Source organism: Primulina tabacum, chromosome 18 (genome assembly GCF_025594145.1).
Source record: "Primulina tabacum isolate GXHZ01 chromosome 18, ASM2559414v2, whole genome shotgun sequence".
NCBI classification, from domain to species: Eukaryota; Viridiplantae; Streptophyta; class Magnoliopsida; order Lamiales; family Gesneriaceae; genus Primulina; species Primulina tabacum.
This window is the reverse complement of record NC_134567.1, coordinates 2,309,683-2,381,771: the sequence shown is the minus strand read 5'-3', so window position 1 is coordinate 2,381,771 and position 72,089 is coordinate 2,309,683. Positions and strand designations below refer to the sequence as shown.

At 35.8% G+C, this 72,089-nt stretch overlaps 3 protein-coding genes and 1 long non-coding RNA gene across 8 annotated transcripts; 3 read left to right on the top strand and 1 right to left on the bottom strand.

The window, feature by feature from the left end:
• The first annotated feature begins 23,393 nt into the window (after nucleotides 1-23,393).
• Nucleotides 23,394-24,915, top strand: LOC142533288 (large ribosomal subunit protein eL36y-like). Its single transcript, XM_075640002.1, has 4 exons — nucleotides 23,394-23,515; nucleotides 23,836-23,940; nucleotides 24,312-24,511; nucleotides 24,724-24,915. Exons 2-4 carry the CDS (start codon nucleotides 23,839-23,841, stop codon nucleotides 24,752-24,754), a joined length of 333 nt encoding a protein of 110 aa, XP_075496117.1. The 5' UTR covers nucleotides 23,394-23,515; nucleotides 23,836-23,838; the 3' UTR covers nucleotides 24,755-24,915.
• A 200-nt stretch (nucleotides 24,916-25,115) lies between these two features.
• LOC142533287 (uncharacterized) lies at nucleotides 25,116-33,597 on the bottom strand. 3 transcript variants are annotated; one of them, XM_075640001.1, is made up of 11 exons: nucleotides 32,974-33,594; nucleotides 32,415-32,501; nucleotides 31,931-32,071; nucleotides 31,080-31,168; nucleotides 30,654-30,742; nucleotides 30,442-30,545; nucleotides 30,245-30,344; nucleotides 26,978-27,053; nucleotides 26,766-26,880; nucleotides 26,151-26,682; nucleotides 25,116-25,891 (listed from the first exon to the last, which is right to left on the bottom strand). In XM_075640001.1, exons 1-11 carry the CDS (start codon nucleotides 33,275-33,277, stop codon nucleotides 25,399-25,401), a joined length of 2,130 nt encoding a protein of 709 aa, XP_075496116.1. In that variant the 5' UTR covers nucleotides 33,278-33,594; the 3' UTR covers nucleotides 25,116-25,398. The 3 variants fall into 3 exon arrangements, with proteins under 3 accessions (XP_075496116.1, XP_075496114.1, XP_075496115.1); XM_075639999.1 differs by having other exon boundaries at nucleotides 31,080-32,071; nucleotides 32,974-33,597; XM_075640000.1 differs by having other exon boundaries at nucleotides 31,080-32,071; nucleotides 32,415-32,512; nucleotides 32,974-33,133.
• Nucleotides 33,598-36,699: 3,102 nt separating this feature from the next.
• Nucleotides 36,700-59,701, top strand: LOC142532732 (pectin acetylesterase 9). Of its 3 annotated transcripts, none has more exons than XM_075639152.1 (11): nucleotides 36,700-37,180; nucleotides 37,307-37,389; nucleotides 39,284-39,413; nucleotides 57,243-57,322; nucleotides 57,790-57,876; nucleotides 58,305-58,429; nucleotides 58,525-58,585; nucleotides 58,876-58,929; nucleotides 59,019-59,096; nucleotides 59,187-59,292; nucleotides 59,561-59,701. In XM_075639152.1, exons 1-11 carry the CDS (start codon nucleotides 37,045-37,047, stop codon nucleotides 59,581-59,583), a joined length of 963 nt encoding a protein of 320 aa, XP_075495267.1. In that variant the 5' UTR covers nucleotides 36,700-37,044; the 3' UTR covers nucleotides 59,584-59,701. The 3 variants fall into 3 exon arrangements, with proteins under 3 accessions (XP_075495267.1, XP_075495265.1, XP_075495266.1); XM_075639150.1 differs by having other exon boundaries at nucleotides 59,554-59,701; XM_075639151.1 differs by lacking the exon at nucleotides 57,790-57,876 and having other exon boundaries at nucleotides 59,554-59,701.
• A 6,400-nt stretch (nucleotides 59,702-66,101) lies between these two features.
• LOC142532733 (uncharacterized) lies at nucleotides 66,102-66,840 on the top strand. Its single transcript, XR_012816600.1, has 3 exons — nucleotides 66,102-66,133; nucleotides 66,231-66,310; nucleotides 66,562-66,840. It is a non-coding gene; the product is annotated as an uncharacterized LOC142532733 (long non-coding RNA).
• Nucleotides 66,841-72,089: the final 5,249 nt, after the last annotated feature.

Below are 72,089 nucleotides of genomic sequence, written 5' to 3'. Positions count from 1 at the left end.
GAAAGTATGTCGATTACTGTATATTTTCACTGATGTGTGATATGTATATGTACTTGTTATTCTTGGTACAGGTGTGCTGAGTCTTTAGACTAACTAGGCGTGTGTGATGCAGGTGAGCATGATATCGAGGAGACTGGAGGTGCCGAACTCTGAGCAAACAGGCCTGGTGGGATGACATGAACCGAGAACCACATTTCTTCCGCACATGATGTTTTTATGAGTTTTGAGAGGACATGAATATTTTATACATTGGTTTTGTCAAGATGTTGGTTTTAGAATTTTTATTCGTTACGTTACACATCTTTCTGTTGGTCGAGTTTGGCCATTTTAACTGCACTGTTTTAAGTTGTTAAACATTTACGATTATTTTTAAATGGCACATTTTTCAGTAGGATTGCATGCATGCGAAATATTTAAATGATATTTACAAATTGTGAGCTTCTACAAAAAAATATATATATTCCGCATTTTAAATAAGGGGACGTTTCAGCTGCAGCCGATGCAGCTATGTATTCGGCCTCAGTGGTTGAATCCACTGAGGTATCTTGCTTGGAACTCTTCCAAGAGACAGCACCACCATTGAGCTTGAATACAAATCCAGAGGTCGATTTTGAATCATACACATCCGATTGGAAGTACATAATACTGCCTATAGCAGACGCCTATGGAATGCGGCTCATGGTTTCTATCTCTTCTTCAGTCTTATGGCACAAAGACTTGGATAGATTAACACCATGAGACATTGGGAGATATCCTCTCTTGGACTTCTCCATAGAGAATCTCCTCAGTATGGTATCGATATATGTGGATTGGGTGAGCCCTAGCATCATCTTTGATCTATCCCTATAGATCTGTATTCATAATACATATGATGCTTCACTCATATCCTTCATGGAGAACTTACCAGCTAACCATAATTTAGTTGATTGCAACATCCCTACATAATTCTCAATGAGTAGTATGTCACCAATATAAAGCACTAGGATGTCATTGCACTCCCACTAACCTTCTTGTATATACAAGGTTACTCAGGATTTTTGGCAAAATCTAACTCTTTGATAGTGTTATCAAATCTGAAGTTCTGGCTCCTTGATGCCTGTTGAGTCCATAAATGGATCTCTGAAATTTGCATACTTTATGCTAACTTCCTACTAATGTGAATCCTTCAGGTTATGTTGTTATTGTAATGACCGTGTATTGTATTATCGTAAATCATAACTTGATTATCGATAATCCATGAGATTGTTATGTGATTAGAGAAAATATGTGTTGATAATGAATGCTTGTAGTAATAATTGAATTGTATTTGAATAATATACTAAACTGTAATAGAGAAGTGATACATATTCCGGTTTTTAGCATAATTATCTGAGTATTAGGTTAAATGAAATAAAACCAATTTCATTAAAAAGATAATACATAATATTAAACTTTCATGTTCTGAGTTTTGTCCAAATCCATTTGAAATAGGGGCAAAATCATCCCGAAGTGTATCGTGTGTATTGAAATTCCTACACTGACACATTTTGGGAGAATTAGTATAACTTTCGCGTCCAATATCCGAATTGAGTGTGGTTGGTGGAAAATGAATGCAAAGACATAGATCTACAACTTTAATGTTGACCACTTTTACTAATTCGACACCTAGCATTCAGGACAGAACATGGCGCGCTAGGGCGCCATTGTGTGATCGCCCCAACGCGGCAATATCAAGGCATGTTTAATGAACCCGATGCGCTAGGGTGAGATTTTAGTACCGCCCCAGCGCGGCATTGTAAAAGATTTTGGACAGAATGCAGCAAACTAGGGCGCAAATTCTTTACCGACCTAGCCCGACATGATAAAAATTTGATCAGACAGAGCTCGGTGCGCTAGGGAGTCATTGAATTACCGCCCCAGCGTGTACCGCCTCTGTTGCACGATATTAAATTGATAAGAATGATTTCCTTTATAATTTCTTTTGGAGGCTTCGAGAGATAAACGAGGAATTCAAATTCTTTCGTCCGAATCGTCCTCGAAACGTTGTTGAAACGCGAAACAAATTATATATTTGGAATCTTCGCGACTGAGAGCGTTCTTTTGAGGTAAGTTTCTTTATGTTTCAGCACCTTTATTTATTAAATTTCTGGAATAGCATGTATTTGAAGTTGATTTCAATATATGCAATAGAATAACCGACAAAAAACTAATTTTCAAAGTCGGAATTGAATTATGTTATGATTTCAATTTGACATGAATTTTCAAAGTTTCAAGATGAATTTATTTAATGGAATGATTTGATGATGTAGATTGATTTTATATACTGAAATCTTAATGTTACAGTGAACTGGGAACGAAGAATTGAGGTATGTTGCGACCGAGTAATATACGGCTGGTATCTGTGTCATGTGATATATGTTTGATTGATTTGATTGAGGAAATGTGTCTATATGCCTTATTTGTTGAGTTGATGTGGCATACATGACATTCATGATTGGATATCGATGTATAAATAAATATTTTGTTAACACACATCATTTGATGCATACATCGATACATGACATGCAAGTTGATCTATGATCCTTGGATATCTTTATATGATTGGATTTGATTCGGGGGTTTGTGAACACAATGCTATGTTTGGCATTACATGGCCCTTAAAACATAGTCATTCGTGGCCCCGATGATTGATTGACTGAGATTTGAGATTTTATGGCGCTTTGCCGACGCTATCATACGATTATCCCTTATACTTAATTGAGACCGGTGTGCCAGCTCAAGCATTGATTTGATAGCGATTCGATTGGTTCTGATACATGATCAGTGGATGAGCATTTGACCTGATATCTTCAGGACATGCAAGCATTACATATCATATATCATTGTATAGATACATGTATATATTACGGTTGTTCTATACGGAGCTTTTGCTCACCCCCAAAGGAAGTTGTTGTTGTCTTTGTGTGTGGACAATGGCAAGTACTCCAGGTTATCAGGAGACCGGAGAGGGTACTTCTGGAGAGAGTCATAGCTGAGTTGAGGTTTAGTGGTCTATCCCAGGGTACATATGTATCTATATACCGGGGCTATCCCGAGGATATGAGTTGTTGTATGTAGTCGATTTGATTATGTGTGGGTATATTTTATGATGTGATATATTTAGATGAGACTATATTATATAGTGTTTTGAGTATTATAATTAAAGTCGACACGTTTTGGGCTCATTGTAAAGAAAAATTTACTTGTTTTTCGATGTAATTAATTAACTCTAATCAAATTTCATTTTAATAATGATTAGGAGTTAAGGGCTCCACAGCTATAGCGAGCAGTATCCTAATGGACTTGAACATCGCGACTGGAGAAAAGGTTTCCTCATAGTCAATACATTGTCCTTTGAGTATATCATTTTGCTACCAATCTAGCTTTGAAGTCACCACCTTCCTATTCGTTCCAAGTTTTTTTTTTGTAAATCCATTTGCCTCATATGGAAACAATTCCCTCAGATGGATCTACTAAGGACCACACTTGGTTTGAATACATGGAGTCTATCTCGGACTGCATGGCTTCAAGCCATTTAGATGAATCGGCATCAGACAAATCTTCCTTGAAAAATTTCTTGGATCACATCCAGGAATGACGGCATTGCCATTGTTTAAAGCGCATATCCCCAAAGGGATGACGGCAATTGCGTTAGTCCCATTATAGATCCGACCAATTTCACCAATGTCCGATTACGACGTTATGACACTCCATACAACTGGTGTGTGGCAGGCGGAGTCCACTGTGAGAGAATCTCATTCTCTCTCAATACTCAAGTATTCTCCACCTCGATCTGATCATAGTGTTTTAATACTCTTTCCTTATTGTTTTTCTACTTCTGCTCTGAATTCTTTGAACTTTTCAAAGTCTTCAGACTTGTATTTCATTAAATACGCATACACATACCGCGAATGGTCATTGGTAAAGGTAATGAAGTAGGAATGGCCAAATTTTATGCTAACATTTAGCAGGTCACACTCATCTGAATGGATCAAATCCAATAGATCATGTGCGCGTTCCACTTTTCCTAGGAAAGGGGCCTTGGTCATTTTTCTTTTTTCAGATAGGACTTACATGTCTCTAAAGAGTTTATGTCTGACGAGTCAAACATGCCTTCTCCCACTAGCTTGTGCATCCTTCTTTAAGAAATATTTAATAGCCTAACGTGCCACAAATGTGCTTTATTTAGACTATCTTATTTTCTTTTGTTTGTTGTTTAAATCTTGTTTACTTGGAGATTCACTTGTCATTGCCAAAACATTTCCGGCCCAGATAATTTCCTATGTCCAGACTTCTTGCAATGAAACATACATGTTCTAGACTTATCGAGCTTCGTGGGCCCTTTAAGTATCCTTTGGAGCTTGCCTCTAGTTGGGCTTGTTTTCTTGTAAGGGATAGAACATTTCTTTCCCTTACCTTGTGGGCCATTTTCGTCCCTGGCGAGAAGCCCACTAGAAAACATTTCTCTGATTTATGGTGGTCTCATAAGTCATAAGTGTATTGACTAGCTCTTCAAGGCCATCATTTATCTTATTCAAATTGAAGTTCATCATAAACCCGTCAAATGAGGAAGAGAATGACAAAAAATTGATGTCATGAAATAACACGTTAGGAATAACCTATTCCAGGCCCACCACCTTCTCAATAAGCCCGATCATATGTACACCACGCTTATGGACCTGAACCCACTCTTGCATGCGTGTAGCCATGAGCTCCTTGAAAGTGGTATGCAGCATTGTACGAGTTTCATGCACCATGCAACTCTTGCATGTTTATTAATATGTCAGCAGCATTCAACATTTCCTCAAACTATCTCTACGGTTCATTTGACATAGAGTGATCATATTACACTTTAGCTTGCATGCTATGATCCTACCATCTTGCATACTTTGTCAGTTCAACAAGCCTGGCATTGGTGTGTATGCTATTTTCTCCCAATTTAGAATAGTTTACCCAGCCAATCTTGAACATTAGTGTTCGATTAGCTTGTTTTAATAACATAAATGGATTACGTGACAAAATTATAAATATACTGATATGAAAACATAATAAACTTTACCAGCTATATTAAAATATTTTGTAAAACGTAAAATATTGACTTTTGTTTTTACGAATTGTCTACCACTATTTAACGTTCTCACCTACCCTCTGATGAAAAACGGGAAATCCAATTTTCTTAGTAAGTACGCAAGGCCCAAATTGTGAATTATGATCTCGAATAATATCAGTCAATCATAACTTTCAAAAAGTAGAGCCCAATTGCAACTCCTTGCAACCCATACGTAATTTTGGCTCACGTTTGAGGAGGGTCCAACAATATTGATAGGATCGATTAACGTATCAAGAGTGTTTAGAAGGGGGGTTGAATAAACACTCACAATTAAAACTGATCTTTTCGAATTTTGAGTTCAGTTTGGTGACAAACTGATTCTCGGAATCTTGTCGGTCAATGACAATCAGTTAAACTAAGGTAGTTGCGGAAAGTAACTGACTGAAAGATAGAATACAAAAATAAAATACACAAGGATTGTTTCTGGATCTTCGGAGATTTCAATTACTCCTACGTCACCCCTTCTATCTCAAGGATAGGATTTCCACTAAAAGACTTTGATCGAATACAAGATTTGTACTGACCCACTTCAGTTTGGACTTATCACTGCCAAAAGCTGAAACTCTTAGTATTACAAAATGTTCTCAGTGCGTAACTGATCTTAGCACGATCGAATTTAACGATTATTACAAAGTGCTGGTGAGCTCAAATTGTAGCCTTGACTGATACGAATAAATCAAGTAAGAGTGAGCTAAGATTTTGGCAGAATAACAGGAAGCTTTGAATGGAATGATCTTCTTCTTTCTTCAGCTGTTCTTCTGTCATATTTATAAGCTTCCCTTCCAACGGTAACTTGAGATATATTTGATTCTTTGTATCCGTTGATTGCCACTTCATCTTCATTTATTGTAATGCGGCGTCTTAACTGCTTTAGCCAAAATGCGTTGTTCTAAGCTGTATTGATTGAAGTGCGGCGTTTCATATTCAGTTGCAGTCTTCTATGTCTCTTTGTCGGTTGAATGTTCTTTCCCGAGACATGTTCAGTTGAAGGATGCTTAGCTTAAAAGCATACAGCTGAATGTATCAACTGATCGGTTTTCAACTGATCAGTTTTCTTTATTAGATCAGCTGATTTCAGTTGTTAAGTCCAGTTGCTGAATATAATCGCGTGTATCAGTTGGTTGATCAGTTTGTCAAACTCCAGAATTTAGAGTCTGGTTTTCAACAATTTCCCCCTTTATGGTGTTTGACAAAACTTAGCAAATAATAATAACTAAATACTGAACTTTATGTGGATAAAATAAGATCTGAATTTCTTGAACTGATAGAGGTCTTGATTCAATAACAGCTGAATCTAATAATCTGATTAACTGCTTTTTAACGAGATGATTTCTTCTGCTATTTCTCAAGATGCTCTTTGATTTCTTCCCCTTTTTTGTCAAACAAATCCATCTTCTCAGATAATCTTCGAACGTCAGTGGAAAGAATTTTGACATCTGAGGAGATATTTGAGACAGCAGATTGTAAAATAGTCTGCAGCAATTCCATTTTATTAGAAACAGAAGTTTCCAATCGCTCAACTCATTTGCTGATAACGTCTTGAGTGATGGAGAGACTCTCAGCCAAACCTTTTTTCTTCTAAATTACTTCCACTGATTGAAAAAGAGAGTTTAAGGCTTCTTGAATTGCTTTCAGTTTCTTTGAGTTGAATGCCTCAGAATGTTCTAGCTTCAGAGAATGATCTAATTGAGTATGCTGAATCTTGTACAGATCATTAATCACTCTATGTATATCATGCTGAATTTCCTGAATTTCTGCAAGAACAAAATCAAGATCTTTGGCGGAATTAAGATTTGGCTGATCCGACGCTCCAGCTTCCTGTGAGATTTGATCAAAAATCACCATGGTTCTTTCAGATATCATTGTTTCAGCAATAGTCGGTTCAGGAACATCTGTTTCAGTTACTGCCACTTGGACCAGATGAGGTGAAGACTGATGTTGTTCAGCATTTGAGCTTTCCTGCTGAATGTGAGAGTTTGCAGGATCTTCAGCTAGTGAATCATGAAATGATGCTTCTTGATAGTCATCTGAGATTCGAGCTGACTCTTCAGTTGGAGGATTGTCAGAAGTAGGCAACAGAGCCTCCAGATTCTCAGCAATTTGGTGATCTGGTGATTGAGCATACATCATTCTTGGATCATTTGGTTCAGAAATGGCGGCCTTAACTGGCTCTTCAGTTAAGATGGTATTTTCTTCAGCTGCTTGATCAGCGGAGTGATCAACTGATAAAGGTTTATTAATAACAGATTCTGTCACCACTGCTTGAATAATTTCATCAATGTTGGCAAAATTCAACTCGACTTCAGAGTACAGCTGATGTTCCACAGCAGATGATTGTGGCACATCCTGAACTGTTTCTTCAGTTGTAACAATAGTTTGTTCTGAGGGTGGCTCTTTCTGCTGAGAGGAGGGTTCTTCTTCTTCTTCTTCAGAGGCTTCCTCAGGAAGAACTAACTCCTGATCCATTTCCCACACTTTTATCTGAGCTTGCAAGCTAGTAAGATCTGTATCTAGCTGAGTGATCACAGCTTGATCATTATAAGCAGTTGGATTGGTGGGAATGTAGTTTGCCTTCAATTTCTCAAGCAGTTGAGATAGCTTCTTAGCTCGAATTTGGTCAAAAAAATAGGTTTTTCTCTCCAAAGCATGAACAATTGTGGCAGCTTTGACCATCTTGAGGACAATTGCTTCCAGTTTGATAAACTTGTTCAGCTGGGATTTCTTTTTCAGCTGCTTAGCAAAAATCTGAGTTCTGTAAGCGGTCCAGGCATCATAGGATTGAAGTTTTGATGCTGCAAAATTATTAACATGTTCCCAAACAAGGTCAATATGAGTTTGAATGGGATTGGATGGCCTGGGCTCTTCAATCAATTTGCCATTGCCTTTTTCAGTAATGAGGATGTGTGGAATTTCCAATCCAGTACGAGTAGTATCCAACAGTTCTATAATCTTTATACCTTTAGGTCTGGCAGGTGCTAGAATAGTAGGACGATTGATATGGATTAGAGGAGCTTTGATCCTAACTGTTTCCTTTGTTGCACCAGCTGAGATTTCTGGTGGGATGATCTTCAGAGGAACTGCTTCGATAGGCTGTTGGGCATCCGAAGATTTCAGTATTTCAGTAGGAATAGATTCTACTGTGGTTGGTAATTTTGTCCTTTGTGTTCTTGGTTTCTTGGCAACTTTTGGAGAGGGCGTCTTCTCGGAATCGGATTCACTGATAATCAGTTTTCTTTTAACTGTCTTCAGTTGAGCCAATGTCTTGGCCTGTTTAACTGATTTGGGAGCTGCCTGTTGCGTCCCAATCTCCTTCTTGATCTTCACGAACTGATCAGGAGAGATATCTAATTTAGTCTTGAGTGGCAGAACATTCTTCCCATTGAAAATTTTGAATTTAGATAATCGCTCCGAATCATCAGCCACCAACCCTTTGACTTTCATCAAATAGCTCAGCGGCACTGCAAATCTTTGGATTGCTTGGTAGAGGAAAACATATTCTTCAAGATACTGAAAATAAGTTGCTTCCAGTTGAATTTTCTTCCAGCCATAACAACCGTAAGTAGCTTGAAACTTTTCCAAAGTCAGGGCGGCATACGATCCTGCCTTAGCCAATAGCCCTTTGGCTACGATATCAGCCAGCAACTGAACCTCATGCTTCAGTTTCTTCTTAGGATCGGAAACTTTGATTTTCCGTCCATCAGCAAAGAGTGCAGTTTGCATTTCTTCAATATCTGATGCTTTAACATCAGCAAGGTGTACCAGTCCATCAGAAGGTAATGAAAAGATTTCTCCGAAAGAATCTTCAGAAATGGTCACCAACTGACCATTAATAGTGGAAATGATGCTTCCATCAGAGTTGATATATCCATTTGAGTAGAGATCCTGGAGTTCTTTTGGGTAAATCTCCTGCAAGTATTGACCCAAGAATATTCTCAGCCCAGCTGATTCAAGCTTCAGAAATACATTTTTCACATCGACTTCTTCGACTGATAAAGCTGATTCAAAGTTGATAGCCATAGCGTTCAATATATGAGCAGGGATCTGATTTGACATTGTTGAGAGTAAGGAAACCTGAAATTTTGCGAAATACAAGCTCTGAGTGTATGAGTTTGCTCTGAGAGATGATGTACGCGTAAGAAAGAAAACTGAATTGAAGCGGGGAATTATTTATATGTATGTGACTGTTTAAATTCTGGACACGTGTCAGTCCATCAAAATTTTGAATAAAAACGTGTGTACGTGTGCTGTAAGCGTAGTGTACAATTTAGACGGTTCAAATGCTTCCACGTTTTTAAAATAAGATTCATCATTAGATAGCAGACAGTCACGTCACTTGATTTGGAATATAATATGGTTAATTAGTTAACTTATATGAGAAGATTAGTGAAATACTCAACTAAACGATCAGTTGTAAGACTGTGTCCTTTCAGTTGAGAGTTTACTAACATTTGTCTTCTCAGTTAACCTCTTGAAACCATTATTCCCCCTTAATTGGTGCATAGAATAATTAAAGTGACGATATAAAATAAATTTAAAGGTCAGAAAGATTATCGTTTGCTGAAACGTTGACGGCTCTTCAGCTTCCATGATTTTCGGCTATAAATAGAAGTAACACGGTTAGTTTCAGTCATATTGGTGAAAATATTCAAGACAAAAAGAATGGCAGATACGAGTAGCTCGAGTGCTTCGCCGTTTGCTCTGGAGACCAGGAAGGCTGTTATAGAAGATGAAATCTTCTATAAGAGTCTTCATTACTGGGAAAAGTTACAGAATCTTGAGTTCCTGTATAATACTGGAGAGGCTACCACTCCCGAACTGGTGGCAGAGTTGAAAAAATGCGAGAGCACTTGAACATAGTTGTGTGGGTCAATATCTTTAAGGATGGTCATATCTATCAGCTAATGCTTTGAAAGGAACTGAAAATCCTTAAGCGCATAGCTGTTTCTCAGAGCTTTGTCAAGACATCTACCGCATCTTTATCCACTTGGTTGAAAATGTGGATAATTGTTGTAGAGGAAAAATATGATGATGTAATCCGTGCAAACGTTTATGGTTGAATGAATTATTTATATGAGCTTAATTTTGTTTTTCTCTTTCCTGCAAATGATAAATTTCATCAGTTGTTATATATGAATTGCGAACTTAAACAGATGAACTGATGAAAGACTAACTTATATAAGTTGACTATGAACTGAAATCAGTTAAGCATTAAGTAATAAATGACAAACTGATATCAGTTGATAATGAACAACTGATAAATAAGAAGCCTGGGTAAATGAGAAAAAAAAACGCTTCGGTTGACTTGAGACTCTTTGGTTTCTTCAACATTTAATGTCATCTGTCTATAAACAAGACGAGAGAGATAAAATGTGAGACAATAATAGTTCAATATGTCGGATTCAAGTAATTCTGATGCATGCAGCAGTACGCATATTCAAGTTACTGAACAATTAAGTCCTTATTTAGAAGAGTTGAAGAAAACGATGGAGGAATATGTCTTGACGAAAGTGATGTCAACATAGTTCAAAATTCATGATTTGCAGAGGATAAGTAGTAGTGGTGCTGCTCCTTCTCGTGCTCAAGCAGCAACAGCAAGAAAATACATTGATCGTTTTGAAGTCAGGCATGTTACAGACCTGGTTGATGACAATGTTCTATTACAAGCAATGCTATGGAAGGAATGGCATGTGATTGAGAAGATTTCTACAACTGAATCATTTTCTAGAATCCGATTTTATGAGTTGAATAATTGGATTACAGAATGGCAAGATTCAGTTGGTTCTAAGTTATCTTCTGTAAGATGGAATCGATTTTATTATTAATAAAGTATCATTTCCAATTTGTTGTTATGTTCTTATTTTCTGCAAATAATGTTATTAGTAAAACATCTTCAATAATAATTTTAAGACAAGTCAATTAAACCAAGAATATTGCAAAAGTAAGAAAACTTAGTCTCGGGTAATGGTTTGGTGAAGATGTCAGCTGCTTGTTGCTCAGTTGAAATATACTCCAGTCTAATGTCCTTCTTCAAAGCATGATCTCTAATGAAGTGGTGCCTAACATCTATATGCTTGGTCCTTGAGTGAAGAACTGGATTATAGGTGATGGCAATTGTGCTCGTATTGTCAAAAAATATGGGAGATTCATTTGTAATTACTCCATAATCTCTCAGTTGTTGCTGGATCCAGATCAGTTGTGCACAACAACTACCAGCAGCAAGGTATTCTGCTTCAGTTGTTGAGGTAGATATGGATGTCTGCTTTTTGCTGAACCAAGAGATCAGTCTGTCTCCTAGAAACTGACAATATCCACTTGTACTTTTACGATCAAGCTTACATCATGCATAATCTGCATCTGAATATCCAACTAAATTGAAAGTAGAGTCTTTAGAATACCATAACCCAACATTTTGTGTACCCTTAAGATATTTCAAAATTCTTTTAGCAGCTGAGAAATGTGATTGCTTAGGATTTGCTTGAAATCTAGCACACATACAGACAGCAAATACAATATCAGAACGACTGGCAGTTAGGTACAACAATGAACCTATTAAACCTCGATATAATGTCGCCTCAAATTATATTCCCCCTTGATCAGTGTCCAATTTTACTGATGAGCTCATGGGAGTATTTGCAGCTGAACATGATTCCATGCCAAATTTCTTCAGCAGCTCCTTTGTATATTTAGTCTGACTGATGAATATATCAGTCTCCAGTTGCTTCACTTGCAGTCCAAGAAAGAATGTCAGTTCACCCATCATGCTCATTTCAAACTTATCCTGCATTTTCTTAGCAAACTTTTCGCATAATTTGGGATTAGTTGACCCAAATATGATATCATCAACATAAATTTGAACTAATAAAATGTGATCATTCTTAGCAAATTTGAACAAGGTCTTATCAACTGATCCAACAGAAAAATCGTGATCAGTTAGAAATTTTGAAAGAGTTTCATACCAAGCTCTTGGAGCCTGTTTAAGACCATATAGAGCTTTGTTCAAATGGTAGACATGATCAGGAAAGTGATGATTGACAAAACCTGGAGGTTGTTCAACATATACTTCCTCTTGTAGTTGACCGTTCAGGAATGCACTCTTTACATCCATCTGATAGACCTTGAAGTTCTTGTGTGATGCATAAGCAAGAAAAATTTTGATTGCTTCCAGTCTTGCAACTGGAGCATACGTCTCATCATAGTCAATTCCTTCTTCTTGCCTATATCCTTGTGCCACTAATCTTGCTTTGTTGCGTCCAACTGAACCATCCTCGTTCAGTTTATTTCTGTATACCCATTTTGTACCTATAATAGTTTTTGAAATTGGTCTTGGAACTAAGTTCCAGACATTGTTATAAGTGAACTGATTTAGCTCTTCTTGCATTGTATTTACTCAGTTAGGATCAGCAAGAGCTTCATCAGTTTTCTTCGGTTCTAGTTGTGAAACAAAAGCTGAATAGATAAATAAATTTAGCATTTGATTGCGAGTTCTTACTGGATCATATGGATTTCCTATTACCAGTTCAGGTGGATGTGATTTTCTCCATCTGTACTCAGTATTTGTTGTATCAGCAATTTCTTCAGTTGGTAACTGAACACAGTTTTCAGTCTCAGTTGGTGCTTCGTCAACTGGTATTTGAATGTTATCATTATGCTCTATCAACTGATCATCAGCAACGACTTCCTGCACATCTGATTGGTCCAGTACTTCTGGTTCAGGTGTTTGAAGTATGTTTTGATTGCCATGACTTTCATTTTTGTCATCATCTTCCAAACTGATATCTGTAAATCGATCAACTAGCTCAACTTGATCAATTGGCTTATCAGTTAGTTCAGTTTCATCGAAATCAACATGAGCAGATTCTTCAACATTTGGTGTTTTCTTGTTGAAGACTCTATAAGCTATACTAACTGATGAGTATCCAAGAAATATTCCTTCTGCAGATTTAGCATCAAATGCTTTTAAATAATTTTTACCATTATCAAGAATAAAACATCTGCAGCCGAATATTTTGAAATAAGTAATTATACTTTTTCTTCTATGCCAGATCTCATATGGTGTTTTCATATGATTTTTATTAATCATTGATCTGTTCTGAGTGTAACACGCAGTGTTTACTGCCCCTGCCCAAAATCTTTGAGAAATACCAGAATCAGCAAGCATTGTTCTAGAAGCTTCTTTTAAGAGTCTGATTTCTTCTCTCAGCTACATCATTTTGCTGAGGAGTTCTGGCTGCTGAGAGCTCATGCTTAATTCCAGCATTTTCTAGGAATTTTGAAAGAGTTTGATTGATGAATTCAGTTCCTCGATCAGATCTGATTCGGTCAATTCCAAATGATTTTTCATTTAAAAGTCTTTTGAAGAGCTTTATTAGTTGCGAAGCAGTATGGTCTTTAGATTTGAAAAAAATAACCCAAGTAAATCTTTAAAAAACATCTACGACTACCAAGGTGTATTTCATTCCCCCTAAGCTCATGACTGGTATAGGACCAAAAAGATCCATGTGCAATTGTTCTAAGCATCGGGATGAAGATTTACAGCCCTTGTTTTTAAAAGAGGATCGTACTTGTTTACCATACTGACATGCTGAGCAAATTTTTTCTTTTGAATTGGGCAAACCAGTTACAAGTTCATGTTTACTCAGATAGGCAATGGTTTTAAAGTTTAAATGATTTAGTTTCTTATGCCACAACCAGTTTTTAGATGATTTGGAAGCAATAAAACAAACTGGTGCATAAGTTTGATCATTCCAACTGACTTTATATGTGTTTCCACAACTGTTTGCCAGTTAGTATGATTTCATTAGTTGAAGTTTTGACTGAACATGAGTTTTGTCAAATTGTACTGAGAATCTACTGTCGCATAACTGACTGATGCTAATCAAGTTATACTTCAGGTTTTCTACTAATAGAACATCTTTAAAAGTAAAGTTATCATGGATAAGTTTACCCTTACCCACAGTTCTACCTTTGAAATTGTCCCCGAAACTAATGTTTGGACCACTCTATTTGATCAGTTGAGATAACACACTTGCATCTCCTGTCATATATCGCGAACATCCACTGTCCATATACCATATTGAGTTCTTATTTGTACCTGTTACCTGCAATCACACACATAATATAACTTGGTGCCCATATCTATTTGGGTCCTGAACTGATTAGTCCTTTAGAAACTCACACTTGGATTAGTCTAACAGACTTTCCAGTAGCTGTATTCCAAATGGTTTTTCTCGGCTTTTGTGTGCTTGGTGTGTAGTGTACAGATGATACAATATGTGTTTTAGCTTTATTCAACTGATTGTTCAGTCTATATCTCTTTTGAATTGGCTTGCTGTTATAGTAATTGAAATAGCTACTCGAATAGTTCTTGTGAAACCTCTTTGATGACTGACTTTGTGAATCAGTTGAGAATTTTTTATTATAACCGATCTCATATCTTCTAGCCTTGTTCATATTCTCAGTAGATTGCTCAATCAGTTTACTGGGCTCAATTTGTTCTTGTATCACTGCTGTTTTGACAAAGTGAATGTATTTCTCGTTGTCTATTTTTAGCTTTGGTTGAGTATCATTTGGATACATTTTTCCTTGGCTGTTGAACCCTAAACCAGTTTTAGCAGAAACTTATTTTTGTGAATTCTGCATCTCATTCAGTGCAGTAGATGACTTGTTCCAAGACTGAATGAGCTCAGTCTGTTTTTGAGTTTTCAAGAATCAACTTCTGGATTAATGACTGATTTTTGTTTCTCTCTGCTTTTAACTCAGCAATTTCCCTTTTTAGGCTCAACCCATCAACTGATTCATCAGTTTTGGTTTTATTGTCTGTGGGATCAGTTTGCTTTGCTTTGATTTTTTCAAATGATGATGCAAGCTTTTGATACTCATTTACCATGTCATGTAGTGTTAGAATGAGTTCTTCTCGTGTGAAATCAGTTGAGCTGAAATCAAATACCTGTTGGCTATATGATTCTTCTTCTGCATCATTAGCCATTAAGCACTTGACTTCCTCATCATCACTAGAGCTGCATGAGCTTTCTGGTTCTGACTCCTCACTGTCAGTTTCTGCCCATTTAGATTTGTTTTCTTCAGCTAAGAGTACCTCATGTTTCTTTCTGAAGGACTTCTTATCTTCCTTGGGTCTTCTTTTGTGCTCATATGATTTCTTTCTTCTATCAGTTGAGCCTTGACTGTCCTTCTTGGGTTTAGAACAAGCAGCAATAAAGTGACATGATTTGCCACAGCTGTAGCAGGCATTTGATTCATCTTTGGAGCTGTTCCTTTGGTATGGCTTCTGAAAGTTTCCTTGATTCTTTCTCATGAACCTTCCAAATTTTTTGATGAACAATGACATAGCATCACTGCTCAACTAATCAGCAGATTTCTCGACTGAACTGATTGGTTCTGTTATGACAGCAGCTAGAGCAGTTGTGGCTGCAGGGGTAGATGGTTCTCCTTCTCTGGTCTGCAGCTCAAATTCATAAGCCTTTAAATCAGCAAACAGATCATGAAGTTCAATCTGGTTCAGATCTTTGGACTCCCTCATTGCCATGGTCTTGACATCCCATTCCTTGGGAAGACCTCTCATTACCTTCAGTGCAATCTCTTTGTTGGTATACACTTTTCCAAGTGCATTTAACTCATTGATGATACTGCTTACTCTTTCATCAAACTCGTGCATTGATTCTCCTGCTTTCATTTTGATGTTATCAAACTTTTGAACAGCAACAGAAAGTTTATTTTCTTTGGTTTGATCATTTCCTTCACACAGCTGGATCAGCTTTTCCCAAATTTATTTGGCTGTCTTACACATCTCTATTTTGCTAAAGGTTACTTTGTCCAGCGTTTTGTACAGAATTTTTTTAGCCACATTATCAAGATTTGCTTTTCTTTTATCTTCCGTTGTCCATTCATCTCTGGGCTTTTCTATTCTTTGTGGTGTCTCTTCTGTTATGGCAACTGCTGTATTTGTTTTTAGAATCTTCGTGGATCCATCAGTTATGACATACCACATGTCATCATCTTGTGCAGTTAAATGAGCCTGCATTCTGATTTTCCAATCATCAAATTCTTCTCTGGAGAACATAGGAATTTTGTTGAATGAAGTCGTGCTAGCAAGTGTATAGATCAAAAGTATTCAAGAACAAGATTCAACCGCTCTGATACCACTTGACAGGATCGATTAACGTATCAAGAGTGTTTAGAAGGGGGGTTTGAATAAACACTCACAATTAAAACTGATTTTTTCGAATTTTGAGTTCAGTTTGGTGACAAACTGATTCTCGGAATCTTGTTGGTCAATGACAATCAGTTAAACTAAGGTAGTTGCGGAAAGTAACTGACTGAAAGATAGAATACAAAAATAAAATACACAAGGATTGTTTCTGGATGTTCGGAGATTTCAATTACTCCTACGTCACCCCTTCTATCTCAAGGATAGGATTTCCACTAAAAGACTTTGATCAAATACAAGATTTGTACTGACCCACTTCAGTTTGGACTTATCACTGCCAAAAGCTGAAACTCTTAGTATTACAAAATGTTCTCAGTGCGTAACTGATCTTAGCACTATCGATTTAACGATTATTACAAAGTGCTTGTGAGCTCAAATTGTAGCCTTGACTGCTACGAATAAATCAAGTAAGAGTGGGCTAAGATTTTGGCAGAATAACAGCAAACTTTGAATGGAATGATCTTCTTCTTTCTTCAGATGTTCTTCTGTCATATTTATAAGCTTCCCTTCCAACGGTAACTTGAGATATATTTGATTCTTTGTATCCGTTGATTGCCACTTCATCTTCATTTATTGTGATGCGGCGTCTTAACTGCTTTAGCCGAAATGCGTTGTTCTAAGCTGTATTGATTGAAGTGCGGCGTTTCATATTCAGTTGCAGTCTTCTATGTCTCTTTGTCGGTTGAATGTTCTTTCCCGAGACATGTTCAGTTGAAGGATGCTTAGCTTAAAAGCATACAGCTGAATGTATCAACTGATCGGTTTCCAACTGATCAGTTTTCTTTATTAGATCAGCTGATTTCAGTTGTTAAGTCCAGTTGCTGAATATAATCGCGTGTATCAGTTGGTTGATCAGTTTGTCAAACTCCAGAATTTAGAGTCTGGTTTTCAACAAATATGATCCCCTTTCTCTTCATGTGTCGAGCTCAACCCATCAATGTCGAACTTTAGTGGACGGTCGTCACGAGATCCCCCAATAATATGAGCCAAAGTCATGGGAGTTCAACGTAGTTCACATCAAATATGTCAGTGGGAGTCACGGATTTCCAGCATTCAGGCCTCCCCAATAATATAAGCCAGACACTGACTGTGGCTAGCGTTCATCATGGGACCACCGTTTATGGAAGGCAAGAAATTATTAAAATTTCTTTTAATTATCTTTTTAATGGGTTTGATTTAAATTTTGAATCTCATCCAAAATGGATTTTAATTTTAAAAATTTGTTTCATCATTAATTTTAAAACTCGTGTCATGATTGTTTGTATGATTACCGGATTCATGCAACTCTTGTTATTATATTAATAATAAAGCACATACTGATTATTTATAATATATCACATATATCATAAATAATAAAGGATTATCGATAACTGAGAGCTAATTGACTAGGGATGTCAATGGGTCCGGTTTTACCCAGACCCGCAATGGACCCGTGTGTATGGGGTCGGTTTGGGCATACTAAATAGGTCATGGGGTGGGTATCGGGTCCAATTTTTCTGACCCGTCCGGATATGGGACGGGTCATGGGTCCTATAATACCCGTCCCATACCCGCCCCATATATGTGAATATAAATACTCTAGGGTTTTAGTTTTATTAATTTTCATTTTTTTAGTAGCTCACCTCAACCATAACGGTTTTAGTTATTCTTATGTCAACTGTTGCATTTGAATATGCTTTTAGCAATAGTGGAAGAATAGTTAGTCCTCATCTTAGTAGACTTAATCCAACGACTTTGGAGGCATTGATGTGCTCGCAAAGATGGTTGTGGGGTGAGGTGAAAGGTAAATAAATCACAGATTTATTTTGTTATTGTACTTTCATTTTAATTTTTTACTGTACTTTCTTCTTTTTAATTACATTTTTTTATAATTTGAAATTACAATTTTATTTTTTCAATGTACTTTATCTATTTAATTTTGTAGTTAATTCTTCAAGTAGTTTACTAACTTGTCCCACAATTCTTGATAAAGAGGAAAATGATCCCGAAGAATGTATCTGAAATATTGTCTATTCGCTGATTTTATATTGATCTGTTTAAATTCTGTTATGACTTATTTTTGGGGATGTCAAGAATTATTTGGAGAGCTAGTAACTTTTTTTTTTATGTAATTCTTTATGTCGTAAAAATACTTTGTTTGTTATTATTAAGTGTGGTCGAAGACGTGAATTAATTTTCCACAATGTTGTGTTTAGAGGCTTGTCTGTTTCATAATTCAGTCATGTGAGAAAAAATATTACTTTTTTATTTTAAAAAAATTCGGGCCTCACAGGTCTCACGGGTCTACCCGACCCCATTTCGTATTTGAGATGGGATGGGTCCGAAGAATATTTAACCGGGGTGGGGCGGGTAATGGGTCAAAGTTTTTTCATGAGGAGGGTCTTGGGTTTTGCCAAACCCGCCTCATACCCGCCCCATTGACATCTCTATAATTGACCCATACGAACTACATATGGATCCATGTCCATAACCTCATTCCAACGCTACAGGTTTACGTTATGTATCTTTTTCGACCTTTGGAATGATAGCTTATAAAAGAAGAGCTGAAGAATGCAGATACAAGTTCGATCAATTTAAGATTTTCAACCACGCGATTGAGACACTAATGAAATTTGCATACTCAAAGATCTGAGCGCTCTTAAAGTTTATAAACTTCATCGCTCATCAAGCACGCGCTCAGCAGAAAGATATCTGATCATTGTAGGATCAATTTCGTGCTACTCAAAACATAAAGTGTTCTTTTATCAGTAACATTTTGGTTATTTGATTGATTGTGTTGTCTGGTGAACCGATTGTTCATAAAATCCAGAAGTGTAAAGTGATCAATTAGAGTTCCAAAATAGGCAGTGTGATAAATCCTGATTGGAGTGGGCTCAGTGTGATATGTCCTGATTGGAGTGGGCTGTTGCAAAAAGTTTGTAAGGCCAAAGTCTTTTAGTAGAATTCTTCTTAAAGAGGAAAAATTTTCAGCCGCCTAAAAAACGTTTGAAAGCCATTTTCAAAAAGCAAATATTTTTAAAGATTTTATTCATCCCTCTCTGAACTCTTTCTCGATCTTAACAATCTATTTATTATATTAATAAATAGTAACCACAAAACATATAATAATTTGATAATATCTAAGAAATTGATAAAATTTGCGCAAAAAAATCTATTTATGAATTGTCTGGCTGCAAAAAATACTAAAATTATATTATTAAAAAATAAGGAGGACAAGAAATAGATATGAAATAAATAATAAAACAAGTAAAAAGATTAAATGTTTTGTAATACAAAGATAAAAATTGTTTCATTTAGGCATCATCAGCCTAGCATCACCTCATAAATATAAATTCGCACTTCTTTTAAAAGCATCTCTCGACTATCATATATTTCTCCAGTAATTTTTTTTATTTACTCCACCGTCAATTACTTATTTTATTCATGTTTTCACTTATCTTTATTTATAATTTCATTTAATATATAAATATTAATTAATATTCATAATTTATATTAGTATTTTAAATTTTATACATTTATTTATAATAATTCAGTAAAAATAAACTAAAATTTATTGAGAACATAACGAAAAGAAGGAATACAATGTAAAGAATTTTGATGAAGCATTATAAAATATTTCATAAAATAAAACATCAATAATTGAGTTATTCAAAATTAATAAATTAGTCTTTATTCATCGCAGTCGTAACGTACCATATGTGCACAACCAAGTCGGCGTGAATATGGTGATTATCAGGTAGATTGTAATTTTTCTTTGAAGAAATAGAGAGTGAGCGAAAAACTCAAGTCGTAGTATTGTAAAACTGAATAAATAATACAAAAAAAATATATTTATATAGTTAGGGTAAATACAAAAAGAATAAAATGATTAATCTATCCTTGAGAGCTAACAATAATATATTCTAACACTCCTCATATACAATCGAATTCTTCTGTAGAGCCCTTATTTATCTGTGCGGGAGGACCATTGCGATCTAGAGCTTTCAAACGTGTTGTCCCGCCCCGCCTTGGCTCACCAATAAACAGGACGGGTCGAGCCACAACTTGGCTGGTAACCCAAGATGCCACGGATTGCGGGTTAAGCAGGTCAACTGACCAATTTTTGTATTTAAAAAATATCATATATAAATGATATAAATCTTTCAAAATTTATCAATCGATATCCATGCGTAAATCAATATAAATATTTCAAAATTCATCAATAATACATAAAACATTATAAATAGTATGAGTCTTTCAAATTTTATCAAATTAAAAAGTGTTATAAATAATGTAAATCATTCGTACATAAATATTTAAAGCTCATCGACTATGCATACGTAAATCATTGAAATGGTCTAATAAAAATATGTGAAAAAACTAGTAGACAGTCCCACCACCTTCCCCCAACTCGCGATCCTAACGGGTTGGCCCACTTTCAACGGGCCACTAAATTAATAACTCAATCTGTCTATTTTTCATTGTTGGGTGGGTTGGCCTGTTTCGACGACTTTATTGACATCTCATCTAACCAATTACCTATTGCATCACCTTCATCCTCAACATTGTGTAAACTTATGCACGTAAGCATATATCCTTCGAGTTATTCTTGTACCAAAATCGATAAAGCACTGACTATTGCCAAATGAGAATAGAGAACACCTCAAATACCCGCTCAACATCCTTTCTTGAATACTCTTGTATTTTCTTGAACTTCTTTTTCTTGGTATCATGTGGGCACGATAAATCTCTTGACGAAAGTAGCTCATTGAGGGCAGATCATGTCTGTTAGACAGTATCACTTTATATATTGTGCGTCATTTTTATTATAAAATTAACTTACGGTCATTTTCTTGTAATAAGTTGTTGAATAAATATGATTTGTTAAGTACGTTGATATCATTACGTAAATATGCGACCCCAAAAAAATCATGTCATATCCACAAGTACACACAAAGACGATTTGTTCAAGCACAATTGTTGAGACTCTGTGACCATCTCTGTTAAATTGGTCTTTCCAAGCAATCGGATAATATTTTCATTCCCAATGCATATAATCAATGCTAAACAACATGTAAGGGAAGTCGTTTCTCTACTTATGAATTTCAAGCAAACGTTAGATGTCAGCAGCATTGGGTTTTCTCAAGTATTATATACCAAATAAGTCAATAACACATCGGAAAAATTTGAACAAGCATTTTTCGGCACTTCGTAGGTACTTGTAATGATCGGTAGCGGCTCCACATGCCAATTGATGGATAACCGTTTCATTTTTGAAGTGGTGACAAAACTTATCTTGCTCGTTGCATCAATCCTCCATTTAAAATACTCGGAATGACACGAATTCGACTATGCGAAGGAATAAATCCCTTTTCATACGGAATCTTCACCAGAATAATTCATGATCTCAATTCAAATACCTTATTTTATGTGTTCCACCGGAAGTTTTTTGAGCTAGCTCAAGTAGCATTTGTTATTATTGAATTATCAATGACAACATTTCCCCATCTGTACTATCTATCCACTCTTCTTTACAGAATTATATCGATGGTGAAGTCATTTGTGCTTTCAGATATTTTGGAATTAAAAATGAAGAAAAAAAAATCTAAATAAATTGTTGGAAATAATTGGAAGAATTGTGAAATATAATTGTTAGTATCGTGGAGGTGTTTAGAGACGGTGAATAAACACATTAAGAAATTTATTTCTCTTTAAAATTTCTGGTGCTCAAAACTAGTGTGAATAACAATGAGCTAATCTCATTCTGCTGAAATGAAAAACAACTTCAGATAAATAGTGTGAAAAAAATCACCGAAATCAATGAATCAAAACTGATAAAAAAATAAATAAATAGATGGTAATAGGTAGTAAGAATATAAGTGGAAGAAAGCAAATATATGCAAACTTGTTTTTGAAAGTTCGAAAAATAAATCATTTTTATGTCTATCCCTTCTTCTGTTTCCAAAAAGTTTTACTTGAAAATTTTGAGTGTTGCAACACTTTATACAACTCACTTTGATAGGATTTACCCAAATGCATATCGAAACTTCTAGTAAACAACCGAGATTTATGTGGAAGGACTCCTCACAATTACTAAGCTTCACACTTAACAAGAATAGAACTATTACAAGATAGTGTGAATAATTGGCACAATTATTCCTTCAAAATGATCAGATAAAAATTTCAGTGTATGCTTTTGAAATTCAGTAGACCTTCGCTTTTTCTTGCAATGAACAAGTCAGTGTGATTGATCGCAAATGGTAGGGTGATTTCCGAGTCTCGAAATGGTCTTATATAGATGACTTGCAACATTCGAATTTGAAAGACTACACAAGGTCATTTTTCAAAAATAGTACGCGGTGTCACATGTCTTTCGATTTTTCCAAAAATAATACACAAAATTTAATGTTATGATATACTGATATCTTTTATTTGTCTTTATGATATAAACATTATCTGAACTTGAGATGTTCTAATAAATATGTCTCACCGTTTAAAGATATTTTTAGAAGTTCGTCGAAACTCCAAATACGAGTAGTCTGTTGATTTTATTCCTAAGATCATAAGAATTACTTAAAAACTTCTTGTGTTTTGACAGTTTTCTGGTTCCATTGAATTGATGTGATTTGTTTTGTTCATCTATCTCATCACCAAAACTTAATATGATCCAAAAATAATATTTTTATTATTATTTGAACTTGTACATCTATAATAAAAATTAAATACAAAAACTAATTGAAATAAGTCCATAACACTTTCAACCAAATGTTATACATACAATAATTTTATGCAATTCAATAAATATCACAAAATTTTAATAAGATATTAATGTATATATAAATTATAAAATCTTATTAAAAAAAACATATTCAAAAGAATGGTATGTTTAGAATCTCTAATAAAAGCTAAATGAATCGCATATTTTAAACTGATCGGGTACAAAAGTTGCATATCCATTATCCGATTCAAACCAATTTAAAATTACCCAAACCCGACCCAAAGAAATTAGGTCATATTTAAACGACATGATCTACGTGATTTGAATTTCCAATTGTACCCCCGTTCAATTTTTTAATTCTATATACCTTAGCAGTCGTATAAATTCTGACCATCCCGCAAAACCCTAATTGCATAAACTCCCAGCAGCCGCCGGTTTCCGCAGACGGTGAACAGATCGACGAAAGGTAACCCAGATTCGAGTTGTCATAGGTTTAGATGAGCGAATTATATTGCTTTGATTTTTTTTTTTGCGAGTGTACCGTTTGGGTACTGCGTAGGCTTCAGGACAGTGATGTTGTTTTGAGATTTGTATTTCGTATTGTTTCTGCGATAATCAGTGTTCCTATTAGTAAGTATTGGTTGTTTTTTCTCTTTTCTGCTTGTTTCAGAAATATACAGATTTTTGTTCGGCTTCATATCTGCTTCATTTCTCGAGGGATGGGGGCGTTGAGGGTTTAGTAGTCGGAAGAATAAACCTTTTGTTTATTGGATTGTTTTGTCGTAGGTTATGGCTCCAAAGCAGCCAAACAGCGGCCTATTTGTGGGGCTGAAGAGAGGACATGTTGTCACGCCCAAGGAATTAGCTCCACGCCCATCTGATAGGAAAGGCGTATGTGTTTTTCATGATTTTTCATTCAAATAGATAGTTTTTACTGATTCTGATACCTGGATTTTGTTACATTTTAAAATGATATATAATCCTTATATCGGATACACCAGAAGCATTGGATTGGTTCAACCAAATGGATTAGTATTTTGGTTGGGCTTGGACCTATGGTATAAGTGCTATCATTGTTAACTTTCGTTCCAGTTTTAGGCATCCAGTTTCTGTATTTGTACTAGTTTGTTTTTTTGTTTGTATTTGTTAGCTTATTCTGTTCACCGAGATTGCATTTTGCGTTATATGCATCCATTTTCTGTACCGATTCTGGTTTGTTTGCTTGTTCTTATTTGTTGACTTGATCTATATTCACTCATTAGAAAACAAGCAAGAGAGTGCATTTTGCGAGGAGCCTCATCAGGGAAGTTGCTGGGTTTGCACCTTATGAGAAGAGGATCACTGAACTTCTTAAAGTTGGAAAGGACAAGCGTGCTTTGAAGGTTGCAAAGCGAAAATTGGGTACTCACAAGAGGGCAAAAAGGAAGAGAGAGGAGATGGCTAGCGCACTCAGGAAGATGAGGTAATTCCCTTGATTGACATACTTCTGATCCGCTTCTATCACACATTTTCTTTTTGCATCTAATAAGAATTATGAGGCTCAGTGAAAACTTGATTTCGGTTTTTGAGTTGTATTTCTACATGTGTGATTTTTCTATTATTTGTTGGATATAGATATAAATAATCCTGTGATTCATTCTTCCTTGATCCTAAATGGTACGTGCAATTGTGCAGGGCTGCTGGAGGTGGTGACAAGAAGAAGTGAAATATGTTCTTATGTTTGCTGTTGAAGCAAAATTCGTCATTTTTCGTAAATTTTGATTAGAACACTTCGATACAGCCTGTCTTATTTTGGTTCGACTTTAAGTTGAAACTTGTGATGCAAACTTGCGTTGTTGGTTAATTTTTTACTTGAAATTGCTTTCATGTATCGATGCCAGACAAATCCACCTCGAATTTTTATTTTCTAGATAATACAACTCCTTGTCTCTCTAAAAAGCTTTTGGACATGAACAAGAAGCTTTTTTAATTGCCGTTCTTCATACGATGTGCTAGATTCCCGAAGCTATTCCTGACTTCGAACATTTGATCTTGCGACAACTCATACTACAACACAATAACCTGGATAGAGACTCTTCTAATCCGACTGCCAGAAATAAACTTTTCAAGTCTCATCACATATATAGCATCTCAGTACATATAGTAAAGTGTTACAACTTGACAACATCCTCTACAGAGGGTGCTCTCCATTATAACGTTATTCTCTTAAATCAGTTTTATTCTATGCTACTATTTCTTATTCTCACGAGCCATATGCCTACTTGTGAAAAGAGCGGTAAGGCAGTAACAAAGCAGTTGGCGGAGCAAAACTTATACCCCAAAAATGAAATTGAACAGCACAACACAAAATCAAGCCTTGAACTTTTGCGACAACCTTTCAACCCCATCTTTCCAATCTCCAGCAACTCGCTTTGCCCCTTCCGAGACGGATGAAGCAAATCCTACGGAACCGCGTTGCATACCTTGTAAAGAGACATTCAAGTTTGATTTAGCAGTGTTTTTAAGCTCTCCAACTCGTTTACCAACCGTCAAGGTCCTCTCTTTTAAAATTGATATCAAGGAAACAATCCGCTCGATGATTTTGTTTATTGTGTTCTTGCATTTCCCACTCACTCGGGCTGCCATTGTCCTAAGTTTGTCCACCAAGTTGTGAGACCTTTCAAAGGTTCCTTCGACTGAGAACTGTTTACCAGTATCAAGCCATGGGACTCCAGTGTCTTCTTCCTCTCGCAGATCATTATCGACAACTACTTTTATACCTCGACTCTCCCAGCGGTTTCTAGCCTCTTCCAAAGCCTTTGCTTGCTCCCTTGCCCTCTTCATCTCATCTTCTGCCCATGCTCTGTACAAAATAGAGACATGCACAAATAGAGAGAATAAGAATTATATGCTTCTGCATTTCCTTGTCTTTTGGTATAATTTTTAAACAAATAATTATATTATCTTCTCGTTCGGTAATTGCGAAAAATAAAAACAAAACTATAAAGTTAAATTCCAAAGACGAGAAATCAGAACCAAAATGGAACCAAATCCCTCAATCATCATCTGAAATAAAATATAAAACACCAACGTAAAAATAACGGTGGAATAAACTTTCTTACCTGGCCATGGACAAGGCCTTCCGCTCAACTTCCAGTTCGTATTGTAGCCGGGCTATCTCCTGGTTTTCAGTTTCTGCATCTCTCCGAAGTTTGCTTACTCTTTCTTTGTCATGTGACACCTCCACCCTATCAGACGTAAGGGTCTGCAACTGTTCCTCTACCTCCCGCCTCAGCCTGGAAAGCATTTCCATTTCAGAATCAACAGCAGCACGTTCCTTCATTAGCGCAAGATTTCTTTCCTCTCGCTCAGCCCTCAATAGCTCCACTTCTCGTCTAGCTTCCTCAGCCAATTTCTGAACAGCATCAATCTTTTCCTTTTCCTGAAAAAGTTCCTTCTCATAACTTGCATTGAGATCCTTCTCGACTTGAGCAATTAGAGCATTATGCGCAGCAACAGCATTTTCTGCCATTGATTCAGCCTCAATACGTGCAAGTTCATCACTAACCACGGTAGCAGCATCACCAGTTGAAAGAGCAATGGCAGCTTGGGCTTTTGTCACTGGTTTTTCTGGCTGGAAAAGTCTTGTATAACCTGTTATGTAGCAAAGCATATTAACTCAACATTTAAGAGAGAACTGCCAGAAGAAGATAACATATCACATTGAAGAAACTAACCGAATGCCAGGGTTATAATGCCCTGCTCTCCTGCTGCTAAGTCAGCTACCAGTGCAGGCCATGCATCTAGGTTAATCTTGTCAATATCTATAAAACCAGATAACTGCTGCAAGGTCTACTTCCAGCAAAAGACAATCTTCTTTATCAATTAATCAGTAATATCAGTGCTATCTACAATAGGCAAATCAAGTTAAATATTAAATTCTAATCACCTTTCTGTCGACAACCGGTAGTTGCCTTTTCTCCAAAGCCAATTTCCAACTCACAAGATCCTGGCGAGATAAAGGACTGCAACGCATTTTATCAATAGGTGACGACTAAAATTACCAGGAAGCTCATTCTTTAGAACAGAACAATTTCGTGTTAAATATCAGAAAAATACAAGGGGGTTGAGTTTAAAATGAGCAGCACCAAGTATAAACACACTGAGTTGGAAAACAATTCAAAGAATGTTCCAGTTAACCCACCCATGAACACAGAGTACCGTGTAATATTTAGGATGTTCGATTTAAAAAAATTAAAGGGAACAAATATTTGAGCAAGTACCAAAAAAGCAATTAATCATCACACAGATCCCATACAATAAATGATTATGTAACGCCCGAAAATCAGTCAACGTAAACCACATGCATGAGAATTATTTAAATTGCTTATTTATTTTATTTAATTAAATTTAAATGCTTAAATGATATATATATTTTTTTATATGGTTAAATGTTTAATTGCATGATCTGACATGATTTCATGAATGAATGATTTTTTTCCAGATATTCGATATTAGGCCGGAGAAAGGAAACCGGGGATGACTAAGATGAAAATATTTTCGATAAACATTTTTAAGGCTTGATAATATGATTAAATATAATTAAATTTTTCTAAAAATGCTGGAATCCAAATTATTTTACGAATTGAGTTTTATTTTATTCGAGAAGCCGGTTTTGACAAATGATAGACTTTCGTGGATCCGAAAGCGATTATTTTCAAAAACGTTTTTACTCAACGATTTTTCTACGATATAATGGGCATTATTGGCCTAAATTAAGAAAGAATAGTAGGCCTAATTATTTTCAAAACAAGAGTTTTAAAAGCCCTAAACTCTACTCCTAAAACACCTAAAATTTTAAACAAAACAAAACCCTATTCCTAAGAACTACAGCAGCGGTCCACTTCAACACACAACCACACACAGATTTTCGAAAATTTGAAAGCAAATATCTAAAGTTATTCGTGCCCCTTCGTTCTTCTTTGCAACCCGAACCAACGATCGAATATTCGAGTGTTTTTAACGCAAAGGCACGTTTCTAAATTTTTTTTTTTGCGACATTCAAATCATATTATGCATGATTTACGTTTTTAAGCATGAAAATTATTTAGATCAAAATATGCAACGTTTAAGGGCTTATTTTCAACGTTTTTGATATTTTTACGCTTGTTTGAGACACGTTATGAATTTTAAGGACAAGCTGCCGATAGGAAGCGTTTAAGGGACGGGAAAAGTGTCCTTTAGAGAAGATACGAAAGATGGACATGATCAAGAGGAGCCGTGCATGGGTAAGAGATAGAGGCTAGGGTTTGAGGGACTTGCATGGGTTTGTGGCTCGGCTAGGAGGGGCAGCGCACCTGGGCTCGGCCAGGGCTGGGGCAGAGCTCGGCGTTGGCTGTGTTGAGGGGCTAGGAAGAGTCCTAGGGCGGCTAGACGCTGCTATACGCAGAAGGGAGGCAAAACCATAGGCTTTAGGGTGAAGAGGTGCATGCCGCTCGGCTAGGGTCCTAGAAGTGTCCTAGGCGTTGGGGCTGGTGGTCCGCGTTGAGGGAGGCCGCAACCGAGAGAGTGCAGGCTGCGCGTGGGGTGTTCGAGGGATAGGGACTATGCCGGTGGTCTAGGAAAGGTCAATGTGGTCCAGGGTCGTTCAGGAGGGGTCCAGCAGGGACTGGTGCATCTGTGGCCCAAGATGGCTCGGTGGTGGTTCGGGGAAATTGGTGCGTGGCTTGTATAGGTTGGAAGTGGGTCGATCATGGCTTAGAGAAGGGAAGGATTTGAACCATGGGTCCACGGCTATTGGTTCGTGGCTCACGAGGTAGTTTAGGGACGAAAAGTCTATGGTTCAAATTTGGGAAGAAAATATTAAGCTTTGAAATTATTCGAGCTTAAAATACTTCACGGTTTAGTTATTAAGTCATTAAATGATCGAAAGGCTCAGGTTTACGTCTAAGAAAAATATTAGAAGTCAAACTTAAACTTATATGATAGTTCGGGATAGATTGAGTCGATAAAAGTAAGAAAAAGTCAAAATTGGGAAGTTCGAGGTCCAAGGGTAAAATGGTTATTTTACGTCCCGCGTAGTTTGAAAGGTTTGGTAGTGTCCCGGAGAATCATAATACATGTTAAATGATAATGATATTTTAAAACGTTTATAATGAAAATAAGATATTTTTATGAAATATACAAAGGCGGCACGAATTTCTCGAAATGCTATTTTAAAGATTTTTTAATGACACGATATTTTATAATAAAATGAAAGGAAAAATATTTTGAAGGATGTTAATTGACTGTGACATGGAGGATATGTGAGAGATCCGTTCTAAGAAGGAATGGTGAACTCACAAATGAGGATATCGTGAGAGAAAAGACCTCATAAAGAGTCCATTTACGGGAGAAGGCCACAGAGAAAGCCCAACGATCGTATTTCTATATTTGGCCACTGCACAGTGATGAGAGTTGCTAACGCCCCGCCCCCAGGTACTTGGTGTATATAGATTTATCAATCGACCACAGAATGACATGATAAAAGATGGTCACTTTCAAGGATCAAACTTCACCCAAAATAATACACGATGATGAAAACCTTTATGATTTAATGATTTACTGTTTATTAACGCTTACGAGTTTTATGCCAGCTTATTTAAATAAAAGTATGATTTTAAATTCATGCGCCTGTATATGTATTATTCGTTACGTATAGTTAGAACGCACCGAGTCATTAGACTCAATAGGTTTGGATGGTTGCAGGGGAGAATAATTTTGAGGGAAGCGCTGACACTTGAGTGGATCGGGTCCGCATTACACTCCCGAGGGACTTTTATTTTCCGCACTACTAGACTTAAGTTTAAAGTTTTAAAGTAAAGTTTTGAGGATTATGTCAGTAAAGATTTTATGTTGTGGTTTTGAAGTTTTAATGCTGAGTTTTCGCTTAAATTGACGTATGATTTTATGATTGACGATTTACGAATTTTTATGTGTTTGATATTTTTAAATATTAGTTTATTTATGATGGATTGTTTCAAAGTTAAGATGAAACGTTTATAAAAAAAATTTAGTAATATTTATTATATTTTAAAGTTAAAAAGGAAAGGATGTTTCAGATTGTCTTCCTAGTATTCATAAATTTATATTACATTGCTATAAAAGTAAATTTTATCTTCAAGAGAACAGCAACCTAATAGCAGGATGACAGTAGGCTCACGGGAAATATGCACACCTTTCAGGAAAGAATAATAAAGGACTTGGGTATTCATCTAGAGATGACTGCATGTCGTGCCTTGAAAGCTTGCTGTCAATAAGTCCAGCTTCGGCCAAGCCTAACAAAAGCCAAACTCATTTAGGAGATAATGCAACATACCAAAATATATAATTTTATGAGAACTTTTAAAACATTATCCAAAGTCAAGATTTCACCTTGAATTGATGGGAAATCAGGGTCATCTGGTTTAATGTCATCAAATGCAAGTTCAGAAATATTTTCAATGTACATAGCAGGGTAGACTTTCGACGTGGTGCTCCTAGGATAAAATCAATAAATTATAACGCATAGACATATCTTTCCACCCGTAATATTCTGAAAGGATGTGAATATCTCATATGACACTCAATAAAGAAAGACTCATTACCTGGTAAGAATACCGCTCGCTACGACCAACCAACGAGCATACTCTCGGCGGGTACATAAATCTCCAGGTTGAACATCATCTTCAATCACCTAGAAGAGCTACGGAATTAAAATGGGGTTTCAAATTTTCACACATGAATTTACATTTACAGCTCAATCTCTAGATCATCGGAAAATCATCATAGTATTAAGATTATGACGCTCTTGTGTGTGAGTGTGCGCATGCGCAAGCCACTGTGAGCTGGCATTAGATGGGTTTTTTCTCTCTTTTTTGGCTTCTTGAACATTTCTCGACAGGGGCTAGTTGAAAAAGCATTTGGCACAACCAGAAACCAAAAAATGAAAGAATAAACTGCAGTTTTGAACTTAAGGGGTATGCAATGTTTACAGCCCAAATGAATAATAGCTGGAGTAGTTAGTAACATACCTTCAAATCTTTTAAAGCGGATAATGCCAGACTTTGGAGTTGATCAACAACAGCTGGAACCAAAACCTTTCCTGGTGGAGCCCGCAGAGCTGCAGAGACAACAGATGGAGCAGGTATGCCAGCTGAAGTGAAAAAAATTCCAGGATTTGTAGAATCAAAAAAGGATCTGTTAGCATTGATATCATTATAATCGTGCAGTTCACTTCCAAATTGATTGGCAATTTCCGGCACCAAGGACACTCCAGATGAGCCAATGATGTTTAAATTTTCCAGATATTTATCATCTCCATCAACAGAAACTCCCAAATTTTTGTCTGAGTAAGCACCCACTGTCAAAAGTTTATTTCCCGTATCAACATCCCCTGTTGAAGGCAAGCTTCTGGAATCCTCATATTCTTCAGGGATAGTGTTTATTTCAACGGCGTCATCCACCAGTGACTCAACTGAACTAGAGAGCCCATTTGGATAGTCAGCAACATTTTCCGGCATACTATCCAATACAGATGGGACCAAGATTTTGGCATCATCAACATGATTATCTGATTTTGGTACGCTGGTACTTTCAGCAGCTAGGCTACCATCGACATGGTCCTCTGCTTTTGGTTCATTAGTATTATCATTAGCTGGGCTGCCATTTTTAGTAAGAATGCTCGGCACAGCCAAGGAATCATTGGCTTCAACAGAAACTAAAACGCCAGTAAGAGCTGATTCCTTTTGGGCAACTTTTTCATTGGAGTGAATATTAGTGAGATCAACAACCTCAGATGACTGACTAGCACCCACATCATCACTAATGCTAGTTTCATTAGCTTCACTATTTTCTTTATGCAAAAGAAGATCCTTGTTTGTACCTGTTTTACTTTCTTCACTTTCACTTTGCAGTATCTCAACTTTCTCCTCACTTTTCTCCTCTCCAAAGTTATCCTGGTGATTATCAGGGGATAGTGACTCCGCTTGTTGTGTTGTCAAGGGACCCATTTGTTGTTTAACTTCTGTAAAATAAAGATCATGAACTCAAAATTTTGAAGTACTGAATTATTTTATTCATTAAAAGAAACATAAGCTCTAGACACACAGATTTACTCAACTAACATGAAAATGTGGCAAAGACATACCTTTATTTTTTTAAATATTACAATATTCAGAAGAAATAAATCGTGAATGTCACTCTAAGGAGCCTTTGTTTTAAAGACGTGTTCTTAATCATTGTCTAATATATTTGTACAAAAAGCAACACCTCACAGATCATAATTAAGAGATTCCACTGATCTATACAGGCCCAAATTTCACACGAAAAAATCTAGACAAACAAGGTGTGAAAGAAAAATTACTCACTTGAAGTGGTTCTATTGCTTATAGACAATGCAGTAAATGTGAGGCCTGCAACCAAAAGAATCCCGGCAGCTCCAGCTCCCAGTATTCCTGAAAGCAAACTACGAAACATGAGTTATTAGTCTACAATGACACTCGTCAATGGCAGAAATTTTAATTGCAACAATAAACGAGACATAAATAACACCCAATCATTCCCTAATTTATGCATATATCTTGATTTTTTAACAATTTTTAACTTCTAAACAGACAATTTCTATAGTAGATTCCAAGAAACGCTCTTTCATACTAAACCTCTATACAACCAAAAAGGGCTAATTCAACAGTCACATTTCATATACATATGTACCAGGAAGGTGACAGGAAATGTGAAATCCAGGATAGCTGATATCCCATGCATTTCACTATTGCACAAAAGCAACCATAATTTGATATTGTTGCATTGCAAATGAACATATCGAAAGTTCTTGTAGTTTAAGAATAAAAACTTATGTACGTATCAAACAAAATAAATAAAAAAAATTTCCATCGAACATTTTATTTTTTGAAAAAAGGTTCCTACCGACTAAAGATTGCTTGCGGCGCGAATTTCCGGGCTGAAGTTCCCCGTCAGCATTGGCCCAGCCAGAGAAATCTTCAGACGAAGACTTAGAATTCATCCACGAAGAAACCTGAGTCCGACGTCGTTCCAATCCATAGCCGTTCACCCCACTGCTCCTCACCACCACCCACACCAAGTTCACACGCCGGTCAAACTCCGAAAATCGCGAGCGGAGAAACGCCGACGGGGGTTTCCGGCGGTTGAATGAGAATTTGAGCTGAAAAGAACTCGGACAAAAGGCCGTCGAGGTAATCAAAGCATTCATCTTAACGATTCCTTCGAATTTCAATCCGAAGTGAAATGGAACAGTAAATTGCTACTAATAGCTGGGGATAATCTTCGTGCGCCTCTCAATTATTGAATCTTGGATGCGAATTTCGGAAGGGACCTGAACCTGAACCTGAACGATAATCAGAGTTTTTTAACCAGAATTTAGGGTTTACACAGTATCTGGCATGTAAACTTTACGCAATCTCTTTTATCCAACGGACAAGAAGAACAGCGCGGCGATTTCTAGATGAACAATCTCTTTTATCCAACGGACAAGAAGAACAGCGCGGCGATTTCTAGATGAACTGGTTGGGCACGCAGCCACAAGCCACAGAACACAGAATATGATGACATTAATTTATTATGAAAAAACCAAATTAAAAAAATCGAAATAATTAAACTAAGTAATGGATTTAGAATACATTTTAAAAAATCTGAATATTATGATTTATTTAATATTCTCAATTTAAATAATTAAACAAATTCCAATCATTATTATTAACTTAAATTAGTTCTATCGATCACTAAATAAATTAAATTGAGTAGATCATAGTATGACCTAAAGTTTTAGTTTGAATTCCCAAATTTTGACAAAATAATTAAAAATATTTTTGATGTTATAATTGGGTCAGAAATAGTATCATAACTTTGGTAAAATTATTTTAAACATGTAATATCATTATTATTATTATTATTATGTAATTAAATATTTGAGTAGGAGATTTTCTCCAAAATCATGGATCTTATGTTCGAGATTAAATATTTACAAAATTTATTCTAATACTTTAGAATATTTACAAGAAGAGATAAACAAATTTAGACATCATATGCAAAGAGCAACACATCAGAGTCTTAAGATAAACTTATGATTCAAAATAATATGTTTCTAAACTCTCTAGAAATCCAAAATACGATACATAACTATGTCAATAAGCTATATATTATTTACCACATAGAATCGAGAAAATCCTTGAAAACAAGAAGAAATCCTTGGAACATTACAAGTTTTAGTAAAAAGATCTCGAAAAAAAGGTTAACATCATCCTTTGGTACTAGCCAAAATCTTTAACTGACGGAAAAAAATGAACAATCTGATTAAAACTGTCTTAAAAAAAAATTAAGTTGATGATAATTATAGAAAAGATTGGTCTAGAAGATCTTCAAAACCTTGTAAAGTTTTTTGCGAATCTCCGGGACGTCGATTTGAAGACTAATACATCAGGGGGCGAAACTCTCTCAATAACTTGGTCATTTTTCTTTGAACCACCAAAAAAAAGTGTGAGATCTCATTATACAAATATGAAAGGACCTCAAACAGATTGCCAATGAGGTGGAGAAGCACACCCTGTGGAAACAAAGTCAAGGAGAAATCAAATTTCCTTCCATCAAATACCCCTATGAGAAGTCTGTTTTATAACCAATATATCATTATGGGATTATGTTTAACCTTGATGTACTAGATTTAAAAAATAGAAAAGATCTCGTAGATGATTGGACATTGACAATGAGAATCGTAGCAAGCACACTTGATCTCAACAAAAAAATATTCATTAAACTTTTAGAAATGAGTCTGATGAGATCAGTTAAAATCGCTCGGGACATGACTTCGGCAGTAACTAAAGAGTCGGTACTAGCCATAGAATCATTTAGTGGGATAGCTGGGAGAATGAATATTTTATTTAAAACACAATTTATAGGGATAGACTATTTTAACAGTTAAAACACGTAGAAGAAAAGGAAATATATTAAAGCTCTGTATGATCTTGAATTACATGACATCTGTTTGGTGGATGAATACATTATGTTATTCACTAAATAAAGATGGAATTCAAGGGTCGAAGTGTAACGTCCAAAAAACCAACCTACGTAAATCGCATGCATGCAAATTATTTGAACTGCATAATTGTTTTATTTAATTTATTTTAAACGTTTACTTGATGCATATTATATGATTAAAAGTATGATTACATGATTAAATGATTATATGACATGATTTCATGAAATTGAATTATTTTACCCGAATATTCGATAATAGGCTGGAGAAAGGAGACCGGGGACGAACAAGACAAAAATAAATATTTTTCACTAAATATTTTCAAGGCTTCTTAATATGAATAAAAATGATATAATTTTTCTAAAAATAGTAGAGTTCGAATTATTTTACGATTTGAGCTCTATTTTACCTGGGAAGCCGATTTTGGACAAATAAGGAGTTTTTAGAAGATCAAAAATATTATTTATGGAAATTAATTTTATAAACTTTTACTTATCAATTAAATAAGAGTTATTGAGCTCAATTTAACTAAATTGAGTAGGCTCAATTGCTCTCATATCTTGAGGCCCAAAACCAAAGCTCATTAACATGCAAGTTAAAAATCTATAAATTAGTTACCTAGGCTTCTAAGCAAAACGTACCAGCCGAAATTCACACACTAGCACACACCCAATTTTCGAAATTTATCAAGGAAGAAAGATATGGTTCTTCGTTGCCCGTTCGTCCTTCCTCGTCGATGATCACGTATTCGAGCGTTTTAAACGCAAGTACACGTTTTCGAAACTCTTTTACGCAACATTCAAATCATATTATGCATGTTTTAATTATTTTTGCATGAAAAATATTTGAGTTCAAATTTCCTAACGTTTTGACGATTATTTTTAAAGTTTTGAAAGTTTTTAAGCATGTATGAACATGTTATGATTTCCAACGAATACGATGTCAACCTAGGATGTTTTATGAATAAAACGAGGACAATTTAAGGTGGAAACGAGGGCTGGACGATAAGCAAGACGGCCACACATGGTTAGTTAGATGATGCTAGGGTTCGAGTGGTTTCCACGCAAAATTTAAATTGAGAGTAACATCAAGTATACCTCATAATTTTCCAAATTTTATTTTGGTTTCACCAAAAATACATAAATAAATACAATATTAAATTATTTGTTTTTTATGACATGAAAACCAACAATCACTGTTATTCGACACACACCGGATAATATATTGATAAAAAATTGAACTTTCGTACATTTTTTAGAACAAGTATTAACTAATTATTGAATGGATGTGGTTTGGACAATCAGGTCCAACACAGGATCCCTTTCTATCATCATCATGCTGCCCATCCAACATGGACCCCGCTTACATACAGTTTAACCGTGATGACATCCATGTTTAATACCTCACACCTCAAAAATAATAATTTTCCAAGGCAAAAAATAAAATTACTAAAAGCGCATTTATGCAATCTAACCGTTTCACCACTCTTATTTAAATTCGGCTGAAATTCCAGCTCCTTCGCTCCCTCCGGTTCCTCTTACCCTCACTAATTACTTAATCGTGTTTCTGTTGCCGGCGTTTTTAGTTCATTTGCTCAACTTCAGATTTCTCTGTTACCCACACATTCATCAGCCATTTCCTGTAAAGAACCTGCAAAATCTTGAGAAATCTCTTCATCCTTTTCTCTCATCAACTACATCAATCCTGATTTGACTTCCTTTTTCATGCATTCAGATTCTAAATTACAGTACAATTTTTTTTAAAAAAAATTGTGTTTTGTTCCATTAATCAGCCATTCGTTTCGAAATTCCTCAAAATTGTTTGTTTTATTAACAGCCATTTGGTTCGAAACAATTTCGAGGAATTCCATTTTGCTTTCCAAATTTGCAGGAAAATCAAGGAGTTTCCTGAATCAAAATTCTCTTCATCTCACTAAAATTGCGTGTGAAATCATAGCTGCTGGAGAGGGAGAAAAAAATTTAATTGAAATGAACGCGAATGCGATGAAAGTAGTTTCATTGATCTTACTGGCGACGATGACGTGCGCGCCGCGGAGCATTCACTGTGCCGATCGCCGTCTGGTGAGCATGACTTTGGTCCGTAACGCATCGTCTCTCGGCGCTTGTAAGTAGTTGATTCACCACTCACTAATGGATTGGAGGCTACGAAGTTAATCCTGCCGATCGACGCTAGCTCTCACTCAATGAAAATTTTGACCCATAATCTTGTGTTGAATATGTTTCTTGTTAGATTGCTTGGATGGGAGTTCACCGGCGTATCATCTGGATAGAGGAATCGGAGCTGGGAGAAGTAACTGGCTGCTGCAATTTGAGGTAATTTTTCAGTCTTTGGGGGTAAAAGGGGGAAAGATTCTGTGTGTGAACAAAACATACACGCAAGGACAAATAGTTTTTACGTGTTTTTGTGTTGGTGTGGGGACGAATAGTGTTCCGTAAATAAAAACAATTTCGTGAAAGGTGTACTGTATTACGAATTTTTATTTCAATCTTACTGATATTCACAATAAAAAATAATACTCTTAGTAAAAAAATAATATTTTTTCATGGATAACCCAAATAAAATATCTGTCTCACAAAATACGATCCGTGAGACCGTTTCACACAAGTTTTTGTCATCGTCAAATTCCTTACAATAATTAAGATATTAGGTCATTATCCTTGCCTTCATGTCTCAAATATTTTAAATAAAATTAAATAAAAATTTTATTAACTTTTAATACCCTTCTTTATTTTTCTTTTTTTCGTTCACATTTTTATTATCTTCAAAATTAGTTGTTTTATTATCCCACACCAATCAAGGGAGAGTCGTGAATTCAAATTCAAGTTAAAACAAACATCCTATGTATATATCAAAACAGAAATAGCAATTTAGTCATCTAAGTAATCATGTTTATCTTTTTGGTCATCTAAGTTACAGAGTTGTGTTCTAATCTTGTAATTCTGTGTTTTGTTAGTTTTTAGTCATAATTCATTATAATGTTAATTTTACACCCGAACATGCTGATGTATAATTGGGAAATTGCATTCGGACGAAATAAGACTAACAACCAACAAAAAGTAAAGTTACATGATTAAAACACAATTTTTATAAGTTAGAGAACAAAAAAATAAAACATGACAACTAAGAGGATTAGATTGAAAATTTCTCTTATAATATAAAAATAAAAATTTTGATTGTGTGTTATCTTCCTTAGATGTATGCTTAGAAATAAAGTGACTCATTTTTTCACTAATTGTAGAAAACAACATTCGGTAAATATAGTCGGTAGAATGTATAGTACAATTTTTATTTAGGAAGAATGAAAATCTTATATATATATATATATATAGACACACACACATCCTCCGTCTTTATATATACGAATTTGGCACCGACAGATTGTGCCGTACCGTGCAGGGATGCTGAGTAGTTTATTCAATTATGTCACTAGACTCGCAATAAATTAAGGCTTTGTTTGATTAATTAATGAAATTTTGTAAATTTGGTTCATAAATTTGTGGATTTGTGTTTTCATATTCTATATTATCAAATTTCAATTGTATTTAAAAAAATTTATACTTTAATTTTGTTTTTTTTTTTAAATATGACATTAACTTGACGTCGATGTGATATTCATGTGTAGGGGTAGTAGGCATGGGCCGGGTACCAAAAAAACCAGGTAGCATTTTTACTGCTGGAACGCGACCAAAAAAATTTCACTACCTGAAATTTTAGGCATAAAAAAAAATCCTCCGTCGCATTAAAACAACAAAAAAACATGTGATTAATAGCAGGGTAATAAATTTAACCTGATCAATACTCAATCGAATACCATGTTTTTTTAAAAAAAATAATTTAAAAAGGGTATTTAATAATAAAAATTGGGGAACTAAAATTTTAAAATAATTTTTTTTTCAGATACTCGATTTGGAAAAAACCCGACACCAACCCAAAATTATAAATTTGGGTTTGGGTTTAACCAAAACCGGACTTTTTAAAAAACTACATGTCGTGATCTTGTAAAAATCAATCGAGTCAGGTATCGTATACACGAACCTGAATGCTCACCCCTACTCTTGTCCTAAATTAAAAGAACTAAAATCATCGAAAATGGAAAAATTGATGCAGTACTAAAAATCAATTTTGACCATAGAGGATAAAAAACAAAGACAAATATGAATGATGAGAGTTGCAATTTTCTCATTAATTAACTAATTAATTATACAGGGTGGTGGTTGGTGCAATGACATCGAATCTTGCTTGGAGAGAGCCGGAACTAGGCGTGGATCCACTCGTTACATGAGTAAAGTCGAGGTTTTTTCTGGCATTTTGAGCAACAATGCCTCGTTAAACCCTGGTACACATGCATGCTTTATCATTTCAAACTCTGAGCATTCGAATTGTTGGGTTGATTAATGTTGTCATATTTTAACAAGTATACTAAAATTGGGATTTTGGGAAGAGAATGTGCGAAGTTTTTGAGTGATCGATTTATTTTTTTGTATCGTAATTATTAAATATGATGGAAAAATGGTAAGGGTAAATTTAGGCATCTATTAAAATTACCAAAAATAGTTTCTCTAAGGGATTTACCCGTTATAATATAATAAATATAAGCTAAATAGTTGATGTGGGGATCCGGACGCTAATCATCTTCTTAATCGTCATTGGGATAAATGGATCAATTAATTAATCTGGGTCTAATTTTTTTTTTAAATTGCGGAACGTAATGTAATTCAATCTAATATACATATCAGTATAAAAGTACAAGTCTTGTACAACAAACATCAAACTCAAACTAAGGTTCAACAACTAAATGTCAAGTGCTGAATCCTATCTACAGCAACGTCAAAGTCCGTAGTCTCCACTCTAATCACGATCTCTCATCATCTCCTCGACCCTGATCATTTCCCACCTGTTGCCATGCACACATACAAACACGACAACAGCCGGATAACTCCGGTGAGAATAAAATCCCAGTATAAGCAATGTATACATGCGATGCATAAAATCATATACAAAAGCATAAACCATGTATTAAGAACATGAATCATAATTTATGACACATTAGTGAATATAGATAAAACTCTCTAACTCGTCATCTCCGACTCGACTCATCTCTAATCTAGGGATCCCAGTTCCTGGACATTAACACATATATCGAATCTCAGTGATAGGAGTCGATCCGCCCCTAAGCAATATCGATATAAGTTAATAATTCAGTGTCTTGGCATATCCGCCAAAGCTATCCTATGACAATGTGCAATGGGCCAATGACCACTCTATCACTGTTTGGCCCTTCTGTCAATGACTCTCGCTCAATAGCTATCGGCTATTCTCTACTTTCTATAAATCAATAGATTAATCATATCAATGTCAAACAATTGCAATAAAATAAAGTATGTGGTTTTAGGGAAACTAGAGTCCAATCTGACTCAAGTTAATCTGCCAGGTTAACATCGACTTATACCTTTCGTTCGTAGTCTCGGTATGAAGAATTGGAAATTCTGAATTCAAGACTGTCTCTGTCAATCTGAAATGACATATCGAGAATAGTAATATCAACATTTCATTCCCAATTCAATACTAAATCCGATCAATCTGAATCTAATTCAAAATTAACAGCATAACGGCACAATCCCGATATCTCCGTCAATACAATATCAACATATATCAATTACAAATCATAACCAATATCCGATACAATCCAGAATCAGTCAATAATCCAAATCTGTATATCTCAATCAGTATACTCTGAAAAATCATAATAATTTCACAAACAGTCTGTTATTTGATCTGACTTCGAATATCTATTGATCAGTATATCCAGAACACATAATAATTATCAAATCATAATTCCTCCAATACATGAATTTCGTAACACGTCAGAAATCGATGAAACTTACATCCTTGAGTAGCTCTTGAAAAGAGGATCACAGAACTGTGTTCGGATTCAAATCCCGGTAACCGGATTGCATAAAATCACAATCTAGTGTAAAGTGAAGCTTGAGGGAAATTGTAATGGCAACTCTCGATTTTCCTTCTGAAAGTCCCAAAGAAATGAAACTTATTTATATATCAAATTCATGGTGAAGACAAGTGTCCCACTCAATCCCATTAATTGCACTTTAGCCCCTAGAATCTTCACTATTTGTAATTTGGTCCTCACAACTCTTTTTAATTCAATTTCAATCCTAATTAATTACAAAAACCGTGGAACTTAATTCATCATTCCAAAATTCATAAATTAAATAATCTCGGATTAAAATGATAACATCTCGGGCCTTACAATTCTCCCCCTCTGAGACATGATTTCGTCCTCGAAATCGCAGACAATCAAATCACATAAGATAAGAAGATATAACAGAAGCTAAAATAAAAGACTCACATCCGTGAAATAACCCTGGGAATTCCTGTCTCATATCTGATTCAGTCTCCCAAGTAGCTTCCTCAATGCCATAACGAGTCGACTGGACTTTCACAAGAGGAATAATCTTCGTTCTGAGTAGTTTTTCTTTATGATCAAGAATCTGAATAGGTTTCTCAACATAACTCAGACTTTCATCAAGTTCGGCCTCGTCTGGCTGAATAATATGAGAATCATCAGGGAGATATTTCCGTAGCATAGATACATGAAAGACATCATGTATTCCAGATAAAGAAGGCGGTAGGGCAAGTCGATAGGCACGATCTCCTATCTTCTCGAGGATCTCATATGGCCCAATGTATCGAGGAGACAACTTCCCTTTCTTGCCAAATCTGACAACTCCCTTGAAAGGTGAAATCTTCAGAAATACTCGGTCTCCTGCCTCAAATACCAACGGTCGTCGTCTGATGTTGGCATATTTGGCCTGCCTGTCTTGAGCTGCCTTCATTCTTTTCTGTATCAGCTTCACTTTCTCAGTCATATCTCTGATCATATCAGGTCCAATCTCAGGTACCTCAGAGATATCATCCCAATATAGAGGGGATATGCACTTCTTTCCATACAACGCCTCAAAAGGAGCCATCTCAATACTCGTCTGATAGCTATTGTTGTACGAAAATTCACAAAGCGGCAATGCATCTTGCCAGTTAGTGCTAAAATCAAGCACTACAGCTCTCAGCATATCTTCCAGTGTCTGGATAGTCCGCTCTGACTGATCCGTCGGTCTGTGGATGATACGCAGTACTCAAATGTAATTTCGTACCTAAAGCCTGCTGTAAACTCTGCCAGAAGTGCGAAGTAAACCGAGGATCACGGTCTGATACAATCGACTTCGGCACTCCATGCAATCTGACTACTTCTCTGACATAAATATCGGGCCATCTGGTCATGTCTATACGTCATCTTGTATGGAATAAAACATGCAGATTTGGTCAATCTGTCAATCACAACCCAAATCGCATCACAACCTCTGGAGGAACGTGGTAACTGCGTCACAAAATCCATGGAAATGTGATCCCATTTCCATTCAGGAATAGATAAACTGTGCAGTAGACCTCCTGGTTTCTTTCTCTCGGCTTTCACCTGTTGGCAATTCAGACATTTTGATACAAACTCAGCAATATTAGCTTTCATCTGTTTCCACCAAAACTGTCTTTTCAAATCATTGTACATCTTCCTGCCACCAGGATGAATGCTGAATCGACTGCTATGCGCTTCTGACACGATCTGTCATTTCAAATCGGAAACATTCGGCACAACAAGACGATTATTCACATACAGTACACTATCCCGTACCTGATACTCTGATCGATGCCCTGCTCTGACCATTCGAAATCGAATTCTGAACATTCTGATCAACTTTCTGTGCTTCTTTGATTCTCAAAACCAGCTCTGGTTCGGCTTGAACAACATATAATCTCATCGGTCTATAATCTGTCTGAAATACCAATCCAGACAAACAGCAATCTTCTATCAAATTCGAAACACCAATCGTCGATAAGGATAAAGAACATACCTTTCAACTCAGTGCATCTGCTGCTGCATTAGATTTCCCCTGATAGTACTTGATTTCACAATCGAAGCCTTTAAGCAAATCAAGCTATCTTCGCTGCTCATATTCAACTCTGACTGTGAAAAGAGATATTTCAAGCTCTTGTGATCAGAATAAATTTCAAACTTCTCACCAGTAAAGGTAGTGTCGCCATATCTTCAAAGCAAATACAATGGCAGCCAATTCAAGATCATGAATTGGGTAACGAGTCTCATGTGGCTTCAGCTGTCTCGAGGCATAAGCAATAACATGCTCTCGCTGCATCAGAATACAACCCAATCCTCGGTGAGATGCATCACAATAAACCACAAAATCACCAGTACCTGATGGAATAGTCAATATCGGTGCACTGGTCAGTCTTTTCTTCAGCTCAAGAAAACTGGACTCACAGTCTTCAGACCATACAAACAGAGCATTCTTCTGAGTCAACTGAGTAATAGGCTTGCCAATACTCGAGAAATCTTTAATAAATTGACGATAATAACCTGCTAAACCCATAAAAATGCGAATCTCGGGTACTGAAGTCGGTCTCGACCAACTGATCACAGCCTCAACCTTGCTAGGATCAACAGAAATACCAGTCTCCGGATATAATATGACCCAAGAATACAACATGTCTCAACCAAAACTCGCATTTCGACAGTTTAGCATACAGTTTCTCAGCCCTCAGAATTTTCAATACAGTTCTCAAATGCTCGGCATGATCCATCATATTCTTCGAATAAATCAAGATATCATCAATGAATATAATAACAAAATCATCAAGATACCTCTGGAATATACAGTTCATCAGACCCATAAATACAGCTGGAGCATTAGTCAAACCAAATGGCATGACAATAAATTCATAGTGTCCATACCTGGTTCTAAATGCTGTCTTCGAGACATCAGAATCCCTGACTCTCAGCTGATGATATCCAGATCTCAGATCGATCTTGGAATATACAGAAGAACCCTGCAACTGATCAAATAAATCATCAATACGAGGCAAGGGATATTTATTCTTTACCGTTGCTTTGTTCAGTTGCCGGTAGTCGATACAGAGTCTCATAGAACCGTCTTTCTTTCGAACAAACAATACTGGAGCACCCCAAGGAGACACGCTCGGTCTGATATACCCCTTGGCTAGTAAATCCCCCAACTGTTCTTTCAATTCTTTCAATTCTATCGGTGCCATTCTGTACGGAGCTCTAGAAATCGGAACTGTACCTGGCATCAACTCAATGCTGAAGTCTATCTCTCGAATCGGAGGCAATCCAGAAATTTCATCTGGAAAGACATCAGCAAACTCACATACCACTGGCAAATCCGCCAATGATGGACTCGATTTCAGTAAATCCACTGAATAGACAAGTAATCCATTCGCTCCTTTCTGCAATAATCGAGTCATATTTATAGCAGATATCAAAGGAATTCTGGCTCGAGAACCCTTACCGTAAAACTTCCACTCATCAGCCATTTCAGGTCTGAATCTCACAATCTTGTGGAAACAATCAACAGTAGCTCTGTACTTGGTCAACATATAGATATCGATAATACAGTCAAAATCAGATAACTCAAGTACAATACAACCTAACTCGATTCTCATGTCCATCATACTGCAGTATACAAGATTTAACAGATTTCACTGACATCAAACCTGTCCCCAACGGAGAAGAGACAGACACTACCGCAGATAATGACTCAATAGGCAATGCATGAATCAATGCAAATCGCTCAGATATAAATGTATGCGATGCACCAGTATCTATCAATACATATGCAGGATAACCAGAAATAACACAGTTACCTGCCACAACATCGTCTGGTGCGTCCTGAGCCTGCTCCTCTGTCAAAGCAAATACTCTAGGCCTGCTGTCTAGGAGGTTGGCTCACTGTCTGGCTACCTCCTGGCCTCTGCTGTGACTGAGATGGTGCTGGCTGGAACGAATGAACAGCAGTCGATCGTCTATCAATCTGTGCCGTTGATCTAGATGATTCGGCACCCTGTGATATCTGAAAATCTCTATGGGGACAAACTCGAGCAAAATGTCCCTGCTGTCTACAAATACGGCAAGTGCCAAACACTCCTCGGCACTGCTCTGTGGAATGCTTCCCTCCACAAGTGCTGCAATAAGGTCCTGTATAACTCTGGCCCTGACCGGTCTGTCTCGAGCCACTAGAACTGGATGAACCGTTTAAAGATCTCTTGAACTGTTTCCCTTTAGCTTTCAAGAATTCTTTCTTTCCACCACTACTGCTGCCACTCTCAAATCGGGGAGGTGGTTGCTGTGGTCTCGGTGCTGGAGGCACAAACGAAGCTCCTCTCTGTCTCATCAGACCGGCTTCGGCTCCCTTGGCTCTATTCAAAGCATCAGTAAAATTATTTGGACTCCCAGTATTCACCAAGTTAAAGATTTCCGGATTCAGGCCATTAATGAACTGATCAGCAACGGCTTCGTCATTCTCGGCCACATGTGGAGCAAATCATAGCAGTGTAGAGAACTTGGCCACATATTCCTCGATGTTCAGTTGACCTTGTCTCAAGTTTGCAAACTCTGCTCCCTTATTCTTCCTGTAAGACACTGGAAAGAATCTCTGATAAAACTCAGTTTTAAATACATTCCAGGTGATAACCGTACCTCGATGCTCCAAGGCCCGCTTTGTTGTAATCCACCAGTTCTTTGCAACATCATGCAACTGGTGACCAATCAATTTCACTCTCCGCTCATCAGTGTAATCCAAGGACTCAAACAACATCTCAATGTCGTCTAACCAACTCTCGCAATCAACTGAAGTCTCAGTACCCTTCAGAATCGGTGGATGGAATGACTGAAATCTCTTCAACAATGTCTCCATCGGTGTTGCTGTCACATCCATTGGAGGATTCGAAGTGCTACCCTGTTCCGGTACTATTCGAGGAGGCATATCTGATTACCAAAAGGGTTAGCAACCAAATACAACAAATCTGTTTCAGTCCTCCTCCGATCGTCTTACTGCTGATCAAGAATCGGTTCTGATTCATTCTCAATAACACATGTTCCCAAATCAAGTCAGATAAACAGATAAACATGCATTATAAAGTAGTAGAACATAATAGATTGCTAGCATGTAAAAGCAAGGAAGAAAACTCAATCTACCCCGCTCACTAGCTCCTATCTCAATCTAAAGGATCTATAGCTCTGATACCACCTGTTGTGGGGACCCGAACGCTAATCATCTTATTAATCGTCATTGGGATAAATGGATCAATTAATTAATCTGGATCTAATTTTTTTTTAAAATTGCGGAACGTAATGTAATTCAATCTAATATACATATCAGTATAAAAGTACGAGTCTTGTACAACAAACATCAAACTCAAACTAAGGTTCAACAACTAAATGTTAAGTGCTGAATCCTATCTACAGCAACGTCAAAGTCCGTAGTCTCCACTCTAATCACGATCTCTCATCATCTCCTCGACCCTGATCCTGTCCCACCTGTTGCCATGCACACATACAAACACGACAACAGCCGGATAACTCCGGTGAGAATAAAATCCCAGTATAAGCAATGTATACATGCGATGCATAAAATCATATACAAAAGCATAAACCATGTATTAAGAACATGAATCATAATTTATGACACATTAGTGAATATAGATAAAACTCTCTAACTCGTCATCTCCGACTCGACTCATCTCTAATCTAGGGATCCCAGTTCCTGGACATTAACACATATATCGAATCTCAGCGATAGGAGTCGATCCGCCCGTAAGCAATATCGTTATAAGTTAATAATCCAGTGTCTTGGCATATCCGCCACAGACTTGGCATATCCGCCAAAGCTATCTTATGACAATGTGCAATGGGCCAATGACCACTCTATCACTGTTTGGCCCTTCTGTCAATGACTCTCGCTCAATAGCTATCTGCTATTCTCTACTTTCTATAAATCAATAGATTAATCATATCAATGTCAAACAATTGCAATAAAATAAAATATGTGGTTTTGGGGAAACTAGAGTCCAATCTAACTCAAGTTAATCTCCCGGTTAACATCGACTTATATCTTTCGTTCGTAGTCTCGGTCTGAAGAATTGGAAATTCTGAATTCAAGACTGTCTCTGTCAATCTGAAATGACATATCGAGAATAGTAATATCAACATTCCATTCCCAATTCAATATTAAATCCGATCAATCTGAATCTAATTCAAAATTAACAGCATAACGGCACAATCCCGATATCCCCGTCAATACAATATCAACAGATATCAATTACAAATCATAACCAATATCCGATACAATCCAGAATCACTCAATAATCCAAATCTGTATATCTCAATCAATATACTCTGAAAAATCATAATAATTTCATAAACAGTCTGTTCTTTGATATGATTTCGATTATCTATTGATCAGTATATCCAGAACACATAATAAAGATCAAATCATAATTCCTCCAATACATGAATTTCGAAACACGTCAGAAATCGATGAAACTTACATCCTTGAGTAGCTCTTGAAGAGAGGATCACAGAACTGTGTTCGAATTCAAATCCTGGTAACTGGATTGCATAAAATCACAATCTAGTGTAAATTGAAGCTTGAGGGAAATTGTAATGTCAACTCTCGGTTTTCCTTCTGAAAGTCCCAAAGAAATGAAACTTATTTATATATCAAATTCATGGTGAAGACAAGTGTCATACTCAATCCCATTAATTGCACTTTAGCATCTGAAATCTTCACTATTTGCAATTTGGTCATCACAACTTTTTTTAATTCAATTTCAATCCTAATTAATTACAAAAACCGTGGAACCTAATTCATAATTCCAAAATTCATAAATTAAATAATATCGAATTAAAATGATAACATCTCGGGCCTTACAGTTTAATTATATAAATTAAGGTGTCTAGGCATATTTCGAAATATTAAAACTAATTTATAATTTTGATTCTAGTTCCATGGTTTTTTTTTTTTTTAAAAAATCAATTTAAAAAACAAGGTATATGATGAGGTTTTGCAAAATTAAGGCAAAACGCCGGATGTTGTTTTTTTTCCTTAAATTATTATTATTTAATTGAGTGAACACATATTTTATAGTTAAATAGGTAAAATATATAATAAAAAATAGAGTCCGAACTCAAGATCAATAATTGAAAATTATATTACTTTAAATGTTGAGTCAGTCAACCAATTTTTTTAAAATTTTATTTGTAAAATGTTAATTAATTTATATTTTTATAAATTGAACTTTTTTTGTTTTAAAAAAATTATTTATAAAAATGTATTTTTTTAGTTTTTGGAAAAAATGTATATGTGTATTCATCAACTTATTTTTTATTTGTTATTACTATGAATATGTTTAATAAAAAAATAATAATAATAGTTGGAATATGAAATTTTTTGAATTTTTGTACGCAAAATTTTTTAATTCGTACATTTTTTATTTTTTTGAACAAAATCTTTTTATTCATTTAATATTCATTGATTTATTTTTTTAAAAAGAAGAAGTTGTGTATGTGTGTCGATCAACTTATTTTTTATTTTTAAAAATTAATGTATTTGAGCTCCAACTTTAATTTTTTGTATGTGAACTAAATTGAAAGATAAATTAATTTTTTCGTTGCACAAATTTTGAATCTGTGCAAAATTTTCGAAAGATAAATTTCTTAATATTTTTAAAATAATGATTTTTATAAATCATTGATCTGCTCAAATTCATTAATTTTAAAAAATAAAAAATAAGTAGATCGACAAACATATACAACTTTTTTTATTTTTTTGAAACTAAATCAAAATATATTTAAATAAATAAAAGATTTTGTTTAGATAAATAAAAAGAATACAAATTCAAAAATTTTGCATACGAAAAATCACGAATTTTCATTTCCCAACTATTATTACTATTTTTTTATTAATATATTACTAGTAATTATAAAATAATAAACAAATGGATGCATATCTATATATATTTTGTTCGAAAATTAAACTAACACATATTTAAATAAATAAATATTTTTTTTAAACCAAAAAATTCAGTTTTTAAGATAAATTAACTAATATTTACAAATAAAGAATTTTTTTAAAAAAATTGGTTGATTTAACCACTATTTAAAGCAATCTATTTTCAAAATTATTGAACTTGAGCTTCAACTCTCATTTTTACATGTATTTATTCTTATTTTACCAATAAGACATGTGTCTAAATTCAATTAATAATAATAATAATAATAAGAAATAAAAAAATGTAGCTGCACATGGTAGCTTGGACGTGCAACAGCGTCCATCATTGATGGTGGCGTTTTGTCTTAATTTTACAAAATCTCACCATCTACTTTATTTTTGAATTTATTTTTTTATAATTAAATTTTAAAAAAACCCCTAGTTCTACAGCAATTCGGGTTTATTTTATTATGAAAAATAATCCTCTTAAATATATTTATTGATATAAGAAATGGTTTGGATTTCAATTCTTACCGTTTGACTCGGTTATAAAAGTGCTGGGTAAAATCCAGCCAGGCCGTATTTATTAACTAGAGGAAAGCAAGGAGATCACTACAACCGTAAGGTCTTCTTCTGCTGCTGTCGGATATTAAACTACAGCTGCTTTGCTCTGTCTTCTTTTACTGAATTGCCAGATATTTGTTTTCTTTGCTAATTAATTCTTGCCAGCCATCCATGTTTCAACCTTCAATGTGACTCCGAAGCCATTGCCGTTGGTGGGAGCACCGACTCCCAATTGAAGAGAAGAGGGATCAAATAATAATGATAACAATAATTAAACGATTATGATATATTTTGGGTTCGATTTGAAGTGCGAGTCTTCAAATCTTTACATTTGAGTAAATGGAGTCGGTGTTCTGGGTTTTGCAGAGACATAAATAGGGTTAGTGGGCGCAAAAGACTGAAGAGTTTTCCAGCGTGTCTCATCCGCTGCTTAAGTAAGTCCGAAGAGTAAACATAAGAGTGAGATATAGTAGTGCTAAGTGCGCAAGATAACGCGAGTGAATAAAATCTTAGCAAATATCTTGTATTTATAGATGCAGGGACGTTAGTTACCTTTTATGAGTAGAATTCTTGTAAACATAGAACTCTACTTGATATAAAAAACATCATGTGGCAGGACTCAACTACCATAAGTTCCATAACATCTAGGATTCTCGATGGCGATCAGGACTCTTGCCTTATCTCGACGAGATTTGAACGAATATCGAATTTATCAGAGTTTCCCATTTATCGACGAAGATGTTTCCATATTCTCTAACTGCATTAGAGCTCAGACTCCCCGACCACGTTAGTGGGCTCAAGCCTCTAGTAAATAGTGTTGAGGAGATCGACCTCATTAGATATTCATGAGCTCGGACTCCTGGGACACTTTACTATATGGTTGAGCTTGGTAGCCGGGCCCTTGACAATAATGAGTCATGTGTCTTAAAAGGCTATGGCCAATTTTGAGATGAGTTTGGATCCGTCCAAATGTGTCAATTTTAGGGGTCATCAATAGTACCTCCCTCCTTTAACTAAAAGAAGTATGAAGTTTTGCCATTCTCTTCCTGTCTTATGTTTTTGTTGTGTGTTTTTTTGATCCTACGTGACATAACAAATGGTATAGATGTTGATCTTGGTGAAACATAAATGGACGGCCTAGATACTCTGACAGCTCGGCTCCTGAGGAGACCGTACATTTGCCCTAGAAAATCCGGACACTTGACTTCATGTTGATCGGACGGCTGAAATGAAACTCCCCAAGTATAAATAGAAGACTTTCATCCCTTATTTTAACCGTTATTTTCTCTAAGCCGTTACTCTGTTGAAATTTAGAGAGCTTTCATGACCATCATACCTTACTCCTGACCACTTATCATCCGACCCCTCAGTAAGTTTATTCATTTTTATTATGTCTAAGTTTTAGAATGTCTTCCATTGACGAGTCTGCTGTACAAGAGTTACAGGACTATTTAGATGGTCCTTTGTCTCAAGTAGATGAGCTCGGATCCTCTACAACCGAGCATGGCCCTTCTGAACCCTTAGAGGCAAATAGAGAGGAGAGTAGGGAGGAGAGCCCCGAGGAGAGTTGGGAGGAGAGTCCCGTCCTGAACCCTATCACCCTGAGACCCGAGCGTAAAAATAAAAAAGAATTAGGCAATTGAAAGCCAATGAAGTCCGATTGAGGGAAGAAGACCGACCTGGTATGAGGTATTGGTTTCCCACTTAGATCTTAACTTAGGACCATATATTAGAGAGGGGTTGAGAATGCCCAGTAAATATAAAATACTCATGCCTGGTCGGACAAACCGATCTCATTAATCCTCCGAGAGATTCCACACTTTTTATATAGACCAAGTAGAAATGGGTCTTAGGTTTCCCGTGCCAAAATTATCCAAACCAATTGTAAATACTTTCAAATATGTCTGAGCTAGTAAAAATCATAACTCTTTTAGCCTTGAGAGTTTTATTATGAATTTTCCAGGTTCCCATGAGTATTGGGAACCTTCTTAAGTTTATTCAGATAAATAAGACCGTCCCGAGTTGTTTCTACCTATCTATACACCCCGAGTATAAATTCTTGAAAAGGAAACCGAACTCTCACAAGGTGTGGCACAATAGGTAATTTTGTGTTAAGTCCACCAAGCCAAAGCACTGTGACAAGGACTTGGTCTTCTGATCTTTTTTTTGATTCTCTTTTTTTTCCGCACACTTACCTTTGTATGTAGATGATCGCATGACTAAGGCTGAAATGACCAAGTTGAAGAGGAAGAGGGCCGAGCCCTCTACTTATGATGATGCGGCCGAGCCCACCCCTCCCTAGCCTCCCAAGTAAATGTTCTTCAAGAAGGAGGGGTCAGGCTCTTGCCCACAATATTTGAGCCAGAAGTGTCCCCTGCTGTCCGTCCCTTCCAAGGACAAAGGAAAAATGTGCAAGGCTTCTTCCACGCCGAGCTTGTGATTCTAGAGGGGGCGGCCACCCCCACCGCCTGCATAATTCCTCTTTGGCCAAAACCAACGGGCCCGAGGCTTTGGGTTTGGTCCAAAATTTAGTCTCCTCCACTGGGCATAGAGATCTTCCAATCAGCTCGGATTCCTTGGTTGAATAATCCATGGCCCACGGGTTATGCAGGTTACAATTTAGCCTCAATTATAGTTTATGAAATGCCCTTTTGTGATATTCTAACGCTAACTTGTATCTCCTTTTGTCAGACCACTGCTTGGGGTAAGAGAATACACACTCTAAGCCCCAAAGACCCGAACCACAGCCTAGGGCCAATACCAAGAGCATAGATGATATCTTCGCCTGGCACTGGGAGTTAACTTAGTGGATACAGGTGTAAGGTTTAGGAAATTTAATTTGCGTAACCTGAATGCATGCAATCTAGGGTTTTATTTAAAAGTGTGTTTATTTATTTTTATGCATTTAATGCATAATTATTGCATGATAGAATTCATTTCATGATTATTTTAAAAGTTCACGCATTAGGATTTCTAGATGCATTTCGCGCTCGATCGAGGAACGGAGACCGGGGAATTTTCAGAAAAATTATTTTTATTATATCCTGCATAATATGCATCTGAATATCCAACTAAATTGAAAGAAGAATCTTTAGCATACCATAGACCCATATTTTGTGTGTCTTTCAGATATTTCAATATGTGTTTAGCAGCTAAGAAATGCGATTGTTTAGAATTAGCTTGAAATCTAGCAAATAAACATACATAAAAAATAATATAAGGACGGCTAACAGTTAGGTAATAATGAACCTATTAAACCTCTGTAGAGTGACTTCTCAACTGATAACATGTTTTCATGTCAAATTTCTTGATCAGTTCTTTTGTATATTTAGTATGATTGCATATAGATACCAGTTTCCAGTTGCTTCACCTGCAGACCGAGAAAGAATGTCAGTTCACCCATCATACTAATCTCAAATTTCTCCTGTATTAATTTAGCAAAATTTTCGCATAATTTGGGGTTAGTTGACCCAAAAATAATGTCATCAACATAGATTTGAACAAGTGTGATATTTCTTTGAGAATTTGAACAGTGTCTTGTCAACTGTTCCCATAATGAAATCATGATCAGTTAGAAATTTTGATAAGGTCTCATACTAGGCTCTGGGAGCTTGTTTAAGACCATAAAGTGCTTTGTTTAAATGAAAACATGGTCAGGGAATAGATGATTTACAAAACCCTGGTGGTTGTTCTACGTAAACCTCTTCTTGTAACTGACCGTTTAGGAACACACATTTCACATCCATTTCTTATACTTTGAAGTTCTTGAAGGATGCACGTGCAAAGAATATTCTGATTGCTAACACTCGAGCTACTGGAGCATCCGTTTCATCATAGTCTATTCCTTCTTCTTACCTATAGTCTTGTTTGGCTAGCCTTGTTTTGTTGCGCACAACTAAACCATCTTCGTTCAGTTTGTTTCTATACACCTATTTTGTACCTATAATATACTTTGAAAGTGGTCTTGGAACTAAAGTTCAGACATTGTTATGGGTAAACTGATTTAACTATTCTTGCATAGCAATTACCCAGCTGGGATCATCTAGAGCTTTATCAGTTTTCTTTGGTTCTAATTGAGATTTAAAGGCAGAGTGTATAAATAAATTAAGCATTTGATTTCTAGTATTTACCGGATTAGATGCCTATTATCAAACTATGAGGATGATCTTTGCACCATCTGTTGTTTGAATATGTTAAACTTATTTGCGTTACTGGTTCAGTTTGTACTGACCGGTTTTTTCTGCTTCAGTTGAAATGACTTCAGTTGTGTTTGAATATGTTATTGGCGTATTCCAAACTGATCATTAGGAAATGCGTCCTATTCAACTGGTTGTTCTACCACATCGGGTTCTGGTGTTTGAAGGAAGTTTTTGACATCATGATCTTCATCTTCACTGTCATCCTCCAAACTGATATCTGTTAAGTGATTAGTCAGCTCAACTGGATCAATTGGCTTATCAGTTAGTATAGTTTCATAAAAAACGTGTATTGATTCTTCAACATTAAGAGTACGCTTATTAAATATTCTATAAGCTTTACTAACTGGCGAATAACCAAGAAATAATCCTTCATCTGATTTACTATCGAAAGCAGTTAAATTATTCTTACCATTATTGTCAATGAAGCACTTGTACCTAAATATTTTGAAGTATGAAAAAAGATTTTTCTTACCATGCCAGATCTCATAGGGTGTCTTTGAATTATTCTTATTAATCATCGATCTGTTCTGAGTGTAACACGCTTTGTTAACTGCTTCTACCCAAAACCTTTGAGAAATCTCATAATCATCAAGCATAATTCTAGATGCCTCCTTAAGAATCCGATTTCTGCGTTTAGCTATACCATTTTGTTGTGGTGTTCTTCCAGCTGAGAACTCATGGCTGATTTCTAAATTTTCAAGAAACTGAGATAGAGTTTGATTGACAAATTCAGTTCCGCGATCGGATCTTATTCTGTTAATCCCTACTGATTTCTCATTTTAAAATCTTTTGAAAAGTTTTATCAGTTGTGAAGCAGTTTGATCTTTAGATTATAGAAAAATTACCCAAGTAAATCTTGAGAAGTCATTAACAATCACTAAAGTGTATCTCATTCCCGTAAGCTCATGACTGACATTGGACCAAACAAGTCCATATGTATCAGTTCTAAGCATCAGATAGAAGATTTACTTTGTTTTTTAAAGATGATCTCACTTGCTTCCCAAGCTGAACAAATTTTATCTTTTGAAAACTCAAACTTTGGCAGACCATTTACCAGTTCGTGTTTACTTAGTTGTGCAACGACTTTGAAATTAAGGTGGTTCAACCTTCTATGCCATAACCAGTTATTAGATTGAGTTAAAGCGACAAAACAAACTGGTTCATTGGATTGATTGTTCCAACTTACTTTATATGTGTTACCACATCTAGTTCTTGTCATTATGATATCACCAGTTGTATTTTTAACAGTGCATGTATGTTTACTGAATTCAACTGAGTGATTATAGTCACACAATTGACTGGTGCTAATTAAATTATATTTCAAATTATCAACAAATAAGACATCGTCAATAATAATATTACTATGAATAAGCTTACCCTTATCCACAATTGTACCTTGAGAGGCCTCTCCAAAACTGATTTTGGGACCTGAGTATTTGACCGGTTGAGATATTAATTCTGTATCTCTAGTCATATGTCTCGAACATCCACTGTCCAAGTACCGTACTGAGTTTCTGGTCAGTTTTCCTGTAACCTGCAATCACAAATAATAAATAAATTTTGGTGCCCAAATCTATTTGAATCATGAACTAATTAGTCCTTTAGGAACTCAAACTTGGATAAGTCGAACTGACCTACCAGTTGTTGTGTTCTAGATAACTTTACCTAGTTTGTTTGTGTTAGGTGTGTTGTGTACAGATGATACAACATGTGTTTTAGCCTGTTAACCTTGTTGTTCATCCGATATCGTTTTTGAACATGCTTGCAATTATGATAATAACTGTAATAGCCATTTACTGAGTTCTGTTTGTGAAATTGGACCTTTTAGGTGACCAGCTGCCTGAATCAGTTGAACTCTTGGGAATATATTCAATCCCATACCTTTTAGCTTTGTTCCTGGTTTCAATCGGCTGTTCAACCGGCTTACTGTGCTCAGGTTGTATATGTACCATAACTGATTTAACAAAGTGAATGTATTTTCCTTTGCACATATTCAGTTTTGGCTTAGTACCGCTTGTTGAGGGTTCGTCTTGGCTGTTAAGTTCTAAACCATTTTTTTCCCTAACTGGTTTATGTGAACTTGCATTTCAGTAACGTGACTGATGACTTATTCCAAACTTGAATCACGTCAGTCAGTCTAGAGTTCTTAGACTTCAACTGCCGAATCAAAGATTGACTTTTATTCTTTTCTGCTATTAACTTAGCAATCTCCTCTTTGATATTTGAACGCTCAACTGATTGTGAGCAATCAATTTTGTCATTTGTAGGATCAGTTTGCTTAGCCTTAGCTTCTTCAACAGTGAGAGCAAGCTTACTGTACTCATTTACCATATCGTGCAATCGTGCAATGTAGAAATTAGTTCTTCTCGTGTAAAGTCAATAGAGCTAAAGTCAAATACCTGCTCGCTGCTAGATTCCAGTTCAGCATCATCAACCATAAGGCATTTCACCTCTTCTTCATCACTGGAGCTGCTTGAACTCTCAGTTTCTGATTATTCCCTATCAGTTTCTGCCCATTTTGATTTGTTCTCTTCAGCTACAAGGGCTTCGTGCTTTCTCATGGATGATTTCTTGTCATCTTTTGATCTTCCCCTGTGCTCGAAGGGCTTCGCATTGGTGCGATATATTTAACAGATAACACTCATTTGTTAAATGTAGTAGCAAAGACTCACTGGTGTGATATATTTAACAGATAACACTCATTTGTTTAGACTCGGTACCAAATGCATTTGAACTTTTTTTTAGTTGGGATAGATATTTGTTAAAAATGAATTTCGAACTCGATATATTGTTCCAAACTTGAAACTTTTTGTGCTAGATGAGCTATAAGCCTTCAGCCATTTACCTTTTATGTTTTTTTGAAATGGTAGAAGATTATATCTGGAAAAAATAGAAATTTTTTTTGTATTTCTGAAAATTTGATAAGAAAAACGAAAAAATGGCCTTGAGATCCCTTAGTGAGTTTAAATATTTGAGAAATTATCTTAATGTCAATGAGATCAAGAATTTTCTATAATACCTTTAAGAAAAAATAAAATTTCACTGACTATTATAAAAATTATTTAACACAAATTTTTTTAATATGCATAAATTTTGAGATTCCCATGCCAACTGTTTTTGGTTAAAGGTACACCATTTTTTCCCGCAAAATACTCGTCCTCGTAGTAATATCATTATTATTTTTTTAAAAACAAGAAACATAACAAAAGAAAAACTCAAATATTAACTTTGAATAAAAAATATTATATTTAACATGACTCTATTTCAGACAAAAATTCGTTGGCGTGCCAAGTTTACTAGTTCAAATAAATGCTACCCTATAAGTCCTGCCATCTAATTGTATATATTACAATAAATTACAAATTTTTTAACTCGTACTATCTATGGCCACTTTGTATGTAATCTTCTGTAGAATTGTATTAGCGAAGCTAAATAAATGTTGAGGAATAAATTTATACAGTTAATTATTTTGTGTATTTTAGGAATGAATTATCTTTAAGCTGTTTTCATCTTATTATCCGGATTGTGCAGATTTTTACAACTGGAATCGAGTAAAGCTCAGATACTGTGATGGTGCCTCCTTTTCTGGTGATGCTAAATTCGATAATGGAGTGAGTCCATAGCCAGATTTATTTGGTTAAACTTGAAGCAACATTCCCTCTTATAAATATCATTATCGATCTAGGCGAACATTTGATGGCTTTGAGTTTGATCAATTCTGGTTGTTTTACTGAATGTTTGACCTTTTTCTTGCATAGGATGAAACTATACATTCATGAGTTGATCATACATTTTTAGGTTTAAAATTTGTATGGAGCGTCATTCACTAAGTCTTCATCCGATTTATCAAATAGATTTCCAACCGTACTTTTGCAAGAAAAGAGCATGACATGTAATATCTCCCGAAGATTTATCCCTTTACTTTTATTTGTTCAGTTAATTTCTTTCATAAGATGCAATTTCACACATGTTGTGATCCAAAAGTTCTCACCGGACTCCCATTTCTCCTTCTAATATATTTGTGACTAAGCTTTGCTTACCTTTGACTTGGAAACTTGCTTTGTGAAATGAACCCCAGACGTCATTGCTTTATTTCAGAGGGCAGAGAATTTGGGAATCAATAATTCTTGATCTTCTTCCCAAAGGCTTGGCCCAAGTTAAGAAGGTATCTTGTTTGATAGTTATTCGATTTTGTCCAATGTTGTACATTTTGAACGCTGTATGAACACCGATCTAGCTTAGGTGTCACACATTTTGTTGCTTGATATGATGGGATTAATCTGATGCATGCCAATGAAAGTGGGAAAACAAAATATCAGCAGCTGAGTGTCTTGTGATTTATCTACTTCTATGTGTCCAATGATGCACAATTGGATGTTATTATTGGACACAATAATATTTCATATCTGCATCTTTTGTTCCAATTCCGTGAATTCTGCATGTATTTTTGGAAGCATCTTAACAAGACCTCGAAACTTCACATCAAGTTAATGTGGAAAAAATTCTGTAAAAATGAGCTTTAGAGTTCGCCTGATTATATGTCCATCAGCATTTTCTTCATAGTACAATAATTGTAATATTTTCTTACGCCAGGCTTTGCTTTCGGGTTGCTCCGCTGGAGGTTTGGCGTCGTTTCTCCACTGTGACAATTTCACAAGTTATTTGACAAAGAATGCGAGTGTAAAATGTTTGAGTGATGCTGGATTTTTCCTTGATGCGTAAGTTTCTTCTCCCTAAAACAATAATTTGAAATAGTATTCTGTAAGTTGACCATTCCATGTGTATCTATGTGGACTTTTGGAACCCCATGCAGAAGGGATGTTAGTCTGAATCACACAATGAGATATTTTTTCAAAGACCTTGTTTCTCTGCAGGTATGCCCAACATCTTTGAATTCTTGATATGAATGCTTGATAATTCAAGTGTACCCCTATCTTCAATTTAAGTGCGTTAACAAGAAAACAGCCGACCAGCTTGCAGTTCCTGTTATCATCAATATGTCTTATTTCAATGTGGTCACTCTGTAACCTTGATTTCGATTCTCTTGACCGTAGAAGATTATGCTGGATGTTAAATTGGGATTGCAACTAGCAACAGGGATATCTCTTGCGAACTTGCATCTAGATTCATAATTGTACTAATCAGAGTTCAAATTACTTGACAGGGTGCCAGAAGAATTCTGGATAAAAATTGCACTACTTCACTTTATCCTGAACTTGTATGTTTTCCTTCCATTATTTCCCCAACCATCTGTAGGATAAAGCAATGTCAGCATGTTCCTCTCTAATTTGTTTGTTTTCCATACAGTGCTTCTTCCCACAGTACACATTACCTTACATTAGAACACCATTTTTCATTTTGAATTCAGCATATGATATATACCAAGTAAGAAATTTTTATTAACCGTTGAAACTTTTACATGATCCTAAGCTTCTTTCGAGACAGTAAATAAGACATAGATCTCTGTATTTGCAGTTTCATCATGGTTTGGTGCCTCCTGCAGCTGATCCTCATGGGCATTGGTATCACTGCAAGTTTAATCCTGCTGCTTGCAATGCAGTCCAGATAGATACTCTACAAGGTTTTTATCTTTTTTTCCCCTTGAAAATAGTGTGTCAAATGTTCCTCGGTTATACTTCGCCAATGTTGACCACCCAAAAGCTCATTGTGGACCACACGTGTAGTAAACGAAACAGATTTGCTTATAGAACAAAAGATCTCCAAACTTGATATATGATTTCTGAAATTACAATTTGCCACTCAAAATAATAAAAAAGTTATAATATATGGTGTGGACTTCTTGGAAGTTGGTACTGCACTTCAAAATCATGCGTTCTGTCAGGTTTCAGGAAATATATGCTCGAAGCTTTGAAATATTTCTTTACCAACTCAACGAGAGGAGGGATGTTTATAAATTCTTGTTTTGCTCATTGCCAAAGTGAAAGCCAAGACACTTGGCTTTCACCGGACTCCCCCAAGTGAACAATAAGGTACAGAAACTCATTTTGGCTTCTCTCTTAGTTTGAATTAGCAACTTTTCCAATTTTTTGTGTCAGTGTTTGATGTTACTGGGACTACTTTTACTTTAATTTGGTTGAATCTTCGCCAACCTATATTATTCACCGACTCGAAGTAACATCATGGCAAAAGTATCCTAATCTGCTGCAAGCTAGGACTTTTATATGGTCAATGGTAAGGCTATCATGAGACACCATGATAAACTTTTTTAGTGGAGCATATACCTTAGAATATATAGGTCACTCGTGTATTTTATCTAGGATCCAGTCACATTATTTATCATACGCTGCATGCTGTGCGCACAGAAAATGTTTTTTCAGGTGTAGCATAGGTTGATACGTCTTAGGTGACAGTCAAGTCAGAACACATGTCTGATAGACGAAAGAAAATAACAAACTTCGGATACAATGCGACTAGGTTCACGTACACCACGGTCAACATGTAGTAAACCACGGCAAACATTAGTAGGACAGAAAAGAAAGTTCTTTCTATTGGTGTATTGTTTTCTCGCACCCAATGTGCAGCGAAAGTTATAAAATTTGGTTTCGACGTTCAAAACTGTCATTTGGCATCGTATATGTATTTAACATCCATAGGATGTTTTAATTTTTATACCTGTGCGTATAATATGCTGGACTCCAACCAATCCGAGATTAGCGGAGATGATCCTTCTTGTATTTCCATTCGAACGGATCTCCGCCTTTTGATCATCAAATTAAGTCCACAATCAAAGACTGTTTTTCTTGTTTGGATTGCATTAGTAATCGCAAACAAATTTGTGTTGTGACTGTTATATCCGAATTTCCAAAATCCGGAATCAGTACAGCGTCGGAGGCATCAGGTGGAAAAAAATGCTTGGCCGAAATTTTATATAAAATTCCTTCAAGTGGCCGTGGCTTTTCTTGGTGGAAGCTTATTGATTCTTATTCAATGAGTAATTGAAGCTAATTAACTCAATAATCCAAAAATGGTTTACGTGTATTGATTTGCTTATTTTTCATCAATTCAACATGGCCGTGAGTTCTTTTCTCCTTCAATTGATGGTAGCGGCCGAGAGTTTGAGGTTATGGGAATTTTTGTGCTTGTTTTGTGTGCAAAAACTCTCATACTTTATGCCCCTCATTATATATTTATAGAGTGTGATCAGGAATCCATCTCCCAGGACTCCTTATCTTTGTCTCACCAAGACTCTTAGTTTTCATTAAGTAAAATTCTCATATTATTATTATATTATATTTTTATCAACTTCTGATAATGCATGATATATTAATATTATATAAACAAAAACTTGTGTGAGACGGTCTCACGGGTTGTATTTTATGAGATGAGTCTCTTATTTGGGTCATCCATGAAAAAGTATTACTTTTTATGCTAAAGTATTACTTTTTATTGTGAATATCGGTAGGGTTGACCCATCTCACAGATAAAGATTCGTGAGACCGTCTCACAAGAGACCTACTATATTATATATACACATATTTTATGTCTCTATATAAAATGTATATATAAACATTAATATATTTACACATACACATTTAATACATGCATAAACATATTAATTAAATTAATTAAATAATCATTATTTAATTTATATAATTAGCCAATTAGTTAATTAATTCTAGACTCCTCTAATACATTTTATGAGAATTTGTACATATTAGTAGTCACCTACTACTAGTACCGTCACTTAATCAGTAAATTCTAAATTAATCAAATAAATGATTCTGAATTCATTATAACCTCGATCAACGATATGACAGAGCCGATGTGTCTAGGATAAAATTCTTGTTCATATAATTAAATTTGAAAATTTCGAAGATCAAAATTTTCACTTACCATATTGGGCAGCTACCAGTTTAGTGAACATTACTTCACCAAAACAAATTGTTCTACTCTCCTTCCTTAATTAGTTATTAAGCAAACTTCAATTTCTTCAATCCTATGGATTCAACTTATAAACTCCTTTATAAGAATTTTGTTTTATCTCAATCAAACTATAGTCGTCAAATTCAACTCCTTGAACTTTGACTTTCTCAACGGGAACATAGAATCCGATACTTGTGTGATCCTCAATAGTTTAGAGATACAGCTAGCCGTGAATTCACATCTGCATTTGATTCAAAATAACATTTATTCTTATTCGAGCTTACTCTAATTAGCCCAATTCTTTTCGTCAACTACTTGATCAAGAATGTCAGAACTCATTTCTGATTGCATCCATCGAATCATCGTAAGAGCGTCTAGTAGCATCGCCTTATAATCCCCTAGGTATAATTGATATTGCCTGCAAGAACCTTAAGTTATGATTAGTATACAGTACGGTCCTTTCAAATCATATATCATGATCGAATCTGTAACTATTAGTATATCAAGAGTTGCATATTAATTCGATAACGATGAGATTTATCTTTGACTACTAATAGTGATATGGTATGTGTAACTAGAAAAACACATTTCCTAAAATACATTTCTTGTTCTGGCCAGAAACTCCTGACACTATTAACTCATTAGATCACATAGAAGATCTTAACTCGGAGGCAAACGGTGAATCCTTGACTACAATGCATTTGCTCTTACGTATTTCGAAATTACACCTAATCCCACCACCTGATGATCCTCAATGAAGTCGATAAACGGATCAAAGTGCATGCTAGTACGTAGAGTGAAACATCTAATGTTTTAAATACTGCTAGATTTTTTTTTAAGAAACTCTCGAAAATTACTTTTATGCATGCATGCAACAATGCTGAAAAATACGCCTTTTAAAAATAATCGTAATCAAATGACAAATAAAATACTGCAGATTAAAAATTTGCCAACTCGGCCATTGATCAAGGGTGTAAGACTAAAACGAGTAAAAAAATCCTGAAAATCATCAACATATCATAACAAACGTATAAACTGATCATGTCTACTCAAAACTCATAAAAAACGTGATGCGCGGAAGATATGGTCCTCGGGTCATGTGCGCACAGCAAGCCCTGTCTACTCAGAATTCGGCACCTCCAGCCTCCTCATCGATATGCTCACCTGCATCATTCACATCTAGTGAGTCTAAAGACTCAACACACCTGTATCATTAATAACGAGTACATATACATAATATGCAACAGTGAAAAGTATCGTAATAAAAACATTTCATAATCTTTAAAGCGTAAACGTAAACATAATAAAACATACATATCAAAACATATCTCAACATAACATCATATACGTGTTCATTTCTTTTAATTGAATTTCGTTCATTAGTTGTGACTTTCGTATCATCGTGTTAGTCGATGGATCCATCTACGTGTAACCGTGGTACCCGGCGGCAGGGACATCGGCGACATCATTACCCGTCCACTGAGTCTTGGCCTTACATGTCATTATATCATCGTATTAGTCACAACAAAATCCCATCATTCAAAACATGTCATCATATTCATCACTTAATAAAATCATGAATATACGTAAATTTTCTTAAAATCAAGCATGCAACGTATTTTCATATTTACGTAATAAGGTCATATTCATGATATCATAAACATTTAAAAACATGTAAAATCGTGTTTAGGATGCTGTCAGGACTTCTAACTCGACCCCGGTGCAAAATGACCTTTTTGACCCTGGAAACCGAAAATGACCGTTTTATCCCTGGACCTCAAAATTTCAACCTGAAACCTACCAAACTCCTCAAAACACCTCAAAACATATTTCTAAGCGTTTCTTAGATGTAAACTCGTGCCCGATTCAAAACTTACACGAATCGTTTTAAAACTTGGAACGGGGTCTCGGTTTTAACCCGAATCAACCCGAAACAGAATCAAATCTCTCCAAGCTTAAACCATGCCTCAACCATACCCTACCAGCCCTTAAACCACCTAGACCAGCCCACTTAAGACCTTCGAAAAGCACCTGAAAGTTGCTGAATTTTTCTGCACCAAAGCGAGCCGAACCCTAGTGCACTAAACCCTCGAATTGTCGACCCTAGACCAAACCAATGGGGACCAGACCTGGACCAACTCTTCCTAGCCCACCTCTGGACCCTCCTGGACCACACTATGGCCTGGTTCAGCCCTCCTTGGCTGAGCCTACTCTCGAAACTTGTGAAAACCTGAAAAACATGAACAATTTCACAGTTTGAGCAAGTTTACGATAAAAATCATATTTCCCTCGTTTCTTATCAGAAACTTACGAATTTGCTATCGAATCAAATATAACACAGAGTGTTCCAAATCATATGTTGAACACATTTCCAGAAAACCAACCTATAAGTCGCAAAATTCGAAATAACAGAGGGTGACGAGTTTTGTGACACAGAAATTTCACAGCTTGTGTGGTTTTACGATAAAAATCATATCTCTCTCGTTTTTTATCAGAAAATTACGAATTTGCTATCGAATCGAAGATAATACAGAGTGCTATAAATCATATGTTGAACACATTTCCAGAAAATCAACCAATAGGTCGTAGAATTCTAAATAACAGAGGGTGACGGGTGACACAGAAATTTCACAGCTTGTGTGATTTTACGATAAAAATCATATCTCCCTCGATAAGACCGATTGGCCCTCACCAAAACGTGACTAACTCGTCACTCAAGCCCCTTGACACCTTAACTCCCAACATATACAGCCCTCTAACACCTCAAACCGGCAGTCCCTTTCACAAGAAGTCAAGAAAACGTGAATTGCATCAAAGTGTAGGTGTATTTCATGTCAAAACTATGCAAAAACGATACCATATAATAGATCAAAAGATTTCTCATACATAAACACACAAACCAACATATTATGATGTGAATGATGAGAAAAACGAGATTTTGGGCGTGCCTTTACGTTTATATGCTCGAAAACTCGAAGATATGCGCGTAGGACGTGAACTGGAGAAGCGGGGAAGAAGTTTTTTCTTGAAAATATAAGGGGCCGTGACTTTGCTTGCTGAAAGAAGGAGAGGAGCTGTTGTTTTCACGTGAGAATACCTGATGGGAAATAGAAGTGGGCAGCCAATGATTAAAAATTAGGTTTAGGTTTTAGTTCAGATCGGTAATTAAGTTGCTAATGGGACCCTAAACAAAAGTTTAAATGGATTAAAAGGGTTTTGAGCCTATTAATCAATACAATAAACCCATCAAGTTCAAACACATTCCCGAAAAATATTTCGTTTAGGTACGGTTTTGAAAATATTGTCCGAGCCCTCAAAAAGTCCTCTGATTCGCTAAAACTTGCGTATCGGTTAAAAATACGACCCGGCGAGTAAAAATACCCACCAAGGCCCGATTTTCGAAATTATCCCTTAAAACACTTCGTATTAATTAATTAAAATTTATTATTCAATAAAAATATTTTTCCTTATTATCCACAGTCTCCGTTACTCGTTCAAGCGCGAAATGCAACTTAAAACCCTAATGCATGAAACTTTTACAAACCAAAAATTAAAACTGCATATTTATGAAATAAACATGCATTTAATGCATTAAAACAATTTAATAAAATAAAAAAATTTAATAACTTGCATGCATGTGGTTTACATGGACCTTCAAATTTTCGGGATATTACATAGAGACTCTACATTCTCTCAGATCAAAGGACTAATGTTGTACAACCATAACCACAGACTATTTCACTCGATAAGTGAAAACCACTTGGACAGTCCGAAAAAGGGTTGTTTAGTGCATCATCATATGATAACTCATATGTATGAACGAATATCCCATGTTATTACCAATGAAACATGACGTTTACATCACATATACTAGTTTCAAGTTCAAGCTATCTTTATCATTTTTTAGGCAGCTGATTCGATTAGGAAACTGTTTAGAATATACAGTACGCTTCCTAATGAGTTTCATGATCTTACGTTGAGAGGCAGACCTCATGTACCCATTGTATATTCAAGGACTTTATCTATGCAGGTTGCATGAGTATACAGGTAAAACATAATGTTATAATTGGATAAAATTGTAAAATATTATTAAAATAAAAATCGTTTTACATTAGAGTCAATAAAAAGCCTAAACCACATGTTGGTTCGTTGGACACCTGCTCATAACACTTCCAAATGTCACTCTTAAGTTTATTAAGTAAGCTCAACTAACCAGACATATTTTACAGTTACATATATTTCAAATTTTTAAGTAGAACTCCTTGTTCCTTGTTGAGTGAGACTCGTAACAGCGTTCGATTACGTGATTACTTCCCATTGTCGACGCTCAAAATCATGGCTAAGCATCCTTTTATTTTGAACTTGTATACGTAGCATTTCGCAATTCCTTCGTGAATACATATTCTGGACTATTTTACAGACCATTGCAGAAGCTGTGGGCGATTGGTACTTCAGTAGAAACGTAAGCAAGACGATTGACTGTGCCTATCCTTGTGATAAAACTTGTCATAACCTTATTGGTTGACATATAAATTCAGGTATTGTCACAAAAATCCCACTATTTTTGTCTCGTTTAATTTATTCCTAATATTTTCAAGCCTCTTTTCATGATTTAAAATATCATAAAATTTGCAGGTTACTCTACTTTCATATGTCAGAAGTAACAGAGAAAGAATTCTTTACCAGAGGGTTTACATTCTTCGACTATCTATTTGGTAAGCAGCTTGAATAGCAAAAACATACACCATTATTCCAATAAATAAGAGAAATAAATAGTCAATATATGCGTCTTTTATATATCATAATCTTCATTGATGATGAACAAAAAAGTGCGCAGTTATATATATATATATATATTGAATTAAATTAATTTTCTATTGGACTCTTGAAATTATTTCAAAATTATTGTATCCAAATTAAATCCATTTTTTCCCTTGAAAGCTAAAGTCTTGTGTCAATACCATAGTAGCAAATTCTTTACCGCACTTGACGATCTTCAACCGGTGCAACTGATATCATCACTTCAAAATATGGGAGACACACTGGTGTAAAATGTTGATTGCTTAGCAGATGATTTACATTTGGTGGCGCAATGTATCATCCCATCGACATAACTAAAAAATTCTCAATCTTGGGGAAGAATTTGTTTTAAATTATATATATAAATATAGAAAAGCAATATGCTACACATTATTTTAACTCGAGGGATGAAATAAATAAAAAAAAGTATTGAAACCATACTAAAATCATGCTTAAGTCGTAGCCTGTCATTCTATAAAATATCAAATTTGTCAATGAGAAACCATATATTGCATGAAGAGTAACTTTCTACAGTTAGCATAATTTCCTTTCAATGTGAATAACGTTGGCAGTAGTAAGAAATTCATTTTCCATTTTATCGGGAAGTGGTAGCATCACAAGAAAAATTGGCTCAATGATCGTGTAGCAAACGTAGGCACGCATACAGGGTATGATATAAGATATCAATTTATAAAGATATATGTACCTAGTTTACTCAAACTAGAGTCTTATGATCTCTAGAAGATTAAGTAGACTTTCAAATAAAATAATACTCCATCGTAATTACTAATTATTCGGATAAAGATTTGTATTTCCACATTCAATACTCCCTTTCAAATTGGGCCATATATGTTGATCATGTTGGAAAAATAGGTTTGAGGTCCATTAACATTGAGAAAAAAACTATTCTAACGTGATTCATTGGATAAAATTCAAAATTCAGATGAAAATTGAAATCTACGTTTCAAATATATATTGTTAGAATATTTATTTTCTCAAAACCAATTTTGAATAAATGAAAAATTAATTATTAAAGTTAGATTTGAAATATCGACAACTTGTCTCACATTGGGAAAAAAAGATAATTATAAATAATTTTATGCATTGAGTTATTGTTAGTTCAAGTTAAGTCATGTCATGTGATGCCAAGCCAAGCTAAGTCAAAGTCAAGTCAATCGAGGGTGAGAGATGTGCAACGCACTGATCGGACCCAAGTCCGTGCAAGCACATGATGCAAAGGGCGTATTAATTATGCACTTTGCACTTTGAACGGGAATACTTTCTTTATACGAATGGGAAGTGGTGGCATTATGATGTGGCATGTGGTGACGTGGCACATGGTACGATCGGCATGCACATTACAGGGATTGGGTGATATGGCGAGCGAATGGGCACCTATGATAACCCGACACGTAAAAACCCAAGTGATGGCTTGATGATGTTGTAACATCCCGAAAATTTGAAGGTCCACGCGAATCACATGCATACAAGTTATTAAACTCCTTTTGTATTTCAATTAATTGTTTTAATTGCATAAATTAATTATATTGTGCTTATTAACATGTTTAAAATATATTTTTCTACATAGTTGCATTAAAATGTATTTTAATGGTTATTCGAGTTGCGATCGAGGAACGGATACCGATGGCTGAAAAATAAATTTTTTTATTAAATAATTGTTTTCATTATTTAAAATATGGTTGATGATTTCTCTTATTTTTGAAAATAAGGAGTTTTGAAGTGATTTTATACACCGATGCATAATTTTTATCCGTGTTGGTTTTTCAACAAAAATACGAACGTATTGACAATCCAGCTAATAAATTCACAAATTTTATTAAACAAAATATTTTAATTAAACACTAATGGGCCTAGGTAACATTGTTAATGGGTCTAATCCATGGTTAGTGTTTTAATTAATTATAAATAAGCCTAAACCAACCCCTTAACCCATATTATGTCACGCCCCCTTCCTCCAACAAAGCACAAGACTCCTTCTTCTTCTAAACTCACGGCACACACATCATATTCAACAAGGAGGATCGAAACTTTTCAAGGAAAAATCAAGCCATCGTCTTCGTATCGTCGTTCTTCAATCGTCAACGTTTAATCGTGCGTTAAAAACGCAAACGCACGCTATATTCTTCTTTTACTCATCATCACACCATATTATGTATTTATGCAAGAAATTGCATGAAAACAAGTTGCACCTTACAATATTTTCGTAGATGCATCTTAGGTGATTTTTAAAGCACGTGTTTTGATCCAAAAATCATGATTTACATGTACCTAAGGGGCTGCCATGATTAGGAAATAATATTGGATTGTTTTACTCAAGTTGAAGGGCCTAGAAACATGCACAATATGCATGCACACGCACAAGAACAGAAGCTGGAACCGAAACATGATTATTGTGTCCAAGGGTGATCGGGTTCAAGGGTTTGATGCATGGCTTGGATTTGGCTGGGGGCTAGGACTCCACACAAGAGGCTGGGGGCTAGGACTCCACCCGAGAGCAAGCCAAGGAAGGGGCGCAGGTATGCAGCTCACGCAGATGGTTAAGGGGCTAGGCCAGAGGGCTTTGGCTGGGCTAGGTCAAGTAGTTAGGGTCCTAGGAGGGTGCCTGAGGGGGCTAGTTCAAGGGCTGGATCATTGGGTAGATGGATAAGCTAGAAAACATGAGTCCTTGTCAAGTGGGTCTTCTCGGCTGTGTTTCTGCAGCTTATGTGTGGATTCGGTTTTAGGGGCTGGGGTCGAGTCCTTAGGTTCTAAGGGTCCAGGATGGTTCCTACAAGGGTCGGGCCAGGGGCTGGTGCGGCTTGGTTGGCTGTTGGCTCGAGAGAAGATGGAAACCGTGAGAGAGCAAGGGAGAAGCGTAGCTGCTGGTTCCTGAACTAGTGGCTCGCTGCATGGGTTCTAGGGCTTGGGCTGGTCTGGGCTGGGTCTGGGCGTGGTCAAGGGATGGTTAGGGTAATGAGGGGTCAAGTGGTTAAGGGCTAGAAGGGTCCTAGACTAGATAGGAGTCCTATTACTCAAGGGAGACTCACACACACACACATGCAGAACTTGGGTCAAGTTTCAGGTGAGTTTGAGCGAGCTAGGGCTAGGTTCTATGGTCTGGGCTTGGTCAGGAGGGTTCTTAGGTGGTTTGGCTCGAGGTAGCTCGACCATGACTCGAGTATTTAGGAGTTGGCTCGGGTGCTTCGATTATGGGTCATTATTTAGAATTAAAAGAATAAAATTGGAACCAGGGGTCCACGGGTGTGGTTCATGGCTCACAAGGGTAGAATAAATAATAAAATGTAGTGTTTAAAATTTGGGATCAAGATATGAAGTCTTGGATTTATTTGGGATTTAATCGCCTCACAAATGTTAATTAAAGAATTAATTGAAACACCTAGATTTAAGTTTAATAAAATTATGAAAAAGTTAACATTGAGAAAAAATTATTCTAACGTGATTCATTAGATAAAATTCAAAATTCAGATGAAAATTGAAATCTACATTTCAAATAATATTGTTAGAATATTTATTTTCTCAAAACCAATTTTGAATAAATAAAAAACTAATTATTAAAGTTAGATTTGAAATATCGAGAACTTGTCCCACATTGGGGAAAAAAGATAATAATAAATAATTTTATGTATTTAGTTATTGTTAGTTTAAGTTAAGTCATGTCATGTGATGACAAGCCAAGCTAAGTCAAGTCAAGTCAATCGAGGGTGAGAGATGTGCAACGCACTGATCGGACCCAAGTCCGTGCAAGCACATGATGCAAAGGGCACATTAATGATGCACTTTGCACTTTGAACGGGGATCCTTTCTTTATATGAATCGGAAGTGGTGGCATTATGATGTGGCATGTGGTGACATGGCACATGGTACAATCGGCATGCACATAACAGGGATTGGGTGATATGGCAAGCGAATGGGCGCCTATGATAACTCGACACCTAAAAAACCAAGTGCTGGCTTGATGATGTTGTAATGCCCCGAAAATTTGAAGGTCCACGTGAACCACATGCATACAAGTTATTAAATTCCTTTTGTATTTCAATTAATTGTTTTAATTGCATAAAGTAATTATGTTGTGCTTATTGACATGTTTAAAATATACATTTCTACATGATTGCATTAAAATTTATTTTTAATGGTTATTCGAGTTGCGATCGAGGAACAGAGACCGATGCCTGAAAAATAAATTTTTTTATTAAATAATTGTTTTAATTATTTAAAATATGGTTGATGATTTCTCTTATTTCTGAAAATAAGGAGTTTTGAAGTGATTTTATACGCCGATACGTAGTTTTGAAGTGATTTTATACGCCGATACGTAATTTTTATCGGTGTTGGTTTTTCAAAAAAAATACGAACGTATTGGCAATCCGGCTAATAAATTCACAAACTTTATTAAACTAAATATTTTAATTAAACACTAATGGGGCTAAATGGGCCTAAGTAACATTGTTAACGGACCTAAGCTATGGTTAGTGTTTTAATTAATTATAAATAAGCCTAAACCAACCCCTTAACCTAGGGGTGGAGGGTGAATTTTGGCCACCTGGGCTATAGCCTGGGTGGCCCAATTTTTTTTTATAATTAGTATGTGTTAGTTTTGGTCTAGCCCAGTTAGTATGTATTAGTTTTGGTTCAGCCAGTCCAAATTACAACTAATAAATGTTTATCAAAATGGGCTTAAAAAATGATTTCTCAGCCCCAAAATCCATATATTGTTTGATATTGTCAAATAAAAAAATTAAATGGAAGACACGCACAGAAGCTTTACAAAAAAAATGGTCAAACCCTCCTCCCAAGTCTCAACCATCCTGTCGCTCATCTCATCTCCCAGCATCAGTCGTGAGCCGCCGGCCTGCCACGCCACCTTATCCCGGAGTTCCGACCGCCGTCGCGAGTATTCAAGATAACCGTGTTTCTTGCTTTGTTCCTGAGTTCTTATTTGATTCCTTGTTGTTTTTCGAATGAGAGAGATTCCATATATCCATTATTGTGATGTTTGTTGATTAATTCATGGAATGTTCCCTAGAATATTATTTTTTGCTCTCATTTTTTTAATGTTTCGTGAACCTGACAATTTTATATTCGAGAGTATTTTTAGAAGTTGATGTAAGGTACACATGAATTGATATTTAGTGATAATAATAGTGAGCAAGGCAAGGAAATACTTTAAAATATTGGATACTTTCTGTTGTTTCAATTCACAATTTTCAACATATCAATAGTTGATTGTGCAGTTAGTGCGTGTTATGTGATCACACTTCTGGATTTCATCGTATGCTTGTGATTTTGAATCATAGAATGGTCCCTCGAGCATGTGCCAAGTGCGTGTTATGTGGTCACACTTCTGGATTTCATATGTAAACATACATACCTCTCAGAGATTTTTGTCTTTTATTTTCATTTGATAAAAGAAGTGAATTGATATATCACGTAAAATATTATCGGCTTTTTTCAAATTCAAGTCAAGAAATTCAAAAACATGGATTTATATGTGTGACATATATGAACTGTTCTCTCCACAGGTAGAAGTGAAAAACCCGAGGGAGGATGGTGAATTTGCACTAAAAAATGAAGAGAAGAAGATAGGCCGGGTAAAGCAAGAAAGAAAGCGAGTACGTGCAGTTGCATCTCTTTAATCACGAGAAAGAGAAGAAAAGCAACCCACAAAAAATACTA

What these genes read in the sequence shown, in the direction of transcription:
- LOC142532732 (XM_075639150.1), top strand. Translation starts at nt 37,045, where the DNA reads ATGAACGCGAATGCGATGAAAGTAGTTTCATTGATCTTACTGGCGACG. An exon ending in ATGCTAAATTCGATAATGGA is followed by an intron (nt 57,323 to 57,789) that starts GTGAGTCCATAG and finishes AATGAACCCCAG; the next exon opens with ACGTCATTGCTTTATTTCAG. An exon ending in GCTTGGCCCAAGTTAAGAAG is followed by an intron (nt 57,877 to 58,304) that starts GTATCTTGTTTG and finishes TTCTTACGCCAG; the next exon opens with GCTTTGCTTTCGGGTTGCTC.
- LOC142533288 (XM_075640002.1), top strand. Translation starts at nt 23,839, where the DNA reads ATGGCTCCAAAGCAGCCAAACAGCGGCCTATTTGTGGGGCTGAAGAGA. An exon ending in GCCCATCTGATAGGAAAGGC is followed by an intron (nt 23,941 to 24,311) that starts GTATGTGTTTTT and finishes TTCACTCATTAG; the next exon opens with AAAACAAGCAAGAGAGTGCA. An exon ending in AGCGCACTCAGGAAGATGAG is followed by an intron (nt 24,512 to 24,723) that starts GTAATTCCCTTG and finishes GCAATTGTGCAG; the next exon opens with GGCTGCTGGAGGTGGTGACA.
- LOC142533287 (XM_075639999.1), bottom strand. Translation starts at nt 33,277, where the DNA reads ATGAATGCTTTGATTACCTCGACGGCCTTTTGTCCGAGTTCTTTTCAG. An exon ending in AAGCAATAGAACCACTTCAA is followed by an intron (nt 32,072 to 32,414) that starts GTGAGTAATTTT and finishes TTTATTTTACAG; the next exon opens with AAGTTAAACAACAAATGGGT. An exon ending in AAGGCCTTGTCCATGGCCAG is followed by an intron (nt 25,892 to 26,150) that starts GTAAGAAAGTTT and finishes TATTTTGTACAG; the next exon opens with AGCATGGGCAGAAGATGAGA.